Consider the following 72,089-nt stretch of genomic DNA (forward strand, 5'->3'; position numbering starts at 1 on the left):
ATGTTTAGGCATTCTCATGCTTATTTTTTGTTTGAATTGGGATGACAAAAAAAAATGGAGAAACAAAAATCTGACACATTCCACCCAAAACTCTGAAAAAGGACTAGACAAAATTATTGAAACCTGCTCAAAATTGTAAGAATTGATTGCATTCCAAGTTGGTTTTGCTCCTGTAATTTGTAATTAAACTCGCCTGTATCAATTACCAGGTGCTGGCAATATAGAAATCACATGGCAACCAGTTAAAATGGTGAAAAATGTATTCAACCTTTGTGCTGTTTCTCTGTGTGCCACGCGGAGAATGGAGAAGAGAAAGAGCAGCAAAGAAATGTCTGAGGATTTGAGAAAAACAATTGTGGAAAAGCATGGACAATACTGAAGGTTGCAAGTCCATCTCCAGAGACCTTAATGTCTACTGTCATGAAGTTTACTGTCAACACTGTCAAGAAGTTTACAGCCAATGGCACTGTAGCTAATCTCCCTGGATCTGGACGAAAGAGAAAAACTGATCAAAGATTGCACTGAAGGATTGTTGGAATGATGGATAAAGAACCTCGATCAACTTCCAGACAAATTCAAGCTAACCTTCAGGCACAGGGTACAACTGTGTCAGCTCGCACTATAAATCGCCATCTGAATGAAAAGGGATGCTATGGTAGGAGACCCAGGAGGACCCCATAGAAACAAACAACCCAGATTGGAGTTTGCCAAAACCCTTTTGGGAGAATGTGCTTTAGGCTCGGTTTCCACTAGTGCGGCTACGAAGTCGTGCTACTTCTAGCACGACTTTGTAGCGAAAGTAAACTGCGGCTTCAGTTAGACTTTTCCCTCATATATAGAGGGAAGTCGTGCTCAAAAGTAGTGCACGATCTACTTTTGAAGTCGCCGCAACTGAAGCCGCGGCAGTGGAAACGGGCCCCATTGAAAACAATGGCTTTTGACTTGCTGTGCGACTTGACATGTGTCAAGTCGCACCGCAAGTCGCACTAGTGGAACCGGGCCTTAGACAGACAAAACAAAATTACAGCTTTTTGGTAAAGCCCATCATTCTGTTTTCAGAAAAATAAAGCCTCTGAAAAAAAGAATACAGTCCCTACAATCAATCATGGTGGAGGTTCAATGATGTTTTGGGTTGCTTTGCTACTTCAGGCACTGGATGTCTTGACCGTGTGCATAGCATCATGAAATCTAAAGGACTAATAAGAATTCTAGGGTGCAATGTAGGGCCTAGTGTCAGAAAGTTGGGTCTCCATCAGAGGTCATGGTTCTTACAGCAGGACAATGACACAAAGCACAAGTCAAAAAACACCAGAAATGGTTTAAAGGAGATTCACAGCCAAAACTTGTTTGGCTGTACATCTCCTATGGATCACAGGAGTGCAGTTCGTTCTGCACTTCTGTGACTCCTTTTCAGCAGACAGCGGGCTGAAGTCAGCTCTCTGCTGACATCACAGATGTCAGTCCAGGCACCACGTCATTACCACAATGGGAGCCGGGATCCACCAGGTGCCTGGACTGACACCCGGCCCAGCCTCTCAGCGAGCTGCTGAGAGCATGAGCCGGCAGATCCCACCCCTCCACAGCTCAGTGCTCCAGTGAGCGAGGAGGGGGCAGAGCGGATAGAGGTAACTGACAGTCAGCAGCTCTATGCTTGGGGAGCTGTCAGAACTGAGCTTGGGTTCTTAGTGCAGAGGCCTCGGGGAACAGATGCATCATCGGACCAATGCTGCATCCACCTGGGTAAGTATAATTCTCAAAAAAAAAAAAAACAAAGCCATACTTCTCTTTTAAGGAAAAGCACTGGAGAGGGCTGAACTGGCCAGCAAGGAGTCCAGATCTAAATCCCATAGAGCACCTGTGGAGAGATCTCAAATCAGCAGCTGGGAAAAGCAACTGTTCCAATGGGAGAAACCTGGAGCAGTTAGCTGAAGAAGAGTGGTCCAAAATTCCAGTAGAGAGGTGTAAGAAAACCATTGATGGTAACAGGAAGCGGGTGTGTTACCGATTAATAAATTGAGGGTGCCAATCATTTTGTGCAGTCCATTTTTGGACTTTTGCGTGGAATGTGTCAGATTTGGCTTTTTGTTTATCCACTTTTTTTGTGTCATACCAATACAAACAGAAGAAACAAACAGGAGAATGCCTAAACATTTGTAATTGCAACAATTTTCTGGGCGTAGTGGTGCATTATCTGACAGAAATGCAGGGGTGCCAATATTTTTTGCAATGACTGTATGTGCTCCAACTTGGTGGGACTCTCAAAATTATAGAGTTAGGACTGCAGTACACTAGAGTGCTGTGGCATGGGCTTTGCAGCTTATGCATGTATTTAGAAATGTGTGCAAACAAAACTATTTGATTTTAATGTGAACTGTTAGACAAGGTCAATTCGGTGTAGCTGGTAAGTGAGCTGAGAATGTTTTTTTGACATGCATCCCCCCTTCGATGTGCTCCTTGCTGCAAAGGCCAGTTAAAGGTTGGAGTGGTTGCCATTTGTTTGGATGTTCTCTCATCGCCCCTAAAGCTGGCTGATGGGGAGATCACGGGACCAGACAGGAGGCGCTCTGAGAATAGGTAAGTATAAGCATCTTCTTTTTACAATATAGTTAGTATAGGGCATTGTAACAACTTTCCCCCTGGGCAGTTTTACCCCCTTCCTGCCCAGGCTAATTTTCAGCTTTCAGAGCTTTGAATGACAATTGCGCGGTCATGCAACATTGTACTCAAATTAACTTATTATTTTTTTGAGATATAACCTTCTTTTGGTGGTATTTATTCACCACTGGTTTTTTTATTTTTTGCTAAACAGGAAAAAAAAATTCATAGTTTGTTATAAAGGTTTGCAAACAGGTAATTTTTCTCCTTCACTGATGTGCGCTGATGAGTGCCGATTTCCCTAGCACAAGGTGGTTATCTGCGCTCTTCTTCTCTCCTCATGCTGTCAGAGGGAGGAAGGAAAAGCCGATACCCGGGTTGTGTTTACATCCTGTGATCAGCTGTCATTGGCTGACAGCTGATCACATGGTAAAGGACCGCTGTGATTGGCCCTTTACCATGATCTGTGATCAGCTGAGTTTGAAGGACTCGGCGATCACAGAGCGAGCCGCCTGCATGCCACAGGAGGCACGAGGGCAGCGTGATCACCAGAGGACGTTCATGTACGCCCTACCGGTAAAGGAAGCCCACCCTGTAGCCGTATTTTGGCTATAGCCCGGGCAAGAAGTGGTTAAGCATAGTTAGATCTAGATGACTTCTACTTAGGTCTTGTGTATTTTACTTAGTGTTTTAGCCTGAAGTTGCACTTTAAAAAAGTGCAACTTTTGTCCAAGATGGTGCTGTGAGAGGACGCATGGTCCGGAGCTCTACAGGCCTGTGGTTACTAATCCGGCTACCTTTTGCCTCGTTTTTACTCCCTGTCAGCTGCTGATATCTCGAGGGACTCCCACACCGCATCACAAGGGGAAAAAGCTCCGGTTTTCCGCCGTTCCCTGAGGTTACAACACCGGACCCAGTTCTCCATGTGGCGCCGGCGCTCCGCTCAGTCTCCACCATGGCCTCACAGACTGAAGCGGAGGAGATGGACGAACCCACAGCCTTGGGCTTCCAGCAGGTAATGGCTGCTAGTGCTACTTGTCAGACCGGCTTCACAAATAAAAAAGTAAAACAAAAGCCCAGAGTTTTAAGCTATTTTATTAAGAAAAGGTGAATATTCCTTGTACACAAAATAAACTGTAACACACAGAAAACACCAGAAACATCCATGCATGCAGCCACACAACTGACCATACATTCACGCAAATGCTCACACACATCACAGGGGGTCTCTCGTCACAAGCCGGAGGTCTCTGTTGTGGGGGGAGGGGAAGGTTGAGGGGTCTTGCTTTCTCCAGCAGTTGGGAGAGACACCACTATATATTTTTGCATTCCGCCGCTGCCACCAGTCGCTGAGCCCCCTACACCGCTGCTCTGGCCACCAGAAACAAGTTTCACAATGGGTTGGACCCCAGGGGGGCATGGTGTGGATGGGGAAGGGCCGCTTGAAGAGGTGAGAACCTGTAAGGAGGGGCACAGTGAGATCAGAGGTGCTCAGATACAAAAAGACTGGTGTAGAGGATGTAGCAGAAATGTACAGACACAAAAAGGTATGGAATAAATGCAAAAACAGGGAAAGCTGGAAGGGAGGAATCAACAGTGAAAAACCAGTAGCATAGGCTAGGGTAATATAAGGAAATGTAAAAAAAAGGAATCTGTAGAGGTTAAAAGTACTTGAAAAAGTGTATATTGTTAAATATAGGATTGTCTGGCATGCCAGACTGAGGAGTGAATTCACAGCTCTAATGAAGAGAGGGAGGCGTGGAGAGAGGAGAGGCATGAGGGAATGAATGGTGTAGCATGAGCAAAGGCACAGGAGGGGAGAAGGGAGCACAACACTAGGAAAGGGAGAGGCAGGCCAAGTGCACGAAAATGGAGAGGTGTATATTGGGAGAAAAGGGAGAGGGAAAGCACTCCAAGAAAAAAAAGGGAGATCGGGAAAGCAGCTTGAGGAAAAAGAGAGAGGACGACGCAGTACGCGGCATGGGGGGAAGAGAGAGGGGGACGCGGCACGGGGGAAGGAAGAGGGGGACGCGGCACGGGGGAAGGAAGAGGGGGACGCGGCACGGGGGAAGGAAGAGGGGGACGCGGCACGGGGGAAGGAAGAGGGGGACGCGGCACGGGGGGAGGAAGAGGGGGACGCGGCACGGGGGGAGGAAGAGGGGGACGCGGCACGGGGGGAGGAAGAGGGGGACGCGGCACGGGGGGAGGAAGAGGGGGACGCGGCAAGGGGAAAGGAAGAGGGGGGCGCGGCGCGGGGAAAGGAAGAGGGGGACGCGGCGCGGGGAAAGGAAGAGGGGGACGCGGCGCGGGGAAAGGAAGAGGGGGACGCGGCGCGGGGAAAGGAAGAGGGGGACGCGGCGCGGGGAAAGGAGGAGGGGGACGCGGCGCGGGGAAAGGAAGAGGCGGACGCGGCGCGGGGAAAGGAAGAGGGCGGACGCGGCGCGGGGAAAGGAAGAGGGGGGCGCGGCGCGGGGAAAGGAAGAGGGGGGCGCGGGGAAAGGAAGAGGGGGGCGCGGAGAAAGGAAGAGGGGGGCGCGGGGAAAGGAAGAGGGGGGCGCGGGGAAAGGAAGAGGGGGGCGCGGGGAAAGGAAGAGGGGGACGCGGGGAAAGGAAGAGGGGGACGCGGGGAAAGGAAGAGGGGGACGCGGGGAAAGGAAGAGGGGGACGCGGGGAAAGGAAGAGGGGGACGCGGCGCGGGGAAAGGAAGAGGGGGACGCGGCGGGGGGAAAAGGAAGAGGGGGCGCGGCGCGGGGAAAGGAAGAGGGGGACGCGGCGCGGGGAAAGGAAGAGGGGGGCGCGGCACGAAGAAAGGAAGAGGGGGACGCAGCACAAAGAAAGGAAGAGGGGGACGCAGCACAAAGAAAGGAAGAGGGGGACGCAGCACGAAGAAAGGAAGAGAGGGGCGCTGCACGGGGAAAGGAAGAGGGGGAAGCAGCACGAGGAAAGGAAGAGGGGGACGCAGCACGAGGAAAGGAAGAGGGGGACGCAGCACGAGGAAAGGAAGAGGGGGACGCAGCACGAGGAAAGGAAAAGGGGAACGCAGCATGAGGAAAGGAAGAGGGGGACGCAGCACGAGGAAAGGAAGAGGAGGACGCAGCGTGAGGAAAGGGAGTGAACACGAGGGAAAGGGACAGTACAGAGTAGAAGGGAAGGGAGAGGATGCACAGAGCAAGGGAAGGGAGAGGATGCACAGAGCAAGGGAAGGGAGAGGATGCACAGAGCAAGGGAAGGGACAGGAAGCACAATGCAAGATCTAACATCTAAAAACCTATGGGTGCAACACTTCCAGCGCTCAGAAGGGCTCGCTATTTCCCTCTAGTTATTACCTACATGGCCCAATCATGTCCTTGTCATGATTAATAATTGATTTTATCCTGAGAGGAGAAATTACACAAAGGTTGAAAAGAGGCGTTATAAAAACATAGGTAGAGTGCTAGTAGTAGCGAGACAGGGCTCAGCATGAGAGAATAGGATTAGCAGGAGAACACAAAACAGCCAGAGCTCTGGAAGAAGAGGATGAGGCGTTAGTGATGAGACAGAGAAATGGCACAGAACAGGCACACAGGACACAATGAGCAGTTACCTGGGTCCCGCTGCTCCCGGCTGAAGACACCACAATGAACTTGGTGGGTGGTGGTGAAGGCTGAGTAGGGGTGGCAGGCCGGGCACTCACTAAGGTCTGTACGGGCAAAGTCAAGGACCCAGGCACCTTTATTATCCCAGGTGGGCGAGGAGATGGCGTGATGGAGCCGGAGGTCGGCTGAGAGAGGGTGAGTGTGGGGCGAGGCTGAGAGAGAGAAGTTACGTTGAAAAAGGATGATGGGAGAGAGAGAGAGAAAAAGAGGTGGGATTAGGAAAGAGACATAAAAATAAGTCATTAGGGGTAAGACACTATATCATGGCTTCCACACAGTAGCCCGGGTCACGTGACTACCGGGGAGATGACTAGACATCTGATAACTTCTACAAAATGATGTACAGCTAGGATGTTATGCAGAAGGTTACCTGTGTGACTGTCAGAGTGGTCCGGTTGACCTGGGGCCCCTGCAAAGCACTCTGGGCCCTAGCCTTCATCACATGAGAGCACAGAGTGGGACCCAGGAAGCCAAAATCTGTACGATATGCATCTGGGACATCTGGAGGGGCTCGCAATTTCACCAGGACTGGAGCTGTGTGTTTCTGAGACACAACATAAAAAGAAAGAAACATTGCAACAATGGCATTCCAGTGATTTCACGGTTTGTGTCTGTATACCATATGCATTCAGGAACTGAACTCTGAAAGCTGTGCCTAAAAAAAAAACAGGCAGAAGTCAAAAGTCTGGTCACCATTATTGCCTGTGTTGTCCCTGCAGCTGATCCTTTACCCATTACTGACTTACCATGCCTGTATCTCTATGTAAGGGTAGCCATCTTGGTTGAGGCAGGGCTTTGCTTCCTCAAGTCAGATCCTCCAGCAAGGAGAACTGTGAGCAGTACAGTAGTGATATCACCAAATCTCACCCAAATCTCCTGAGACTAGCAGTCACAGACAGCAGTGTCTTAGATCTCGTGCTGCACACATACAGCTATGACACTGTAGACACAGGAGTGTCTAGGCCAGGCAAATGCAAACTGTGGCCCTCCAGATGTTGCAGAACTACAAGTCCCATGAGGCATAGCAAGACTATTAACAGCCACAAGCATGACACCCAGAAGCAGAGGCATGATGGGACTCGTAGTTTTGCGACAGCTGGAGGGCCACAGTTGGCATATCCCTGGTCTAGGCACACTCACATACCAGGAAGTACAATGCTATTTCCAGGAGGAATTTCAGGTAGGTTTGTCAGGCCACAGCTTAGGCACAATAACATTTATAAATGTTCCTTATAACATAAACCCCCCCCCCCCCAATTTCTGGTCCTCATTAAAAGGTAAAATTCTATCCATTAATGTAAACAATTGTCTGTCTTTTTAACTAGCATCCATTTTCTGCAGAAAACATTCAGCTAAGAAAAAAAAAAAAACATACATGCAAAGATCATCACATGATATCTGACATTGGTAGGGGCTCCCTCTAGTGTCAGACAGAACCAGGTTAGTCAAACACTCAAAAGAAGATGTAAGCACAAATCACTCAAAATCTCATAGAAGCTTTAGCATGTCAACCACTTCCGGTCAGCATTGGTGTCCCTTTAAAATGGTTCTGAAGGTCCAGGGAGAAGAAGGATCCACAATGCTGTTACATAGTTAGTGAGGCTGAAAAAAAGACACCAGTCCATCCAGTTCAACCTATGAAGAGTGTTGTGTGATAAGTGTTTATGTCAATAATACATTGTATACCCCTGTATGTTGTGGTCTCTAAGGTGCCCATCTAATAGTTTTTTTAAACTATCAATGCTCCCTTGCTGATACCACTGCTTGTGGAAGAGAATTCCACATCCTTACCGCTCTAATGGTATGGAACCCTTTACGCAGTTTAAGGTTAAACCGCTTCTCTTCTAATTTTAGCAAACGGCCACGAGTCCTTTTATATTCCCTTTCACTGAATAGTTTGTTCTCAATGCTAGAGTTACCAGTACGGGATTTGTACATTGATATCATATCCCCTCTCAAGCGTCTCTTCTCTACAGAGAATAAGTTCAATGCTTGTAGTCTTTCCTTATAGCTGAGATCCTCCAGTCCCTTTATTAGCTTTGTTGCCCTTCTCTGTGACCATTGTGATTGGTTGTCATAGTGGTCACACAACTGGGAGCTGGTCCTGCCAGCTACCAATCGTTAGTGGCGATCAAGTTCTATATTTGACAGCTCGGTCTCTGTGCTAAGAGCGCGCTCTCATCACAGAAATATCGGCCACCTGGTGACGCATGCTGAACTAAACTCATCAATTTAAGGCTCTAAAAAAAAAAAAAAACAGTTAAGTTTCAAGCATGGCATGAATGCTAACTAGGGATGCACTGATAGTCGTTTTTTACTGGCGAGTATCGATACTTGTGCTCAAGTACTTGTCGATACCAATTAACGATACCTTTGCGGTGCGATTTGAGCCCATACAAAATGAATGTACTGAAATCGCACTGCAAAGAATCGAATGTAATTTGAACAGGAATGCGGTGGGATTCCTGTCCGAATCACATGCGGTTTCCAGAACTGCAAGAGAGGAGAGGGCGGGAGAGAGAGAGAGTGAGGCGCCAAACCGCCAATGGTGTAGCAATGTTGATTTAATAAAAGGGTTAAAATGAAACAGTATTGCACTCACAGACATGACTGGAGACAGGTATAAAATAAGCTCAGTGTGGAGCCCCGCGGTCCAAAGTTCAAGTGGATCTAAAGTCAGAAGGTTTTTTACCTTATTGCATTCTTTGCATTAAGATAAAAAAAACCTTCTGTGTGCAGCAGCCCTCCTTAGCCCCCTAATACTTATCTAAGTCCCACCCCATCGTGATCCATGGATGTACACAAGAGCCTTGGCTTCCTGCGGACTCTCCCTCCTCATTGGCTGAGACAGCAGCGGGTGCCATTGGCTTCCACTACTGTCAATCACAGCCAGTGAGCCAATGGGAGCAGAGAGGAGGCAGGGCCAAGCTGCCGCTGTGTGTGTGAATGGACACAGCAAGCTGCTTGCAGTGGGGGCACTTGGCAGGAGGGAGGGGTCAGGAGCACCGGTGGGGGGACCCAAGAAGAGGATTGGGGTCGCTCTGTTCAGCCCCAAAGCCAAGACTTTAATATCACTTTCAGTCCCTACTAGAACCACTGGAGAAAGTGCTGTGAATCCAAAGCAGGAATCCAGGTAAGCCACGGTGAAATGACGCGGGAGTCTAAATGGGGTTGATTTACTAAAAGGTGGAAAACCTGGTGCAGGTCTGAATGGCAGCCAATCAGCTTCTAACTTCAGCTTGTTCAACTAAGCTTGGACAATAAATCCTGGAAGCTGATTATTTTTTTTTAAGCAGAGCTGCGCCAGATTTTGCACTCTCCAGTTTTAGTAAATCACCCCCAATTTGTCAAAGGAACTGTCAGATGTCCAGGATGCTGTGACCAATCAGCCTCTTTCATTGGCACTACTCTAGAATAAAAAAAACTGTAGCAATACAGAAAGGAGAGCCAGGCCAAAACTGGATGAAAGTGTCCAAGATAATTGTAATTTTTGTTAAAAAGAAAAAAAAAAAATATGTCAATGTCCAATTGCTGTTCAGCAACTATGAGAGTTCACTAGTACTGTTTTTAATATAGATATAGATCTGTGAAGTCAATGTTTTCTCCATCCAAGTGTTGAGCCCTGACGAAGGGGCTGTTGCCCTCAAAACATGTTTGCTGTTGTTTCATAACTTTTTATTTTCACCAACAAATAAAATGATCTTGGAGTTTTTCATCTGGTTTTAGTCTGTTGCTCCTTTCTGCATTTCTATGGTTTGAGCTACTGTCAGGCGCCCACTGAGAAAAGCTTTGCTGCGTTGGGAGCCGCATCGCCAGATCTATTGAGATTTGTTTTGAAGTTTTTCCTTCAGCTAAAACCACACCACTTGCAAGTCCAAAAACTGCTTGAGTATGTTGTCCTGGAGTCCTAGCATAAGAACTGTCACAGTATAATTTGTAATCAGTGTTTGTGGTACTTTTCTAAACAGCTGGTTGGACTTACTGGTAGGGATCGACCGATTATTCGCAAGGCCGATATGCACTTTCCCCGATATATCGGAATCGGCCCCTGAGGTTACCAATATTGCGGGAAAGTGCTTGTACCGGAGTGATGCCTGCAGCTAGAGGCATCTCCCCGGTACCGGCGTCCATAGCCGACTGTCAGCTGTCTTGTAATGACAACCGATGTGGCTGAGAAGCCGCTCGGCTGTCATAACAAGGAGCGGGAGGGGGCATCCCCCCCCCCTCCCTCCGTGGCTAACCCAGGTCTCCCGTCCCACCAGGAGACCCAGGCAACCAGCCTGCTCAGCTGCCGAAGACCAGATCAAAGCCGCATTCGGCTCTGATCGGGTCTCCATGTAAAAACCTGGAAGTGATGTCATGACATCACTTCCGGGTACTCGGCGCCAGATTAAAAAAAAATGACAGCATTCAAAACAGCCAAACTTGGAGTTTTTAATGCTTTTAAGTGCAGAGGAGGGGTTTGGGGGTTCCCCAGATCCCTCCCCAAGAGTACCTGTCAAGTGATTTAAATTTTTGTTTTTTTTATGTATAAAAATATCAGCAAATATCGGCCGATACCGATATTCAATGGTCAAAATATCGGTATCCGCAATGAAAAATCGATATCGGTCGATCACTAATATGTACCATTAAGCATATATTGGAATGCATGATATTACCAGCATTAGGCTTTGGACATGGTCAGCTCCAATTTTGTCGATGTTTGAAAGAACCGGACCCTCCAGGACGGCGCGTAGTCGCTCTCCTTCCAGCGACAAACGCGGGACGATCAGAGTTTTGATCACCTTTTGGAAAGGATAAAGAAAATCAGCCACACTGTAAGACAATAGGCGGTTCCAGCTCCTCCCACTGTATAAAACCTATTGTTACTTACATCGGGTCCCAGTTCTGCAAGGCCAGCGATGGAGCCATATCGGGTCGTCCAGGGAGTGCGTTCGTCAACCAAACTCTGTGATAACGAGGCAAAAAAAAAAATCAAGAATACAGAAGGGAAGTAAAACCTGAAGGGGAAATTTACAATGTTGGTGAAATCTGACTTCAATTTATTTACAGAGACTAGAGATATTTTCCCGACAGCAAATCTGCAACATTTTGTCATTAAATTTCTTTAAAGCGGAACATAAAGTTGTTGTTTTTGAAATTGTGAGCAGTCAGGCTTTTTTTTTTTTTGCAGAAGAGACACGCCTGCTCGCAATTTCTCTTATAATTTACATTGAACTTCGCATGCACAGGAGTTACAACCTCTTGTGTCGGCCAATCAAGATGGCCAGAGACCAGCATTTGGAAGAAGCCTGAGAGAGCCAGCACCGACAAGAGACCTTGCAGGTTCCGAACAGTTGGAGCAAAGGTAAGTATTTTGGACTTTAGTTCCACTTTAACCACTTACGGACCACCGCCCGCCGCAGTTTGACGTTAAATACCAGGGTTATGGTAGCAGATAGCTGCTATAACCCTGGTATTTTTTTTAAACTGCGGGCGGTCCGCTTTAACATAAGGGTAGTCCCGGTGGCGGATTTACAGCGGGATCACCCTTATGGGCGGCGGGAAAGGTGCCCCCCCCCCCGGCGCGCTTCTCGGTCATTTTCCCTGCTTGCCAGACCCGCCGATAGCGGGGACCATCCGGTCTGCTCTCCTCACAGGCAGGAAGTCGAGTGAGGGCAAGATGGCCCTCACTCTACTCTATGGCTTTGGAGGACCAGAGGGATGTCATATGTCACTTCCTAGCAACGGATTTAAAGAGCCCATTTTTTTCCAAGATTTTTTTCTTCTTTTTTTAGTGTAGATGTGAGATGTGAGGTCTTTTTGACCCCAGATCTCACATTAAAGAGGTCCTGTCATGCTTATTTCTATTACAAGGGATGTTTACATTCCTTGTAATAGGAATAAAAAATTATCACATTTTTTTTTTTTAAAAAAACAGTGTAAAAATAAAAAATAAAATAAAATAAAGGAGGAAAAAAAAAATTAAAAGCGCCCCGAACGCATACGCAAGTCACGCCCACATATGTAAACGGTGTTCAAACCACACATGTGAGGTATCGCCGCGATCGTTAGAGCAAGAGCAATAATTCTATCCCCAGACCTTCTCTGTAACTCTAAATTGGTAACCTGTAGAAATTTTTAAAATGTCACCTATGGGGATTTTTAAGTATCAATGTTTGTCGCCATTCCACGAGCGTGCGCAATTTTGAAGCATGACATGCTGGGTATCTATTTACTTGGCGTAACGTTATCTTTCACATTATAGAAAAAAATTGGGCTAACTTTACTGTTTTCTTATTTTTTAATTCAATAAAGTGAATTTTTTCCCAAAAAATTGCGTAAGACCGATGCGCAAATACGATGTGATAAAAAAATATTGCAACGATCCCCATTTTATTCTCTAGGGTCTATGCTAAATATATATATATATATATATATATATATATATATATATATATATATATATATATATATATATATAATGTTTGAGGGGTCTAAGTAATTTTCTAGCAAAAAACAGATTTAAACTTGTAAACAACAAGTGTCAGAAAAAGGCCCGGTCCAGAAGTGGTTAAAGTGGAACTATGGGCAAAATCAAAAATTACATAGAATGCAGTCTGTCAATCCCAATAACAAAGCAGTTTTTGTTTTTTTTTTGGGTCCCCCCTGTAACATAGTTGTGTATTACCTTGTGATTCTGCCAATAGGTCTGTTTTTTTTCTATATTTTTCAACTTCCTTAGTTTAACATACCGAGCTGTTCAGCAAAAATGGCAGTTAGGCTAGGATTAGAGCTGGGTCTAGACCTGCCGCTACTTGTGTTGGATAGTTTTTGTTGCGACATGTGACCACCCCTGTCTGCTGCCACAGCAGCTTAAGGGAGGGGGCGCAAAAAAAAACAAAAAAACGCACGTTTAAATGAGGGTTGAGACAAACCATTCACCACTGACAGAGGTGCTTACAATGCTCAGCTTTTATAATTAAATGTGCACCTTTGCAAAAAATAAAATAAATGCACAATTTTTTTGCAGGTAAAAAATGATGTACATAAAGCATTGCACCCACAATCAGAAGATTATGCCATGGTCCTGCAGACTGTCTGTATAGCTGTCTGCCAGTACCTCCGATACAGGCAGGCAGTTACTGAATGATAAAAAGCTCAATGAACTACCTAGAGCGCTCGACAGTGGCCTGGTAGTTCAATGATAACTACAAGAAGCCCGCAGGGGGTCTAATGCTGAACATGTTACACTCTAAAAATGTGTGTAACATGTTAAGAAAGGTGAACTTATCCTTTAAAACCTTAAAGCGGAGTTCCACCCTGGAATACATTTTTTTAATAAAAATACCCCCGGGACAGTCAGGGCTAGCACATTCCACAATGGATAGCCTCTGATCTGTCCTGGGTTGCACTTACCTTTTAGGAGAAATACTTACCTTGAAAAAGTATTCTCCAGCGCTGCCATCTCAGGTGTGGGCAGCTTGAAGCCAGCGCGATCCTCTTCTGTGTCCTCTTCCGTCTTCTTCGGTCCCACGATGCACTGCACCGGCCCCGCCGTCACTTCCGGTGCACGCGCGTCATCCCTGCACAGCTTCTGGGCATGCACAGAAGCTGTTTAGAAGGGAAAGACGCTCGCGCCCCGGAACTAACGTCGGGGCCGGTGCAGGCGCATTGATTCCTGGGAGCAATGACGTTCAGCTCCCAGGAATCATTGCAAAGTCAGGAAGTGACGACGGGCCGCGGCCGCCGAGGGGAGGAAGACGGAAGTAAGGCAAATATTTTCTTCTCTACGAGGTAAGTAAAAAAAAAAAAAAAAATTGCGATTATCCATTTGTTTTTCAGGTGACCCGGAGCGAGAAGATGGAGGCAAGTATAAATTTAGGGTGGAACTCCACTTTAATATATGTAAGCTTTTTGGATTTGAGCACAGACCTCTCCATTTCTAGTTTCAGAGGGGCACACAGATGAAGCTTTTCTAACCAGATACAAACAAGCATTTCACAGTGTCTGATGCAGGACTTTTATATTTGAAAAACATAAACCGACTGACCGGCTCACTTCTAAAAGCAAGATAAAAGTAGGCGAGAAAGGACCTGAGGGTTCCCTGAGCAATCAAAACACACCAATCGAATGCAATATTCACAAGATCTAATGTAATATTCTTCTTTGTACCTTAGTAAATGTCTTGGTTATCCTGGATTGGATGTTGTTGGTTGTGGTGCTGAAATTCTTACAGATTTGTGCAATGAGACGAGCGGCAAAGTCTCTCAATGCCCAGTGATTGTCCACATCCGGACGCAAACAAAGCTGCCGGCTGACAATACACGTCATCACAGCTGGAATGAGTTCATGGAGCTGGAAGAGATGAGATCAAAGTCATAAGCATTAGAGTGGCTTAGCGGTTATCCCTGTGCGGCGCTGGCCCCCAGGGTTCAAGTCCCAGCAGGGACATCATTAGAATGGAGTTTGTGTGATTTTCCTGTAGTTACTTTGTGCCCACAAAAATCGGAAAAATGTTTAGGGCCCATTCACACCAGAAATTGCAAGTAGCGTTTTTTCCTTGTACATATGAATGCGTTTGATGAGAGTTTTACATGTAGTTGACATGCAGTTTACATGCAGTAGACGCATTTTTCTATATGCATTTGTCCTGTAAGGTCCTTGCCTTTGGGCTTCTATGTGCACTGTGATGCGTTGCAATGAATTTGCCTGTTTGCAGTGCAGAAAAATGGAGCATGCTGTAATTTTCTGCACTGTGCTGCACTGCGTTGGTGTGAACTATGCCCATTGGACAGCCTGAATTTTAGACTGTCTATGCAGTTGGCGTTGTAAAAGAAAATACCGCGCTAATAATAAAATAAAGGTAGCTAGCAGCCAGCAAAAAACGAAAGACAATTTGCAATCATCAAAAAGAACACAAATAAATATTGCGGCGCTGGTTAGGATAAAATTAAACAACACTAACTGAGGTTAAATTAACAAAGTGCAATAAACATAATTAATGTAAAGTGCATACAGTATATGTGAACATCATATCATCTGGTCAGGACTGATAAGAAAATACGGTGTTAAACAGATTATTAAGTGCATATTATAAATATAAAGTGCATCAAATTCGATAATAAATGCAAGTTTCTGTGGTTATAGGGAGAAACACCAAGGTGCAAAAAAACTCCTCTTGCATGAAGTGTCTTCAATGTAATCAAAGTGAATAGCCGCCATCAAATATATAAAACAAGGAGGAGGCTTACGAGATAGATTGGACCCAATAGAGCTCACACTCTTTAGGTCACTTGCTCACGTATGTATGGATGGCAGTCAGGTTATCACTGTTACTGGAATGGATTCAATGTATTTCAGCATCAGTGACCTAAAGAATGTAAGCTCTATTGGGTCCTATCTATCTGGTAAGCCCCCCCATTTTATATATTGGGTGGAAGCTATTCACTTTGATTACATTGAAGACACTTCATGCATGAGGAGTTTTTTGGACTTTGGTGGTTCTCCCTGTAACCACAGAGACTGTTTCATTTATTATGGAATTTGATGCACTTTATATTCACAATATGAACTCTATAATATGTTTAACACCGTATTGTTTTCTTATCAGTCCTGACCAGATGATATTATTTTCACATATATGCACTTAACATTAATTATGTTTATTGCGCTTTATTTACCTTTATTAGTGTTATTTAAATGTTATCCTAACTAGCGCAATATTTATTTGTGTTTTTTATGCAGTTGGAGTGCAGTCCAAAATGGATCCAACTGCATCTCACTGCATTATTTATTTTATTTATTTATTTCAAGTACTTATATAGCGCTGTCAATGTACGCAGCGCTTTACATATACTCTGCATGTTCACATCAGTCCCTACCCTCAAGGAGCTTACAATCTAAGGTCCCTAACTCACATACATACACAGTAGGGCCAATTTTTTATACAGGATCCAATTAACCTACCAGCATGTCTCTGGAATGTGGGAGGAAACCGGAGTGCCCAGAGGAAACCCACGCAGGCACAGGGAGAACATGCAAACTCCAGGCAGGTAGTGTCGTGGTTGGGATTCGAACCAGCGACCCTCTTACTGCTAGGTGAATGTGCTAACCACTACACCACTGTGCCGCCCATTAGGTGTGAAAGGGCCCTTATTCAGATATGGCCTAGGTTTAGCAGTAGTATTTGCCTGTATGACTGCAGTAGGGACATCAGATTGCAAGTTTCTTCCCCTGATCTAACCTACCCCCCTTCCAGGTGAATACTTATTCAGTTTTGACAGCTGTAGCTCTGCTATTTGTTTAACCACTTCCCGCCCACCCTATTACAAAATGACGGCGGGAATGTGGTTGTGTTATCCTGACCGGACGTCACATGACGGCGGCAGGATAACACAGCTCTGGGCGCCCCCCGGGGGCGCGCAGAGCGACGATCGGTGATGCGAGGTGTCAGTCTGACACCCTGCATCTCCGATCTCGGTAAAGAGCCTCTGACGGAGGCTCTTTACCATGCGATCAGCCGTGTCCAATCACGGCTGGTCACATAGTAAATAGGAACAGCCGTTGATCGGCTTTCCTTAGTTCGTGCCTGACAGGCACGAGCAAAGGAGCGCCGATCGGCGGCTCCCCTGACAGGGGGGGGGGGGGGGGGGTCGGCACTGGTAATCAGATCATTGATTACCAGTGCAGACCCTCGGGGGGGGGGGGGATGCCACTAGATCCACCAGGGATGCCCACTATGACCCCAGGGATGCCCACTATGACCCCAGGGATGCCCACTATGGCCACCAGGGATGGCAATCAGGGCTCAGGGAGCCCCCCATTGCCCTCCCCATCAGTGATGCCCACCAGTGCCCTCCCTATCAGTGCTGCCCACAAGTGCCCATCATTGCCATCCTTTAGTGTCGCCCACCAGTGCCCATTATTGCGCACCAGTGCCGCCTATCAGTGACCATTAGTGCCGCCCGTCAGTGCCACCCATCAGTGCCGCCTATCAGTGCCCGTCAGTGCCACCTATCAGTGCCCATCAGTGCCACCTATCAGTGTCCATCAATGCCGCCTATCAGTGCCCACCAATGCTGCATATCTGTGCTACCTATCAGTGCCGCATATCAGTGCCGCATATCAGTGCTGCCTATCAGTGCCACCCCATCAGTGCCACCCCATCAGTGCCACCCCATCAGTGCCACCCCATCAGTGCCACCCCATCAGTGCCACCCCATCAGTGCCACCCCATCAGTGCCACCCCATCAGTGCCTGTCAGTGCAGTCTCATCAGTGCTCATCAGTGCAGGAAAAAATTTATTTACAAAATTGTATAACATAAACAAAAAAACTTTTTTTTTTTTTCAAACTTTTCGTTTTTTTTTATTTGTTTAGCAAAAAGTAAAAATCGCACAGGTGATCAAATACCACCAAAAGAAAGCTCTATTTGTGGGGGGAAAATGACATAAATTTGGTGTAGGTACAGTGTTGCATGACCGCGCAATTGTCATTCAAATTGCAACAGCGCTAAAAGGGGAAAATTGGCCTGGGCAGGAAGGGAGGGAAGTGCCCTGTATTGAAGTGGTTAAATGCAGAGGTACATGTCTTCGCAGTCTTGGCTGCAACAGTACAGCCCTATAGACTTCCATGGGGCTGTCTCTGATCACCCCGTCCTCGGGACAACGCTCCAGAGAAGTCTATGGGGCTGTAGTGAGCAATGTGTAAGATGTGCAAGACGTAAAAAAAAAAAAAAAAAATGGCGGTCCTGTAGATGTCAGATCCAGGTTAGTATGCATCTGTACAGGAGGGTGGATTAGGTTAGGGGAAGGGACAAAATGGTTAAATGCACTTTATTTTAAGGCTACGTTCACATGTGGGCGTAGCGAATCATGGGCAGAATCACCGCGATTCTGCCCGCGATCCGGAAATCATTGCAAATCGCGGGACGCCTGTGCGATGCCCGTGATTTGCAATGGCACCCCAAACGCTGTGCGATGTTGCCGCGATTTCCGCCTGTCGAATCACGGTAACATTGCGCAAACTGAATCGCTTGACGCCCAAAAAAAGAGCTTCTTTTGTGCGTCATGCGTCCCGCCATTCTGTTTGCGCAATGTTACCGCGATTCGGCAGGCAGAAATTGCGGCAACATCGCACAGCGTTTGGGGTGCCATTGCAAATCACAGGCATCGCACAGGCATCCCGCGATTTGCAATGATTTTCAGATCGCGGGCAGAATCGCAGTGATTCTGCCCGTGATCCGCTACACCCACATGTGAACGTAGCCTGAACTGTACTCATTCTTTATGACAAGTGTAAATCTGTGGCTTGTACCTTCCTGTGACAACCACTTACCATGTTTCTTGTATAGGCATCAAGTCAGGAAGCGAGAGAAAATCTCCCCAGCGTGTTCACAAACATAGAAAGTTTTAACTTCCTACATAAAATTGTCTAGTCTTCAGGTTTCTATTCTTGTGTGTCAGCAAATTCAAGGCAGAACTTTCTGTCATAATAAGCAGCAAAGTGAATCTATTGTCTATTTCCAGTGTCTTTACACTTACGTATTTCTCTAGATACAGAGTGGTGTTGTCCATCAGAGCTTTTACCATTCGCATGAGATAAATAAGCAGTGCCAGGTTATTCTGTACAACATTCACGCGCACCTATAAAAAAAAAAGGATAGAAGATTTACAAAACAAAAATGGGCACAGAGCTTCGGAAGTTAAAAATCAGTAACATAAGAGACTATAATGCCTTATTATAAAGGCTTGAGTTGGATATTAAAAAGTGAAACACTGGACCAACAGCTAAAATAAGTATATGGGCACTATAGTTGTGATTCAGTTCAGCCTTTCTTGTGATTGATGCAAAAAAGAAAAAACAAACTGCGATTGGCGCCTGTCACAGATCCAGACTGCTGCGACCATTATATCTGAATACTAGATAACTAAAACAATTTTTGTGAAAAAATAGTGCGCTGTCCAATCTAAAATAAACAAGGATTTCAAAAACTTTAACCGATATCCTAGTCCGGTGCGGTTCTGTTCACCGGTTCAGGTGCAAATTTTTACCTGAAATCACCTAAACTGGACTAAAAAAAAAAAAAAAAACTGCACAGAGCTCTTTTTAAAACTGCACGTGTGAACCGGCTGCATTGAGAAGGCTGTTGGTTCACATGTTATGCGAATCAGAAGCAAATTCAAAACGCATCCGATTCGCATATATGTAAAGAGACGCCTAAAAAATGCTTTGTGCTGTGAAACTTATAGTGCTATTCTCTAAACAAAGTGCTAATATAAATATCAAAGGTAATACATACAATAATAAATATTGCAAAACATCAAGGTAATACATACAATAATAAATATTGTTGTGTTATCTCTTTAAGTAAAGTGCAATGTGTGCTACGATTGGAAAAGATTGGCGGGAGAGCAAAAGAAAAGGTGAGAATGTGCTGCTGGGGAGAGGCATTAAAGAAATTGTAACCCAAAAAAAAAAAAAAAAAATCGTATTCCCTTAAAGCATGTTAAACAGCATAGTGCAGGCATCACTAAATGGCGGACCGCGCTTTGGATCCGCACGCAGTCAATGTCTCATCCGGACCCCTGTGGTCCCACCCTTAAGGAGTTGCTCTGCTCACAGTCATCACTTCTGCCATTCTCACAGAAACCAACAGCTTGAGGCAGGACAGCTCTGGACAGAGAGCGGGGGCTACCAGAGTTAACAAGCAGGTGATTGGTTGCGAGGATACAGGGCGGTCAATGCACAAACGTGCAATTCAGACCTCTGCTGGAAGAATATTTCACTGCCTGGACTTCCATGAATTTTAATTCAATACCCCTGGCATAGTGCTTGTGCTGTGTAATTTGCCCCATTCTATGCTGAAAAAAAAAAAACTATGGTTCCCCTATGTGAACTGACCACAGTAATCATGGCTGCTGATCCACAATACCATGGTCAGTTTACCCCGGCACAGTCCTACACAAATCCCCCCCACAGGGAATAATTGGGGGGGGGGGGGGAGAAGAGTTTTTACAATGTGCAGACAACTCAACTCTGCCTTCCAAACTACATTTTAGGATTTTTGCAGAGTGTGGGAATGTGTATGAAATCATGTGTTTTCCCGCACAAACATGCGCTGCCTTTTGCAGTTGCGTGGGGGTGCCATTGATTCTTAATGACACCCCCACGCATCTGCCTATTGCATGCACATTTGCGCCCACTAAAACGCATGGTACCGAAGTGCCATGCATTTTGGTGGGGAACAAACTCACGCCAGCACCTTTTTTGTGTGTTTTATGAGCATAGAGCAGCCTATTATAAAACACGACACATGGGAACACGTAAAAAAAGCGCTTGTGCTCTGACGCACCTCCTTGTGTGAACAAGCTCTCACACTGCTGTGCCCCAGGATTGTGTGCAATTCTAAAGGGTGCCTTGACTGAGAGAAGGTTGAAAAGCACTGAGTTAGTGTTTACTGTGATAAATAATACTCACCCCTTCTGATATGAAAGTGCTGAACCGAGGAAGCATCTGATATAGGCCAGGATCAGTGGCAATACTCTGTAGTGCTTCCTGGAGAAAATAAAATGGACAGAATACAAGAGTCACATGCGCCCTTACAATCCCAAGAGACCAAAGTCTTCGTTTATGCCCTTTTCATTTCTCACTTTAAGTGCTAAAATATTATTCCACTGGCAAGACTCTCACCTCTATAATTAATCATCAATTATGCAGAAAGGCTTTTCTAGTGATTAACTCCGGCACTACCTATTTAAATACAAATATTAACTCCTGCATTACCTATTTAAATACAATGCTGTACACCAATATTCAATGGTGCTCCAGAGCCTGAGGGATCACGAACCGGAAGTGGCGTCAAACCAGGAAAAGTATGCTAAGAGTTTAAATTTTTTAATAAGCATAATTTTAACTTTAATAAATTGTTACCACATGGTTTTTCACTATTGGGGACATCCTCTTTATTCCAACATGGCACAGGAGTAACTAACAATGCGAGGGTAAGGCGTTCCTAAAAGGACCAGTACCCTTATCCTCCAGGAAGCATACCCAAGAGAATACAAGTACCCTAGTGAGGGGGAGGCCATACTGCACAACAACTGTAGATAAGATATGATTACACATGCGCTGTATCATATTGCTAAGGTGAGAGCATTGTGAGCACAGAGGTGATGGGAAGTGGTCATAACAAGCACTGATAAAATTCCTTCAATAAGGATATCACATCACTCTTTGATGAGCTGTCGCTTTATGTTGAATCATATGAACTTACACAATTGACACATAGTGATGAATTATTAATTGGTTTGCTTTATGGGATTAATATGTGATTTATGTAGAGATTGGTAGCATGGCCCTTTTTTTTTTTTTAAATCTAGCACTTATCCTTTAAGCAGTCCATCAACTTAAAATTTCCTATTCCTCCTCCTCCTCTCTCCTAAAATCTTTTGTCTCTATGTAACCAACACCAATCACCCACAACCCTTGTCACCTCATCTATTTTGCCTATTAAGGGAAGAGTCCTCTTCAACTTTTTTTTTTTTACATCTTTGTATATGATTTTGTCTAAAGACTTTCTTTTTAGGTTGGGTTCACACTGGTGCGAATTGGATGCAGGCTTCACCGCATCCAGTTTGCATGTCAGGAGAGTGTGACTGGCTCTCAATGGAGCCGGTTCACAAATCTCCGGGACAGCTGCGGAGAGGTTTGTAGGAAATTGGTGTGCGTCTTCTGATCCGTTTCAGGTCCGAATTCAGTCAAATGTTTGGACCGACGTACCGGACCTCCTGCTGCGAGCTGCTCCACAACCCAGTGTGAACCCAGCCTTATACTGAGCAGCGCTGTGCAATAATTTGTAGCTTTTTTTTTTGTAATAAAAAAAATTTATCTAGAAAGCAGTCAGGTGTCTGTCATGCACAGTACTTGCAAAAAAGAGGCAGACGGAACAGACTATGCAATTCGGTTGAGAGTATTGGGGGCTCTGCCTGTGAAGTTTACAATATAAAAATGCTCATGTGTCTACATACCGCTCTCTTGGCTTCACAAGAACCAACACACGCCTCTGTAATCTCCTTGTAATACAACTGCTGTTCTACGGACAACTCGTGTATGCTGCGTGGTTTTAGCTTCAATGGGGCACCTTCTATTATGGTGTTCTTCTTCTCTTTACCTGGGCAACAGAAAAAAATAGGTAAGGGACCAGATGATAGTTAGACTAAGGGTCCCATACACATAGAGCTGACCTTTACCCTCAACAGCATTTGCTCCCTGCCCTTTCCGCCCCGCCTCCTCTTGTCCTGGCTTGGCAGCCTTCAAGGGCTCAGTGGCCTCCATCTTCTGCTGCTCCTTCGGGACTGCAGGGAGGAAAAAAAAAAAAAGAAGGACATAAGTGAATCATCCTGGGATACAAAATAGAAGCGCCAGAGGTAAACGAAGATGAAGAGGAATCCAAGGAAAAAAGAGGAACCACATTAATGAAAAGAGACAAAAATAATAATAATAGCAAAGGGATAGAAAGACAAAAGAGAAAGGAAGAGGAAAAGGAGAGTAGGAAGAAAGGGGAAAAGTAGTGGATAAACAAAAGAGGGGTTAAGAAAAAGAAACGGATGGGAAAAAAAAAGGAAGGAGGACAAAAAAGGGGAAGAATGTAAGAACAAAGGAGGAAGACGAACGAGAATAAAAAGGAAGAAAGAAGAACAAGAGGAAAAGGAAGAAAGAGGAAAAGGAAGAAAGAGGAAAAGGAAGAAAGAAGAACGAGAGGAAAAGGAAGAAAGAAGAACGAGAGGAAAAGGAAGAAAGAAGAACGAGAGGGAAAGGAAGAAAGAAGAACGAGAGGAAAAGGAAGAAAGAGGAACGAGAGGAAAAGGAAGAAAGAGGAATGAGAGGGAAAGGAAGAAAGAGGAACGAGAGGGAAAGGAAGAAAGAGGAACGAGAGGGAAAGGAAGAAAGAGGAACGAGAGGAAAAGGAAGAAAGAGGAACGAGAGGAAAAGGAAGAAAGAGGAACGAGAGGAAAAGGAAGAAAGAGGAACGAGAGGAAAAGGAAGAAAGAGGAACGAGAGGAAAAGGAAGAAAGAGGAATGAGAGGGAAAGGAAGAAAGAGGAATGAGAGGGAAAGGAAGAAAGAGGAACGAGAGGGAAAGGAAGAAAGAGGAACGAGAGGGAAAGGAAGAAAGAGGAACGAGAGGGAAAGGAAGAAAGAGGAACGAGAGGGAAAGGAAGAAAGAGGAACGAGAGGAAAAGGAAGAAAGAGGAACGAGAGGAAAAGGAAGACAGAAGGACAGAGGGCAGGAAGGATAAAAATAGAAGTAGGAGAAGCTCAGAAGAGAAGGAGAATACTGAATAGAGAAATAAAGAATGATGGAGGTCACCTGGAGGGGGGTTCTCTGGGATGGCGGGTTGAACTCCTTCAATACTCAACCAGTGAGCTGGAAATAAACAAAAAAACACACAAACAGCAGATCAATAATAAAGGACAAACAGAAACAGGCGATGACGGCTCTTTTCAAAGAGTAAATACATGTACATTTCCCCATGTGTTATCTTACACACCGAGAACAGAAAAATAACTTCTAATGTGCCAGAAATATGGGGGTTGGTTTACTAATACTGCAATGTGCAAAATTTGCATAGAAACCAATCAGCTTCCAGGCTTTATTGTCAAAGCTTAATTGAACAAGCTGAAGTTAGAATTTGACTGGCTGCCATGCACAGCTGCACCAGATTTTACACGCTCCATTTTTAGTAAAGTAAACCCATAGTGTGCTCTTACCTTCCTCTTTGACATGACAACACAGTGCATTTTTGGCTCTGAATTCTACAACACATTGGGGTTGATTTAGTAAAAGCTGAAATTGCAAAATCTGATGCAGCTCTGTATAGAAACCAATCAGCTTCCAGGGTTTTTTTTTGTCAAAGCTTAATTGAACTTCTAAGTTGAAGTTAGAAGCGGATTGGCTACCATCCACAGCTGCACTCCAATTATAGTAAATCAACCCCATGGTGTCAGCCCTGCCTACTCTATTTCTGAGGCATTACAAAGAATTCATTCATTTCACTAAATTCTTTTGAATTCAGCGAGTTAGAATCACTCCAGCACGTATTGCGGTGTTTAATAGTAACACATACATCAATGCGCTATTTTGAAGACTGCATGAAAAATATAAACTTTTGATGCTGCTTTTGCCTTCAGTGTGTGATATAATTTATGTTGCATGCTAGATGTACAATAGCTTTTTTTTTTAAACTTTGTTTCACTTTATAATATTAGGTAAAGTGGTTCTAAAACCTAAACATTTTTACCCTACTGTATTCCTTGCATTAAGGTAAAAATGTTTAGGCATCAGTATCCCCCCCTTTTACTTACCTAAGCCCTCATTCGATCCAATGCTGTGCATGTCTGCGGCTCTCCTCTCCCTTCACTTCAGGGTCTCACTGGCTTTGCTGAGGCATCGGGGGCCACTGGCTCTCACTGCTGTCAATCAAAGCCAGTGATGAAGAAGTGGGGGGTGGGGCCCGCTGTCTGTGTATACAGACGCAAACAGCGAAGCTCGGGAGTGAGCCAGCACGAGTTTCCCCATAGAAATCAGATTAGCATTTATTAAAACAAAACGTAGAGACCTGGACTGTAGTTTACAGAATGCAGCTTTGGTGTAGGAGGGAGATGATCAGAAGTATTATTCCATAGACTAGTGTAAGTCTCTACATTTGGTTTTAATAAATTATCATTACATTTACTGATACAGCGCCCTGGTTGCTTCTCTATTTTGCACGGATCCCCCTCAGATCCATTTCACCAGCAGATCCATTTCACCAGTGTCGGTGGGGAGCCGCAAGACATGGACCGCTGCATGTGAAATCTGAGTCAACAAAGCTGGGCTCACTGGTGTCCTCCATTATATACAGATATACAAAACACCTATTGCCTTTGAACAACAGTAAGGCTGATTTTTAACATAGGGTTCTTTGGATTTGACTCTACTAGGGATCGACCGATTATCGGCAAAGCTGATATATTGGGGGCCGATCTGCACTTTCCCCGATATATGGGAATCGGCCCCTGAGGTTACCGATATTTCGGGAAAGTTCTGTACTGGAGTGATGCCTGCAGCTAGAGAAATCAGCCCGCTACCGGCGTCCATAGCCGAGGGTTGGCTGTCTTGTAATGACAATGGATGCAGCTGAGAAACCGCTCGGCTGTCATTACAAGGAACGGGAGGGGATGCCCCCCCTCCAGCAGGTCGCCGGGTCTCCCGTCCCACCGGTAGACTCAGGCAACCAGCCTGCACGGCCGCCGAACACCTGATCAAAGCTGCATTTGGCTCTGATGGGGTCTCCATGTAAAACCCGGAAGTGATGTCATTACATCACTTCCAGGTACTGGCGCCAGATCTAAAAAAATGCGAGCATTCAAAACAGCCAAACTTTTGAATGCTTTTAAGTGCAGAGGAGGGGTTTGGAGTCTTTTAGACCCCCAGATCCCTCCACAGGAGTACCTGTCAAGTGCTAAAAATAAAAAATATATATTTTTTTTTTAATGTACGAAAATATCAGCCAAGATCGGCCGATACTGATATGCATTGGCCAAAATATCGGTATTGGCAACGAAAAACCGATATCGGTCAATCACTGCTATAAAACATGTGCAGTTCAAATTTTTGCTCTAGTCTGTGATAATTGACCATATTAGCACTAAATATTTCCCCTGAAGAAACTGCATTTGGTGAAACATGTCGGGATTGCTACGCTGCGACCATATCGCAAACTATGTGACAAATTTTGGAAAAATTCACACAGGCAATTTTTAAATATTGTGGTCTGTTATGTAATTTACATTTTTGATCAATAAAAAATCTATATCTTTAAGACAAATGTTATGATGACCAGAGTTATTTGGCACCTTAAAAATCCCTAGCTCTCCTAATTATGGAGGCATTTTTCCTTTTCTTCACCATTTAATGAATTAATAAGTAATACTATAAATGGGTTAGATTAATTGGAAAAATAGATTGAAAAAGGTTCCAGAGGAATATAGATAGAAGAATATAAATAAAAATATTGAGGGCCGTTAGAAAATGATTAATAAAACATAGGGGTATATATATAGAAATATAGTAAGGTGAAGGTATAATTATTTATAATTATTTATATCTATATTGTGGTTTTATTAAATATACTGTTGTATGTATATAATTAATACTATATTCATTGCTGCTACGTCACTTCCGGGTATCAAAAGGTTTTTAGTTAGGTTTTAACATCATAAATAAATATATGGTTTTAATAAATATATGGTTTTAATCAATATGAAGTAAGTAATTGGGGATGGATACTTAAATTGCATTTTATATTGAATTATTAAGAAATAAGAGGCACGTGAAACGTATATGACTCCAACAAAATGGCCGTTTGTTTACATCCGGTCTAAGAATATTAGCTGTAAATACGGCAAATGACGGAACATCCGTTTCCGGCTCTAGTGCTTTAAAAAGGACGTCACAACGGAAGGCAGGTATCCCTGGAAGAAGCTGCGTGATGACGCAGCGTAACGCGTAGGATAGCTAAACCGGAAGTGACGTATCGGCAAAGGATCGTATGTTATGCTAGAAACAAGACGCAAAGCAATGTGAGTGTTACTCTTACTTTTCTAAATAAAATTTATGGGACGTACTTCACTATGTTGGGCCCAATTTGATTTTTTTGGAGATACAAAGAACCGCATATATCCCCTGGAAGATAGCTGCATTTACAAGGGAGATATAACCAAGGATTTATAATGGTACATATATGCCAATAAGGAGGAAGGAACAGCATACTGGGGAATACAACCTAAGGCTCTTTTAAAGGAGCAGTGAGGTGAGCGCTTAGGACACCTAGTGGGCACCGCACGAAGCACCTGCATGTGAAATTTGGATTAAGAAGATTGTGTTCATCACACTATATATTTATAAAAATAATTTTAAAAGGACACTTCAGCACTTTATTGGATATCACCTATTTAGAGCACTTTTTATAAGTCACCGATTTTAATTTTATATAAATTTTTCACTGTATAATGGATTGATATAGTTGGTTTCAATAAGATCTATTTTTGTTTAGTGAATATTTCATCACCTATTATATTTATTGTATGAATTGTATTGGATTGTATTATTGTATACATTAAGACACATTAATTTTAATATTATTTAAGAAGCACTTTGGCACTTTTTCACTTATTTACATATTTATATATTTTTTTCTATGTTATTTAAGCACTTTTAAAGCGCGGTACTCCCCCCAACTTTATTTATTTGTATTGTGTAGGTTACCAATTTTAGTACCTGCAGCATTAAAGGTGCCTATTTTGTAGACAATAATTAGAGAGACAGCGCGAGAATTTCACCAACCCTCTATATAAAACATGTGCAGTTCAAATTTTTGCTCTAGTCTGTGATAATTGACCATATTAGCACTAAATATTTCCCCTGAAGAAACTGCATTTGGTGAAACATGTCGGGATTGCTACGCTGCGACCATATCGCAAACTATGTGACAAATTTTGGAAAAATTCACACAGGCAATTTTTAAATATTGTGGTCTGTTATGTAATTTACATTTTTGATCAATAAAAAATCTATATCTTTAAGACAAATGTTATGATGACCAGAGTTATTTGGCACCTTAAAAATCCCTAGCTCTCCTAATTATGGAGGCATTTTTCCTTTTCTTCACCAGGAGCTGCAGATCATCATCCCTGCTGGGTCCCCTGTGTTGGTATTTGAGTGGTATGACCCAAGTCGCTAATTTCAATCTGACATCTGCAGATTTTCCACCACCTGTTCACTGCTACGTCCATGGACAGATTTTATTCATTAATTAGCACCTATTGTGAGCGCTTGGCTATGTGCACTTTGTTATTTGTCAATGTACACTGTATGTAGCTGAGGCTTAATACAAGTTATACAGCGCCCCCCAGTGGGTGCACCTGTTAGTGTAGAAATTAGTTTTCTTGGCCCAAACAAACTAGTTAAAAGGGACAGTAAAGGTAGGAAAAAGCTTTATGCCTCGTACACGCGTTCAGATAATCAGACGAGTTATCGTTCTCATTTTGTTGCATGATACTAATATTGAATTAAACAATGCATATAAACAAAGGATTTTTTTCATACAATTCTGGAAAAGCTTCCTGGTTGCGTAGCTACGTATCAGATGGTGCAAAACAAAAACAATGGCAGCCAGGCTTTTTCCGTGCTATTTTAGTGTTTTTGATCATGCGCGGTCTTTGTCGATTGATTTTTAGCAGACGCATACTGTACCGATTAAACTATTGTCATTCGCGGGGCTATCGTACGACAGAAGTTTTCCTGTTTGTCCATTCGGATTTTGTTGGACGAACTGTCGTGATCGGCTGTCGAAAGCTGTGTACTAACGATCAGATTATCGTGCGATCAGGTCGAAAGCAAGTTTTATCGTACGATTATCGGAGCGCGTGTATGAGGCATTAGGGGAGATTGTAGGCTCTGAAGAAGAGGCACCGCCTCGAAACGCGTTAGTCTTTCACTTTTACGAGATATTGGACTCTAACATCATGGACATTGTTCGATGGAGTTGATATGCTGGTTTACATTGCATGTTTGTGAGTAGACATTTTTTAATATTTTATCAATAAAAGCATACTGAGGATAATGCGCTAGGCTAGTGCGCCCTTCTTTTTGTTTATGTCTACAGTGTTTTGTCGACCACCCCGGTCGTAGCGGGCAGCAAGGCTTAGCCATTAATGGATGCCAAGTGAGAGTCCTGGGATAGAGGCAGTCTGAGAACCTGATTCTGAGCGCAGGAGCAAGGTGCCAAGCATCGCAATTTTCTTTGGGGAGATTGGGGACCCTGCCCATAAGCACTTAAAAATACAGCATCAAAGGCAGATCATTTCCTACCCTTCAAGGAGACATCGAGAGGCACTCGAGGAAGCGGGGTGCTGATTATATCACACAGATCAACCTCTTTCTCCTCATAGAAGTGCAGTTCCCGTCCTCCCCCGCTGGCATAACGGAACGGCAGAAATTCCTTCGCATGGAAACCGTATATAGGCTGCAAGAGAGGACAACATCACTGGAGCAATTAGTTCATATATCCTATATAGTCAAAAGTAATCAAAGTTTCTTCTAGAGTGAATGACATATTTTTTTATTTATTACCGTTGAAAAAGAAACCTCTGTCAGGCTTTTTATATGGTCTTTGTCCCCATAAGGGAGATCTCACCTCACTTCCTGGTGCCAGCAGGGACAAACAGAGGACATTTTCCCCAATAGAGAGGCACAGTTAAAGATGAACTGAACTTTATCTGTACACCAAACTGAAAATGCCATTTATTTTGATTTGAAACTATAGAAATGCCACAATAAAATTTGAACTTTCATTCAAAGTACAAAAATGAAAAACATTGGCCCACACACCAAAGCAGGTTGTTTTTGGCCTTTGATCTACAGTTGCCATGGTGCTGCACATGGGATCAGTTATAATACCAGCTATTAAATGGTTCATTTGGGAGCACAAGCAACTGCGACAATTATCTTTCATGGCATGCTTACTGATTTGTAAACAGTTAAACTGATGTGTCTCGTTCCACTTAGTGTGCACTTCTGACCCTTAAAGTGTTAATAAACCCAGAACCTGCATTCACTATATCTGGTTTCCCACAGGAAATGGAAATGCAAAAATTTTAGTAAATATAAATTGCTAAATACCTTTTCTCATCAGCAGTATATAGCAGTCTTGTGACTTCTATCAGTTCAAGCTGTACTGAGGGAGAGGTGGGGGGGGGTCTATAAGTGGAGAGGGGTGTCTGTACTGAGGGGGAACTACACCTGGTGGAGAGGGGGTCTTTAATAAGGGAGGGGGGTCTATAAGTGGAGAGGGGTGTCTGTACTGAGGGGGAACTACACTTGGTGGAGAGGGGGGTCTGTAATGAGGGAGGGGGGTCTATAAGTGGAGAGGGGTGTCTGTACTGAGAGGGAACTACACTTGGTGGAGAGGGGGGTCTGTAATGAGGGAGGGGGGTCTATAAGTGGAGAGGGGTGTCTGTACTGAGGGGGAACTACACTTGGTGGAGAGGGGGGTCTGTAATGAGGGAGGGGGGTCTATAAGTGGAGAGGGGTGTCTGTACTGAGGGGGAACTACACTTGGTGGAGAGGGGGGTCTGTAATGAGGGAGGGGGGTCTATAAGTGGAGAGGGGTGTCTGTACTGAGAGGGAACTACACTTGGTGGAGAGGGGGGACTGTAATGAGGGAGGGGGGTCTATAAGTGGAGAGGGGGGTCTGTACTGAGGGGGAACTACACTTGGTGGAAGGGGGGTCTGTACTGAGGAGGAGGGGGGTCTGTAATGAGGGAGAGGGGACTACACTTGGTGGAGAGGGGGTCTGTAATGAGGTAGGGGGGGTCTATAAGTGGAGAGGGGGGTCTGTACTGAGAGGGAACTACACTTGGTGGAGAGGGGGGTCTGTAATGAGGGAGGGGGGTCTGTACTGAGGGGGAACTACACTTGGTGGAGAGGGGTCTGTACTGAGGAGGAGGGGGGTCTGTAATGAGGGAGAGGGGACTACACTTGGTGGAGAGGGGGTCTGTAATGAGGGAGGGGGGTCTATAAGTGGAGAGGGGGGTCTGTACTGAGGAGGAACTACACTTGGTGGAAGGGGGGTCTGTAATGAGGGAGAGGGGACTACACTTGGTGTAGAGGGGGGTCCGTAATGAGGGAGGGGGGTCTATAAGTAGAGAGGGGGGTCTGTACTGAGGGGGAACTACACTTGGTGGAAGGGGGGTCTGTACTGAGGAGGAGGGGGGTCTGTAATGAGGGAGAGGGGACTACACTTGGTGGAGAGGGGGTCTGTAATGAGGGAGGGGGGTCTATAAGTGGAGAGGGGTGTCTGTACTGAGAGGGAACTACACTTGGTGTAGAGGGGGGTCTGTAATGAGGGAGGAGGGTCTATAAGTGGAGAGTGGTGTCTGTACTGAGGGGGAACTACACTTGGTGGAAGGGGGGTCTGTACTGAGGAGGAGGGGGGGTCTGTAATGAGGGAGAGGGGACTACACTTGGTGGAGAGGGGGTCTGTAATGAGGTAGGGGGGGTCTATAAGTGGAGAGGGGTGTCTGTACTGAGGGGGAACTACACTTGGTGGAGAGGGGGTCTGTACTGAGGAGGAGGGGGGGTCTGTAATGAGGGGGGACTGACACCATGTTTTAATGCACCAGGTAACACCAACCCCTAGTGACGCCACCGCTTTCTTCTTCATGGCAAGACTCAGCGCTGCTAATCTGAGGTTGTTGCACTGTGTACACCTATACAGTCATTTTCTTACCTCCACATTCTTCAGTTTTAGAGCAGCGTCGATGTCATTGGGGGTGAGTTTCTGCCTCTTACCAACGTGCATGAACTTCATAGCATCCTGAAGGGGATTACAAAAGTGAGTCAGAAGTTTATTGGGTGAAGAATATTAAGACTGAACTTTAGGCAGACATATAAATATACAGATGAAATAGGTCCTGCCCCTCCTCCAGCCTGTGAATGGACTGTGAAAGGAAAAGCAGGAGACAGATGGGCACATTTTTCTACCACTCTGCTCTCTCCACCTATCAGCACGTCTCCTGATAGCACATGGCTACTGCAAAACAACTAACTGGCTCCTTGTTCTGCATCTCCCTCCCCCAGTCTAACTTCTGCTGTACAGGGGGCTGCAATAAGATATTAGGTCACATTCAGGCAATACTTGCATCTAAAAGTAATACACTTAAACTTGTGTTAATGAACACAGAGCTGACGTATTTATCCACTTCAGCTCTGGAAAGTTTTACCCCCTTCATGACCAGGCCATTATTTGCTATACAGCACTGCACATTACCTTAACGGACAATTGCGCGGTCATGCAATACTATACAATTACTTTTTATATCATTTTTTTTCACACAAATAGAGCTTTTTTTCAGTGGTATTTGATCACCGCTAAGGTTTTTTATTTTTGCTTATATAAAAGAAAAAAGACTGACAATTTTGAAAACTAAACACTATTTCTTACTTTCTGCCATAAAACATACCCCATAAAAAATAAATAATCAAATCTCTTAATAAATTTTACTGTTACCTGGTGCATTAATGGATTGTTTTACGCTATGAAACCTTCCTGTTTTTGACATGTTGGCAAATGTATTCGGCTACATAAAAGTATATTGATTGGATTGCGTGAAAGTTATAGCGTCTACAAACTACGGGATATATACTGGAATTTTTTTTTATACTAGTAATGGCGGCAATCAGCGACTTATAATAGGGCTGTGATAGTGCGGCAGGCAATATGACACTGACTGATGGTGGGGGGAACTAACTGCCACTGACATCACCAGTGACATTATTACAGTGATCAGTGATAATAATATGCACTGTAATAATGACACTGGGCAGGAAGGGGTTAACACCAGGGGTGATCAAGAGGTTAAATGTGTTCCTAACAAGTGTTTGTGTGCACTGTGTGCTTCTTTTACTGGGGAAGCTCAGAGACGATCAACTAGGACCCGCTGGTCATTCATTGGCAGGGACCAGGTGATCGGCATGTGCTGTGACTGGGCGGCACAGTGGTGTAGTGGTTAGCACATTCACCTAGCAGCAAAAGGGTTGCTGGTTTGAATCCCAACCATGATACTACCTGCCTGGAGTTTGCATGTTCTTCCTGTGCCAGCGTGGGTTTCCTCCGGGTACTCCGGTTTCCTCCCACACTCCAAAGACATGCTGGTAGGCTAATTTGCCCCTGTCTAAATTGGCCCTACTGTGCATGTATGAATGTGAGTTAGGGACCTTAGATTGTAAGCTCATTGAGGGCAGGGACTGATGTGAATGTACAATGTATATGTAAAGCGCTGTGTAAATTGTCAGCGCTATAAAAGTACCTGAAATAAATAATCACAGCACAGCTGGGCCGGCAGGCGCGCGCCCCCTTCCCGAGCGTGGGTTATGTACTAGGTACATGATCCAGCGCAGGAAGGCCACTTTGCCGCCGTATATGTAAGTTATAAGGTCGGCAAACTGTTAAGTCACCTCTAGCTGTAATAGTGGGGAGGTACAAGTGAATCAGGACTGCAAAACTGGAGAATAAAAATGGACATCCCAGGTTCAGTCTGCCTATTAATGCAGACAACACCGCATTTGCTCAAGGTAAGAAAGCCGGCAGCTTTACTTGTATATGCACTAGTGATCGACCGATATCGTTGTTTTATTGCCGATCCCGATATTTGGTCATCGCATATTGGTATCGGCCAATATCTGCCGATATTTTCGGACATTTAAAAAAAAATTATTATTTTTTTTTTTTTACAGGTACTGTTGTGGAGGGATCTGGGGGTCTAAAAGACTCCATACCCCTTCTCTGCACTTAAAAGCATTCAAAACAGCCAAGTTTGGCTGCGTTGAATGCTGTAATTTTTTTTAATTTGGCGCCGAGTACCCGGAAGTGATGTCATGACAACACTTCCGGGTTTTACATGGAGACCCAATCAGAGCGAAATGCGGCTTTGATCGGGTCTTCAGCGGCCGTGCAGGCTGGTTCAACGGGTCTCTTGGTGGGAAGGGAGACCCGTGGGGGGGGGGGGGGGTCCCATCCCGCTCCTTGTAATGACAGCTGAGCGGCTTCTCGGCCGCATCGGTTGCCATTACAAGACAGCCGACCGTTGGCTATGGACGCCGGTACTGGGGTGATGCCTCTAGCTGCAGGCATCACTCCGGTATAGCACTTTACCCAAATATCGGCAATATCAGTAACCTCATGGGCCGATTCCGATATATCAGGGAAAGTGCAGATCGGCCCTTGATATATATCAGCTTTGCCAATAATCGGTCGATCTCTAATATGCGCATACCTCCATTGATGGTCAGTGTGAAGAATGCCCCCTTACATTGGTGATCAGTGTGAAGAATGCCCCTTACATTGACGATCAGTGTGAAGAATGCCCCTTACATTGACGGTCAGTGTGAAGAATGCCCCTTACATTGGTGATCAGTGTGAAGAATGCCCCCTTACATTGGTGATCAGTGTGAAGAATGCCCCTTACATTGACGGTCAGTGTGAAGAATGCCCCTTACATTGGTGATCAGTGGGAAGAATGCCCCTTACATTGATGGTCAGTGTGAAGAATGCCCCTTACATTGGTGATCAGTGTGAAGAATGCCCCCTTACATTGATGGTCAGTGTGAAGAATGCCCCCTTACATTGATGGTCAGTGTGAAGAATGCCCCTTACATTGGTGATCAGTGGGAAGAATGCCCCTTACATTGATGGTCAGTGTGAAGAATACCCCCTTACATTGATGGTCGGTGTGAAGAATGCCCCCTTACATTGATGGTCAGTGTGAAGAATGCCCCTTACATTGATGGTCAGTGTGAAGAATACCCCCTTACATTGATGGTCGGTGTGAAGAATGCCCCCTTACATTGATGGTCTGTGACTGTGTGAAGAATGCCCCTTACATTGATGGTCAGTGTGAAGAATGTCCCTTACATTGATGGTCAGTGTGAAGAATGCCCCCTTACATTGATGGTCGGTGTGAAGAATGCCCCCTTACATTGATGGTCAGTGTGAAGAATGCCCCCTTACATTGATGGTCAGTGTGAAGAATGCCCCCTTACATTGATGGTCAGTGTGAAGAATGCCCCCTTACATTGATGGTCGGTGTGAAGAATGCCCCTTACATTGATGGTCAGTGTGAAGAATGCCCCCTTACATTGATGGTCGGTGTGAAGAATGCCCCCTTACATTGGTGGTCAGTGTGAACAATGCCCCTTACATTGGTGATCAGTGTGAAGAATGCCCCTTACATTGATGGTCAGTGTGAAGAATGCCCCTTATATTGATGGTCAGTGTGAAGAATGCCCCCTTACATTGATGGTCGGTGTGAAGAATGCCCCCTTACATTGATGGTCTGTGTGAAGAATGCCCCCTTACATTGATGGTCGGTGTGAAGAATGCCCCCTTACATTGGTGGTCAGTGTGAAGAATGCCCCCTTACATTGGTGGTCAGTGTGAAGAATGCCCCCTTACATTGATGGTCAGTGTGAAGAATGCCCCTTACATTGGTGATCAGTGGGAAGAATGCCCCTTACATTGATGGTCAGTGGGAAGAATGCCCCTTACATTGATGGTCAGTGTGAAGAATGCCCCTTACATTGGTGATCAGTGTGAAGAATGCCCCCTTACATTGGTGGTCAGTGTGAAGAATGCCCCCTTACATTGATGGTCAGTGTGAAGAATGCCCCTTACATTGGTGATCAGTGGGAAGAATGCCCCTTACATTGATGGTCAGTGTGAAGAATGCCCCCTTACATTGATGGTCGGTGTGAAGAATGCCCCTTACATTAGTGATCAGTGTGAAGAATGCCCCCTTACATTGATGGTCAGTGTGAAGAATGCCCCCTTACATTGATGGTCAGTGTGAAGAATGCCCCTTACATTGGTGATCAGTGTGAAGAATGCCCCTTACATTGATGGTCAGTGTGAAGAATACCCCCTTACATTGATGGTCGGTGTGAAGAATGCCCCCTTACATTGATGGTCTGTGACTGTGTGAAGAATGCCCCTTACATTGATGGTCAGTGTGAAGAATGTCCCTTACATTGATGGTCAGTGTGAAGAATGCCCCCTTACATTGATGGTCAGTGTGAAGAATGCCCCCTTACATTGATGGTCGGTGTGAAGAATGCCCCCTTACATTGGTGGTCAGTGTGAAGAATGCCCCTTACATTGGTGATCAGTGTGAAGAATGCCCCTTATATTGATGGTCAGTGTGAAGAATGCCCCCTTACATTGATGGTCTGTGACTGTGTGAAGAATGCCCCTTACATTGATGGTCAGTGTGAATAATGTCCCTTACATTGATGGTCGGTGTGAAGAATGCCCCCTTACATTGGTGGTCAGTGTGAAGAATGCCCCCTTACATTGGTGATCAGTGGGAAGAATGCCCCTTACATTGATGGTCAGTGTGAAGAATGCCCCCTTACATTGATGGTCGGTGTGAAGAATGCCCCTTACATTGGTGATCAGTGTGAAGAATGCCCCCTTACATTGATGGTCAGTGTGAAGAATGCCCCCTTACATTGATGGTCAGTGTGAAGAATGCCCCCTTACATTGATGGTCAGTGTGAAGAATGCCCCTTACATTGGTGATCAGTGTGAAGAATGCCCCTTACATTGATGGTCGGTGTGAAGAATGCCCCCTTACATTGATGGTCGGTGTGAAGAATGCCCCCTTACATTGGTGGTCAGTGTGAAGAATGCCCCCTTACATTGATGGTCAGTGTGAAGAATGCCCCTTACATTGGTGATCAGTGTGAAGAATGCCCCTTACATTGATGGTCAGTGTGAAGAATACCCCCTTACATTGATGGTCGGTGTGAAGAATGCCCCCTTATATTGATGGTCAGTGTGAAGAATGCCCCCTTACATTGATGGTCGGTGTGAAGAATGCCCCCTTACATTGATGGTCGGTGTGAAGAATGCCCCTTACATTGATGGTCAGTGTGAAGAATGCCCCCTTACATTGATGGTCGGTGTGAAGAATGCCCCCTTACATTGGTGGTCAGTGTGAAGAATGCCCCTTACATTGGTGATCAGTGTGAAGAATGCCCCTTACATTGATGGTCAGTGTGAAGAATGCCCCCTTACATTGGTGATCAGTGTGAAGAATGCCCCTTACATTGATGGTCAGTGTGAAGAATGCCCCTTACATTGGTGATCAGTGTGAAGAATGCCCCTTACATTGATGGTCAGTGTGAAGAATACCCCCTTACATTGATGGTCGGTGTGAAGAATGCCCCCTTATATTGATGGTCAGTGTGAAGAATGCCCCCTTACATTGATGGTCGGTGTGAAGAATGCCCCCTTACATTGATGGTCTGTGTGAAGAATGCCCCCTTACATTGATGGTCGGTGTGAAGAATGCCCCCTTACATTGATGGTCTGTGTGAAGAATGCCCCCTTACATTGGTGGTCAGTGGGAAGAATGCCCCTTATATTGATGGTCAGTGTGAAGAATGCCCCCTTACATTGGTGGTCAGTGTGAAGAATGCCCCCTTACATTGATGGTCAGTGTGAAGAATGCCCCTTATATTGATGGTCAGTGTGAAGAATGCCCCCTTACATTGGTGATCAGTGGGAAGAATGCCCCCTTACATTGATGGTCAGTGTGAAGAATGCCCCTTATATTGATGATCAGTGTGAAGAATGCCCCTTATATTGATGGTCAGTGTGAAGAATGCCCCTTATATTGATGGTCAGTGTGAAGAATGCCCCCTTACATTGATGGTCGGTGTGAAGAATGCCCCCTTACATTGGTGGTCAGTGTGAAGAATGCCCCTTACATTGGTGATCAGTGTGAAGAATGCCCCTTACATTGGTGATCAGTGTGAAGAATGCCCCTTATATTGATGGTCAGTGTGAAGAATGCCCCTTATATTGATGGTCAGTGTGAAGAATGCCCCTTACATTGATTGTCAGTGTGAAGAATGCCCCTTATATTGATGGTCAGTGTGAAGAATGCCCCCTTACATTGATGGTCGGTGTGAAGAATGCCCCCTTACATTGATGGTCTGTGTGAAGAATGCCCCCTTATATTGATGGTCAGTGTGAAGAATGCCCCCTTATATTGATGGTCAGTGTGAAGAATGCCCCCTTATATTGATGGTCAGTGTGAAGAATGCCCCCTTACATTGATGGTCAGTGTGAAGAATGCCCCTTACATTGGTGATCAGTGGGAAGAATGCCCCTTACATTGATGGTCAGTGTGAAGAATGCCCCCTTACATTGATGGTCGGTGTGAAGAATGCCCCTTACATTGGTGATCAGTGTGAAGAATGCCCCCTTACATTGATGGTCAGTGTGAAGAATGCCCCCTTACATTGATGGTCAGTGTGAAGAATGCCCCTTACATTGGTGATCAGTGTGAAGAATGCCCCTTACATTGATGGTCAGTGTGAAGAATACCCCCTTACATTGATGGTCGGTGTGAAGAATGCCCCCTTACATTGGTGGTCAGTGTGAAGAATGCCCCTTACATTGGTGATCAGTGTGAAGAATGCCCCTTACATTGATGGTCAGTGTGAAGAATGCCCCTTATATTGATGGTCAGTGTGAAGAATGCCCCCTTACATTGATGGTCTGTGACTGTGTGAAGAATGCCCCTTACATTGATGGTCAGTGTGAATAATGTCCCTTACATTGATGGTCGGTGTGAAGAATGCCCCCTTACATTGGTGGTCAGTGTGAAGAATGCCCCCTTACATTGGTGGTCAGTGTGAAGAATGCCCCCTTACATTGATGGTCAGTGTGAAGAATGCCCCTTACATTGGTGATCAGTGGGAAGAATGCCCCTTACATTGATGGTCAGTGTGAAGAATGCCCCCTTACATTGATGGTCGGTGTGAAGAATGCCCCTTACATTGGTGATCAGTGTGAAGAATGCCCCCTTACATTGATGGTCAGTGTGAAGAATGCCCCCTTACATTGATGGTCAGTGTGAAGAATGCCCCTTACATTGGTGATCAGTGTGAAGAATGCCCCTTACATTGATGGTCAGTGTGAAGAATACCCCCTTACATTGATGGTCGGTGTGAAGAATGCCCCCTTATATTGATGGTCAGTGTGAAGAATGCCCCCTTACATTGATGGTCGGTGTGAAGAATGCCCCCTTACATTGATGGTCGGTGTGAAGAATGCCCCTTACATTGATGGTCAGTGTGAAGAATGCCCCCTTACATTGATGGTCGGTGTGAAGAATGCCCCCTTACATTGGTGGTCAGTGTGAAGAATGCCCCTTACATTGGTGATCAGTGTGAAGAATGCCCCTTACATTGATGGTCAGTGTGAAGAATGCCCCTTATATTGATGGTCAGTGTGAAGAATGCCCCCTTACATTGATGGTCGGTGTGAAGAATGCCCCCTTACATTGATGGTCTGTGTGAAGAATGCCCCCTTACATTGATGGTCGGTGTGAAGAATACCCCCTTACATTGATGGTCTGTGTGAAGAATGCCCCCTTACATTGGTGGTCAGTGGGAAGAATGCCCCTTATATTGATGGTCAGTGTGAAGAATGCCCCCTTACATTGGTGGTCAGTGTGAAGAATGCCCCCTTACATTGATGGTCAGTGTGAAGAATGCCCCTTATATTGATGGTCAGTGTGAAGAATGCCCCCTTACATTGGTGATCAGTGGGAAGAATGCCCCCTTACATTGATGGTCAGTGTGAAGAATGCCCCTTATATTGATGATCAGTGTGAAGAATGCCCCTTATATTGATGGTCAGTGTGAAGAATGCCCCTTATATTGATGGTCAGTGTGAAGAATGCCCCCTTACATTGATGGTCGGTGTGAAGAATGCCCCCTTACATTGGTGGTCAGTGTGAAGAATGCCCCTTACATTGGTGATCAGTGTGAAGAATGCCCCTTATATTGATGGTCAGTGTGAAGAATGCCCCTTATATTGATGGTCAGTGTGAAGAATGCCCCTTACATTGATTGTCAGTGTGAAGAATGCCCCTTATATTGATGGTCAGTGTGAAGAATGCCCCCTTACATTGATGGTCGGTGTGAAGAATGCCCCCTTACATTGATGGTCTGTGTGAAGAATGCCCCCTTATATTGATGGTCAGTGTGAAGAATGCCCCCTTATATTGATGGTCAGTGTGAAGAATGCCCCCTTACATTGATGGTCAGTGTGAAGAATGCCCCTTACATTCATGGTCAGTGTGAAGAATGCCCCTTACATTCATGGTCAGTGTGAAGAATGCCCCTTACATTGGTGATCAGTGTGAAGAATGCCCCTTACATTGGTGATCAGTGTGAAGAATGCTCCTTACATTGGTGATCAGTGGAAAGAATGCCCCTTACCTTGGTGATCAGTGTGAAGAATGCTCCTTACATTGGTGATCAGTGTGAAGAATGCCCCTTACATTGGTGATCAGTGTGAAGAATGCTCCTTACATTAGTGATCAGTGTGAAGAATGCCCCCTTACATTGATGGTCAGTGTGAAGAATGCCCCTTATATTGATGGTCAGTGTGAAGAATGCCCCTTATATTGATGGTCAGTGTGAAGAATGCCCCTTACATTGGTGATCAGTGTGAAGAATGCCCTTTACATTGATGGTCAGTGTGAAGAATGCCCCCTTACATTGATGGTCAGTGTGAAGAATGCCCCCTTACATTGATGGTCGGTGTGAAGAATGCCCCCTTAAATTGATGGTCAGTGTGAAGAATGCCCCTTACATTGATGGTCAGTGTGAAGAATGCCCCCTTATATTGATGTTCAGTGTGAAGAATGCCCCTTACATTCATGGTCAGTGTGAAGAATGCCCCCTTACATTGGTGATCAGTGGGAAGAATGCCCCTTACATTGGTGATCAGTGTGAAGAATGCCCCCTTATATTGATGGTCAGTGTGAAGAATGCCCCTTATATTGATGGTCAGTGTGAAGAATGCCCCCTTACATTGATGGTCAGTGTGAAGAATGCCCCCTTAAATTGATGGTCAGTGTGAAGAATGCCCCTTACATTGGTGATCTGTGTGAAGAATGCCCCCTTATATTGATGTTCAGTGTGAAGAATGCCCCCTTACATTCATGGTCAGTGTGAAGAATGCCCCCTTACATTGGTGATCAGTGGGAAGAATGCCCCTTACATTGGTGGTCAGTGTGAAGAATGCCCCTTACATTGGTGGTCAGTGTGAAGAATGCCCCCTTATATTGATTGTCAGTGTGAAGAATGCCCCCTTATATTGATTGTCAGTGTGAAGAATGCCCCTTACATTGGTGGTCAGTGGGAAGAATGCCCCCTTACATTGGTGATCTGTGTGAAGAATGCCCCTTACATTGGTGGTCAGTGGGAAGAATGCTCCTTACATTGGTGGTCAGTGTGAAGAATGCCCCTTACATTGGTGATCTGTGTGAAGAATGCCCCTTACATTGGTGGTCAGTGTGAAGAATGCCCCTTACATTGGTGGTCAGTGTGAAGAACGCCCCTTACATTGGTGGTCAGTGTGAAGAATGCTCGTTACAATGTTGGTCAAAATCTTTTAAATTCATGGCTATATGAAGAATGCCTCCCCTTCAGATAGCTGAAAAGAGCACTGGAATTAGTGGTAACTTATCCGGGAGGCAGAAATTAAAAAAGAAAACCTTAGCAAACTCTGGGGGAAATTTGGTTAATAAAGGATGAGCTAGAGATTCAGAAAGTATCTGACTATGTCCCCCCCCTTATCTCCATCTCTCCCCAAATGAGGTGACCTCTGACCTGAGTGACTTCCTTTATCCGGAAGCTGACTTCTTGTGTGAGCAGCTGGCAGGTCTCCTCTGACATCTGTGACACTCCTATAGATTCTGCAATCACTTTCATGGACTCGCTGGGGAGAAGAGCGTTCCCGATCTTCTTCCCCTCCGCCATGGCAAGGGGGCGTGTCTGGAGAGCCTGGAGGGTGCAAGGAGAAGCAAACAGTATGAACATGAAGGTATAATAGACAATCTGCTCGTTCTTCATCAACTAAATCACCCCCCTAAAATACCAAGAACAGACATAATCTCTCATGGTTTAGAAGGTAAAATGTAGACATTTTATTGAAGAGTTATAAATTGCTGCTTGTTATGGAGTAGCTGCAGATTCCAACAAGCACTTCACACAGTCCCCCATCACAGGGACTTCCAATCACACAGTCCCCCATCACAGAGTCTTCCAATCACACAGTCCCCCATCACAGAGTCTTCCAATCACACATTCCCCCATCACAGAGCCCCCCAATCACATGAGAACCATACTTTTAGCTCCAGCAGCATAGCAGAGGATGGAAGGTGGAGGCCCTGTATGCCGTCTGCCCTGGATCAGAGTCAAGCATTGAATGATGCCATGCATCCGAGCCCTTGAGTGTTACTGGTTGCTGTGGTGCTGACGGCCAGCCGTCCCGCACCATGACGCTGATCTAGGGCAAACTAATTCCCGAGCTTGCAGCACCCTGGTTTAGAGACACGGGTCTGTGTAGGCTACAAAGGCTAAAAGGTTTAACGTACGGAACTGAGGCATCGCTGAAATAAAAAAGCTCTGGAACTGAATAGGATTTAGAAGTAAAAAGTCCCGGAGACTCAGGCGGTATAAGAGTCTGTCCAGCCAATGTTTGCAGATTCCTACCTTTCCTTATCCTGAAGAAATAGCTGTATCTTAAATGCACATATTCACCAGCACACCAAGGGTCCTCAAATGTCATTCAAAGGTTTTTACTGCAGAAAGATCACATCACAAGAGCAAGTGCAACCTTTCAGAGCCACGCAGGACCCCTTCGTCATGAATGTGATGATGATGTCTGATGAAGGGGTCCTGCGTGGCTCTGAAAGGTTGCACTTGCTCTTGTGATGTGATCTTTCTGCAATAAAAACCATGGACGACCACCTGATGTTACCACGACCCTCTCCTACTTACCCAGCTTTCTTTCCAACCCTACCAATCCAGCCCCCCCCCCCCCCACTCGGCCCCCGGCGTACCCAATTAAGTGCTATACCTTGGTTTTGGTTGACACCCCTTCTGTGTGGGGGTCCATCCACGCAGTGTGTCCTCGGCCACACCTACAGTTTGAGTGTACCCTCCTTGAATCTCAGACGGGACGCCGGGTCGATCCCATATATGTATCGCATTGTTACATATTATTTGAATGTTATATGCTGCAGTTTTGTGTTTCAAAGCGCCTTGTTTTATCACGGCATGAACCTAATATTTTCACTGCATGTTGCTGTACCATGTTTCTTTTGCCTTCAATAAAAACCATTTAAAAAGAAAAGAAAAACCTTCGACGACATTGAGGATCCTTGGTGTGCTGGCGAATAGGTGGATTTAAAGCAGAGTTCCGCCCCCCTTAAAAAAATTAAAAGTCAGCAGCTACAAATACTGTAGCTGCTGACTTTTAAATAGTAGAACTTGAAGAACCTGTCCTGGGTTCCCGCGATGTCGGCACCCAAAGCCAATTTACGTATCGGCTCTCGGGTGCCGCCGCCGCCGCCATCCAGAGTAAGGGAACCCGGCAGTGAAGCCTTCCGGCTTCACTGCTGGTTCCCTACTGCGCATGCGCAAAGCGCGCTTCGCTTTGTAATTTGCCCAGCGGCGGAGGAAAAAGGAGGGGGCAAAACTTCCGAGGGACAGCGCCGCGGCCCTGTCTCCCAGGAATTGGGGAAGGGTACCTGTCAAAAACAGGAACCTGTTCCCCCCTCCCTACTGAAAGGTGCCAAATGGGGCACCAAAGGGGGGGGGGGCAGCGGAGTTCCACTTTTGAGTGGAACTCCGCTTTAACATACAGCTATTTCTTCAGGATAATGAAAGGTAGGAATCTGTGAGGTTTCCAGGAACCAGCTGGTAGTCGCTGCAGCACCCACTACTGATGAGCCTTGTCCCCAGGAAGGTGTGTGAGGAGAATACAGACAAAGCTGTGTGTTATGGGCCATACACACTATAAGATTTTCTGAAGACTTTTTCCTTTAGACTTAACAAAACCATATAATATGAGGTCAAACCTAAACACTTTCAATTTGTATGCAATCTGGCAGGCCCTTGTACTACATAGAAAAGGTAAATCTGAAGGAAATCTAACCACAAAAGTTGGATAGTGTGTATCCAGCTTTAGTCTGTGTCCCTGTGCGGAGAGCACCCAACGGGAGTGATTTTATAATCATTAAACGGATTGTAAAGGCAGAAGGTTTTATATCTTACTACATTCTATGCATCAAGATAACCCTTCTGTGTGCAGCAGCCCCCCTCATACTAACCTGAGCCCATCTCTATCCAGCGATGTTGCAGGAGTATCTAAGCTGCCTGGGACTCCCCTCCTGATTGGCTGAAGACACCAGCACGGCACGATTGGCTCCTACTGCTGTCAATCAAAATCATTCAGCCAATCGGGAGAGAGAGAAAGGGGCCGGGTCACAGCTCCATGTCTGAATGGACACAGAGAGCTGTGACTCGGCGTGGGTGCCCCCACAGAAAGCTGCTTGCTGTGGGGGCACTCAACAGAAGGGAGGGGCTAGGACCAATGGGGGACCCGAGAAGAGGAGGATTCAGGCTGGCTGCTCTGTGCAAAACCAACTGCACAGAGGAGGGAAGTATAATAACATGTTTGTTATTTAAAAAAAAAATAATAATAATAATAATAATAAAAAGACCCCTTAGACATGATTTCCTATTGAAGGGATCTCACCAAAAACAACATCATCGTTGCCGGGGAAATTTCAGTGTCTGAAGCGAGGGGAAACCTCCAACAACAACACAGATAGACATGTTTTAAGGGAAGACTGGACCCTCTTTATATCCTTAGGGCTGTCAGTGTCACTGCTGCAGATCTCCGCTCACTTCCTGTCTGGTGAAAGTGGTGTCGGTGACACTGGTCTCAGGGGACAGAGCGATGACGGACACTCCCTTCCTGTCTGGTGAAAGCGGTGTTGGTGACACTGGTCTCAGGGTACAGAGGGATGACGGACGCTCACTCCCTGTCTGGTGAAAGCGGTGTCGGTGACACTGGTCTCAGGGGACAGAGGGATGATGGACGCTCACTTCCTGTCTGGTGAAAGTGGTGTCGGTGACACAGGTCTCAGGGGACAGAGCGATGATGGACGCTCACTTCCTGTCTGGTGAAAGCGGTGTCGGTGACACTGGTCTCAGGGGACAGAGGGATGATGGACGCTCACTTCCTGTCTGGTGAAAGCGGTGTCGGTGACACTGGTCTCAGGGTACAGAGGGATGACGGACGCTCACTCCCTGTCTGGGGAAAGCGGTGTCGGTGACACTGGTCTCAGGGGACAGAGGGATGACGGACGCTCACTTCCTGTCTGGGGAAAGCGGTGTCGGTGACACTGGTCTCAGGGGACAGAGGGATGACGGACGCTCACTTCCTGTCTGGTGAAAGTGGTGTCGGTGATACCCGTCTCAGGGGACAGAGGGATGACGGACGCTCTCTTCCTGTCTGGTGAAAGTGGTGTTGGTGACACCGGCCTCAGGGGACAGAGGGATGACGGACGCTTCCTTCCTGTCTGGTGAAAGCGGTGTCGGTGACACCGGTCTCAGGGGACAGAGGGATGACGGACGCTCTCTTCCTGTCTGGGAAAACTGGTGTCAGTGACACAAGTCTCAGGGGACAGAGGGATGACGGACGCTCACTTCCTGTCTGGTGAAAGTGGTGTCGGTGACATCGGTCTCAGGGGACAGAGGGATGACGGACGCTCACTTCCTGTCTGGTGAAAGCGGTGTCGGTGACACCAGTCTCAGGGGACAGAGGGATGACGGACGCTCACTTCCTGTCTGGTGAAAGCGGTGTCGGTGACACCGGTCTCAGGGGACAGAGGGATGACGGACGCTCCCTTCCTGTCTGGGGAAAGCGGTGTCGGTGACACTGGTCTCAGGGGACAGAGGGATGACGGACGCTCACTTCCTGTCTGGTGAAAGCGGTGTCAGTGACACCGGTCTCAGCAGACGGAGGGATAACACAGGGTGCAGGTTGTTGAAGAGAGATGTGGGTATAGGGTATCTGGAGGGTCACACCTGGACCTTCCTCCTACTATATAACACCTGTGGGGACACCAATACTGAGGAAGACGCTCAGCCAGGACCTAACATAACAGCTTCCCCAGTTTGGAAACAACTTTTGGTCCCTGATTTCCACTCTGATATCTATAGAACCCCTCCCCCTTTCTACATGCTACATTCCTAACTCACACTACACCGCCATGAATAGCCATAACATCCCAAATTAGCCTGCTATTATCAGAAATATGATCAGTATCAGTACAGAGGATTCCACTACCCCATACAGTACTCACCGCAGCTCTCCTCTACCAACCCCCTTGTTCACTTCCGGTTCCCAGGTAAACTTCCGGTTGTCCCTCCAAGGTCCTGTAGCTTTGTGACGAAAGTATATTCTAATCGCGCTGACAAAAAAAAAAACAAGAGTAACCTTCACGCTTCTCGTAAAACTATATAATATTTTTTATGTCGTTTTTTTTTCGTCAGCTCGTTCACAATGTAACATTTGCGGGTGTACTATGTATCTTTCAAGACCTGGCGTGGAACGCAGAGCGGGAAGTCGCGACACGCATGCGTAAAAGACGCAAATGACCATGACTGAAAAAAAATAAAAATAAAAGGCGGCGCATGCGCACTGAGAAACTGGCTATTTAAAAAAAAAGAGAGAGATTTCAATAGATTTTCAGTCATTCGCGCTTCATATACAGTTTAGGATAAACGGCGGCACTTTTTTTTGATTTTGAGTTTGCCAGATACATCAGTGATTGGCGGGTTTTGTATGGCTGTCCGCTTGCCGCCTTCTGATTGGACAATAGATTCATTACCCTGAAGGCACTTCCAGGGATGAATCCATTGGCCAATCAGAAGGCGGGCTGCGGTTATAGGTCACGTGGTGAGCTGTGAGTGTCCAGCAGCAGGATGGAGGTGAGATGATGAATGGATACAATGGAAATGGGAGCGATTTATTGTCTTAAAGGGCACCTGTCACCACCGGGCATCTGACATAACACTCTCCATTCACTGGGATGGGATTATTATTTGGTCACATGAGCATTTTCTCATTATTCACATCACATTGGGGATGGAGAAGCAGGGGAAGGGTTACACCTCTGTTTTTATTGCTGTTGGTCCCCGGTGACAACCAATCTATATCTTGTATGGGTGTCACGGAGACAGGAAGTGAGCGAAAATCTTGACAATGGGGTCACAGACAAATACACGTTTTTATTTTAAAGCTGCTTTAGAAATTACATTTGTTACCTTTCTAATGATTTTATTTTGTATTCAAATACTTCAGCCACTGTGACATCGGCCCGTATCCTGATGTAATAAGGGCTCAGTGCCCCCTTTTTCCTGTTTGCAAGATTGTGGCCCCTATTTCTGCTCCTTCTTCAGTCACTGGTCATCCGATATGCCCCATGTAATTCATATTGTACTTAATGACGTCATCGCTGGTGGGATGACCCAGGCATCTCAGCCTCCCACCATGACATCATACCTTGACTAAAAGGCCAAGAGACCCCTGGTCTGTCCCACCACCATGACATCGCACCATGCCTGACAGGCCAGGTGAACCCTGATCTGTCCCGCCCCCCACCATGACATCATACCTTGACTAAAAGGCCAAGAGACCCCTGGTCTGTCCCACCCACCATGACATCGCACCATGCCTGGCAGGCCAGGAGAACCCTGATCTGTCCCGCCCCCACCATGACATCATACCTTGACTAAAAAGCCAAGAGAACCCTGATCTGTCCCACCCACCATGGCATCACACCATGCCTGACAGGCCAGGTGAACCCTGATCTGTCCCGCCCCCACCATGACATCATACCTTGACTAAAAGGCCAAGAGACCCCTGGTCTGTCCCACCCACCATGACATCGCACCATGCCTGGCAGGCCAGGAGAACCCTGATCTGTCCCGCCCCCACCATGACATCATACCTTGACTAAAAAGCCAAGAGAACCCTGATCTGTCCCACCCACCATGGCATCGCACCATGCCTGACAGGCCAGGTGAACCCTGATCTGTCCCGCCCCCACCATGACATCATACCTTGACTAAAAGGCCAAGAGACCCCTGGTCTGTCCCACCCACCATGACATCGCACCATGCCTGGCAGGCCAGGAGAACCCTGATCTGTCCCGCCCCCACCATGACATCATACCTTGACTAAAAAGCCAAGAGAACCCTGATCTGTCCCACCCACCATGGCATCGCACCATGCCTGACAGGCCAGGAGAACCCTGATCTGTCCCGCCCCCACCATGACATCATACCTTGACTAAAAAGCCAAGAGAACCCTGATCTGTCCCACCCACCATGGCATCGCACCATGCCTGACAGGCCAGGAGAACGCTGATCTGTCCCGCCCCCACCATGACATCATACCTTGACTAAAAGGCCAAGAGACCCCTGGTCTGTCCCACCCACCATGACATCACACCATGCCTGACAGGCCAGGAGAACCCTGATCTGTCCCGCCCACCATGACCTCACACCATGCCTGACAGGCCAGGAGAACCCTGGTCTGTCCCGCCCCCACCATGACATCATACCTTGACTAAAAGGCCAAGAGACCCCTGGTCTGTCCCACCCACCATGACATCGCACCATGCCTGGCAGGCCAGGAGAACCCTGATCTGTCCCGCCCCCACCATGACATCATACCTTGACTAAAAAGCCAAGAGAACCCTGATCTGTCCCACCCACCATGGCATCGCACCATGCCTGACAGGCCAGGAGAACCCTGATCTGTCCCGCCCCCACCATGACATCATACCTTGACTAAAAAGCCAAGAGAACCCTGATCTGTCCCACCCACCATGGCATCGCACCATGCCTGACAGGCCAAGAGAACGCTGATCTGTCCCGCCCCCACCATGACATCATACCTTGACTAAAAGGCCAAGAGACCCCTGGTCTGTCCCACCCACCATGGCATCACACCATGCCTGACAGGCCAGGTGAACCCTGATCTGTCCCGCCCCCACCATGACATCATACCTTGACTAAAAGGCCAAGAGACCCCTGGTCTGTCCCACCCACCATGACATCGCACCATGCCTGGCAGGCCAGGAGAACCCTGATCTGTCCCGCCCCCACCATGACATCATACCTTGACTAAAAAGCCAAGAGAACCCTGATCTGTCCCACCCACCATGGCATCGCACCATGCCTGACAGGCCAGGTGAACCCTGATCTGTCCCGCCCCCACCATGACATCATACCTTGACTAAAAGGCCAAGAGACCCCTGGTCTGTCCCACCCACCATGACATCGCACCATGCCTGGCAGGCCAGGAGAACCCTGATCTGTCCCGCCCCCACCATGACATCATACCTTGACTAAAAAGCCAAGAGAACCCTGATCTGTCCCACCCACCATGGCATCGCACCATGCCTGACAGGCCAGGAGAACCCTGATCTGTCCCGCCCCCACCATGACATCATACCTTGACTAAAAAGCCAAGAGAACCCTGATCTGTCCCACCCACCATGGCATCGCACCATGCCTGACAGGCCAGGAGAACGCTGATCTGTCCCGCCCCCACCATGACATCATACCTTGACTAAAAGGCCAAGAGACCCCTGGTCTGTCCCACCCACCATGACATCACACCATGCCTGACAGGCCAGGAGAACCCTGATCTGTCCCGCCCACCATGACCTCACACCATGCCTGACAGGCCAGGAGAACCCTGGTCTGTCCCGCCCCCACCATGACATCATACCTTGACTAAAAGGCCAAGAGACCCCTGGTCTGTCCCACCCACCATGACATCGCACCATGCCTGGCAGGCCAGGAGAACCCTGATCTGTCCCGCCCCCACCATGACATCATACCTTGACTAAAAAGCCAAGAGAACCCTGATCTGTCCCACCCACCATGGCATCGCACCATGCCTGACAGGCCAGGAGAACGCTGATCTGTCCCGCCCCCACCATGACATCATACCTTGACTAAAAGGCCAAGAGACCCCTGGTCTGTCCCACCCACCATGACATCACACCATGCCTGACAGGCCAGGAGAACCCTGATCTGTCCCGCCCACCATGACCTCACACCATGCCTGACAGGCCAGGAGAACCCTGGTCTGTCCCGCCCCCACCATGACATCATACCTTGACTAAAAGGCCAAGAGACCCCTGGTCTGTCCCACCCACCATGACATCACACCATGCCTGACAGGCCAGGAGAACCCTGATCTGTCCCGCCCACCATGACCTCACACCATGCCTGACAGGCCAGGACAACCCTGATCTGTCCCACCCACCATGACATCATATCTTGACTAAAAGGCCAAGAAACCCCTGGTCTGTTCCGCCCACCATAGCATCACACCATGACTGACAGGCCAAGAGAACCCTGATCTGTCCTACCCTCATTGACATCACACAATGCCTGACAGGCCAGGAGAACCCTGATCTGTTCCGTCCACCATGACATCATACCTTGACTAAAAGGCCAAGAGACCCCTGACCTGTCCCACCCACCATGACATCACACCATGCCCGACAGGCCAGGAGAATGCTGATCTGTCCCGCCCCCACCATGACATCATACCTTTACTAAAAGGCCAAGAAACCTCTGGTCTGTTCCGCCCACCATGACATCATACCTTGACTGACAGGCCAAGAGAACCCTGATCTGTCCTACCCTCATTGACATCACACAATGCCTGACAGGCCAGGAGACCCCTGATCTGTCCCGCCCACCATGACATCATACCTTGACTAAAAGGCCAAAAAACCCCTGGTCTGTCCCGCCCACCATGACATCACACCATGCCTGACAGGCCAGGAGAACCCATAAAAAGAAAAAAAAAAAAAAACAGATGAAAAAGGAAATGCTCAAACAGGAGTATCGTGTGCAAGAGGCATTAAAGATTTCAGACTGTCATGGTACTGTACATGCTTGCTGGCCACAGCTGTCTGAAGGCAGCTGTCAATCCTAGCCCCGATAATCAGTCAATTCTTGCCATTTGGATTCGCAGCGTGGCTAAACACCAGTATGAATGTAGCCTAAGGGGATAGGAGAGGGGGATGTTTCTAAGGACAGGGGGGTTAGGATGCTGGGATAGGAGGCCAGATGGATGCTTCATTAACCTTTTACCAAGCTGCTTAGTTGCTATGAGATCTCATGGCACAGAGCCACTCTGACTGTCTCTTTAGATTTTGCCTGTGATCTGTGCTTATCTAATGACACTGCATACGCAGTACATACAAAGACTTTTCTAAAGCATCCGCTCAGAAGAACCGGTCCTGTGACCAGCTGTTTAACCACTTTACCACCGGAGGATTTTGCTGTCTTACGTCTGGGCCACTTTTTGCGATTTGGCGCTGTGCGACTTTAACTGACAATTGCGTGGTCGTGCAACGCTGTACCCAAACAAAATTTACGTCCTTTGTTCCCCCCCACAAACAGAGCTTTCTTTTGGTGGTATTTGATCACCTGTACGACATTTACTTTTTGCGCTATAAACAAAAAAAGAGCGTAAATTTTGAAAAAATAACAATATTTTTCACTTTTCTTTTATATGAAATTCCCCCCCAAAAAAATGTAAAAATCAAAATTTTTTTAAAATTTTTGGCCAATTTGGTTTCTGCTACCTATGTTTGGTAAAAAAAAAAATCACAATAAGCATATTTTGACTGGTTTGCGCAAAAGTTATTGCGTTTACTAACAAAGGGAAAGATTTCTGTCATTCTTGGTGTTTTGTTTTTTTTTAACGCGTAATGGCGGTGATCTGCGATTTTTTTTTTTTTTTTTTTTTTTTTTTTTTGCGGGACTGCGACATTGCGGCGGACAGATCGGACCCTTGACTGACATTTTTGACACTTTTGGGGGTACCAGTGACATTACTGCAGTAATCAGTGCTATATATATGCACTGTTACTGTAAAAATGACACTGGGAGGGAAGGGGTTAATGTATGCCTGGTGCTTACTAACGTGTGTGGGGGGAGGTGACTGAGTGACACAGGGACAGATCCAGGGTTCAGCTATGCTGAACCCTGCAATCTGACCCTGCCTGTCACTTAGGAGTGTGTAAACACAAGCGGGCGGATCTCCAGACTCGATTCCCCAATGATCGGGGAAGAGCAGCGGCGATCGCCGTCGCTCCTCCCCTGGCCCGACTCCCGCTGTGATCGAATACAGCGGGAGCGAGCCCCCGGCGGCGCGCGCGCGCCGCCCACAAAAGGGAGGAGTCCAGCGACGTCGGTCTACGTCGCTGGACGGGAACGAGCCACTTTGCCGCAGTACGGTCAACGTGATCGGTCGGCAAGTGGTTAACTACAATGGGCAGTCATGAAGGGGTTAAAAAATGGCCCACAGTTAAGAGGTGTGCTGCGGTGCACACTCAGGACCTGGGAGCCAACATGTATAGCATGAGGCCATATAGTCAACATGTCAGGTTCTTATGGACCCCTCGGCTCCAAATCTCAGCTCCAGGGTTAGTCCCAGGCACAGTAAGTAAATCCACATAAGCAGACCATTATCAATCATTCCTAAGGCTGAACTGTTCTAATAACTTTGGGCTACAGATCCAAACTCTTTGGCCTATTTGTACTGTAATTGGTTCTTAGGCTGTCCTGACCTGTTTTTTTTTAATCTCCTCTTGCAGTATGTGACGTCCCCTCTTTCTACCCATGACATTCCTGGCTCCCCCCATTCGGTCCATATCTTACTGGAAGGGTACTGCAGAGATGTTGGGTCCAATCGTTTCGAGGCTGATGGCTCAGTCACCCTCGTCAGTGGCCCACTGACCGTCCTGGTGGATACTGGTGGCCCATGGTCCCGTGATATCATTCTGGAGGCTCTCCACGACCGGGATGTGACTCCCGGTGATGTCACCCATGTGATCTGCACCCACGGACACTCTGATCACGCCGGCAACCTCAACCTCTTCCCGAAGGCTGAGATTCTGGTGTCGTACGACCTGTGGCGAGATGGCTCCTACGTCTATCACAACTTCCGTGGAGGGGAACCCTACTTGCTGCCTGGTGGGGAAGGGCTGAAGGTAGTGGCAACGCCAGGTCACACAGGCAGCGATATAACCCTCCTCGTTCCTGGCACCAGTCTCGGCATGGTGGCTGTGGCCGGAGACGTCTTTGAGCGGGAGGGAGATGAGGACTCTTGGAGAGAACTTAGTGAAAACACAGAGGTTCAAGAGAAGAGCCGGAGGACTTTGTTGGGTTTGGCGGATGTGATCGTTCCTGGACATGGACCTCCATTCAGGGTCATTCGGGCTGGGCAGGACCCAGAACCCCAATAAAGCCAATTGACTCTCACTAACAAATGTTTCCCACTGTGCATTGAGAGCTCTGGTTCCACAAATCCAATCAGAGTGGTTCCAAATCATGTGATCACATGCAGGCGGAGGGCTTTATTCACCAAATAAGCCCTTTGCCTGCAAACTGTCTTATGCCTCTGTTTAATTGTTAGACATCTCAGTGCAGGTAGCAGCCTCACACAGGGTCAGCTTCCTGATTGTGTGATCACTATGTCAGCTATGACACAGTAATCGCATGCAGGGGGAAGGCTTCATCCACAAATTCAGACTCTTCTTCCTGGTTCACAAATATGCGATGCGGGAACCCTGTGAATCCACTACAGGTTCCCGTATTGCATTCAACTCGCAGGCAGCTCACACTGCCATATGCGAATCGCTGGGGGTGTCAATACAAAGTTAATGACACTCCCAGATCAGTTCGCATATCGCAGTGCGAACTGTCAGTTAGGACACAATACACATTCTGGTGCGGAACAAAAAAAGGGTCCTGTGCGAGTTGTGAACGAATGCGATGCAAATTCAGCCATACAATGTGTATGGCTGAATTTGCATTGCACAGACAGTGCGCTGCAAATCATATGCGATGTCTGTCGTCGCAGATATGTGAACCGGCACTTACTGTGAAAATGGCATTGCCCCTCTTTTTAATACTGTAATTGTTAGACACATCATGGCAGGTAACAGCCTCAAACAGTTGCGGCTCCCTGATCATGTGATCACTATGACAGCATCATGACCCAGTGATCACATGCAGGGTGAAGGCTTCATTCACAAAATAAGCCTTTTCCTTTGAAAATGGCATTGCCTAATTTTTTTTTTTTTTTTTATACTGTAATTGTTAGACGCATCATGGCAGGTAGCAGCCTCAAAAAGTTGTGGCTTCCTGGTCATGTGATCACTATGACAGCTATGACCCAGTGATCACATGCAAGGTGAAGGCTTCATTCACAAAATAAGCCTTTTCCTTTGAAAATGGCATTGTCCATTTTTTTTTTTTTTTTAATACTGTAATTGTTAGACACATCATGGCAGGTAGCAGCCTCAAACAGTTGCGGCTTTCTGGTCATGTGATCACTATGTCAGCATCATGACACAGTGATCACATGCAGGGTGAAGGCTTCATTCACAAAATAAGCCTTTTCCTTTTTAAAATGGCATTGTCCATTTTTTTTTTTTTTAATACTGTAATTGTTAGACACATCATGGCAGGTAGCAGCCTCAAACAGTTGCAGCTTTCTGGTCATGTGATCACTATGTCAGCATCATGACACAGTGATCACATGCAGGGTGAAGGCTTCATTCACAAAATAAGCCTTTTCCTTTTAAAATGGCATTGTCTATTTTTTTTTTTTTTTTTCAATACTGTAATTGTTAGGCACATCATGGAATGTGCGCTTCGACTATTAACTGTCAGAGGAATGTAAAATAACATTCTCTAATCACAGGGCATTGTGCAGGGAAACCTTTATCCACAGATTGTGGGCGGGAAGGTTTAATGCTTTGCACTGCACACAGCTGGGGAAGTCTTATGCCAGAAGTAGAGAAGTGCCATCCACCATTGCCTATAATATGGACATTTATACTGCGCCCTGGACTGCTGCATATACAAGCAATAAATGGACAGTTGTGGTGAAGAACTCTTGTGAGTAAGAGCTCTGTATGAGTTGGTTAAAAAAAATGCTCTGCTCAAAAGAATTAAAGGAACACTTTGAAAACACATCAGATCTCAATAGAAAAAATCCCATGCTGGGTATCTATACTGATATGGAATAGATAGTGTGTTAGGAACAAATCAGGTAAAAGTGTAACTGCGCTTAACCACTTTACCTCTGCTCACATTGCTGCTACTGCAGCAATGTGGCTCGTTCCCATCCAGCGACGTAGACCTACGTCGCTGGACTCCTCCCCCTGTAGGCGGCGCTCCCGCTGTTTTCAGTCACAGAGGGAGTCGGGCCAGGGGAGGAGCGATCGTCGGGGAATCGAGTGAGGAGATCCGCCCGCCTGTGTAAACAGAGCGGGCGGATCTCCTAAGTGACAGGGAGTGACAGATCGCAGTGTTCAGCATAGCTGAACATCCGATCTGTCCTTCTGTCACATAGTCACCTCCCCCCCCCCCACACGTCAGTAAGCACCAGGCATACATTAACCCCTCCCTCTCCAATAAAATTAACCCCTTCCCTGCCAGTGTCATTTTTACAGTAACAGTGCATATATATAGCACTGATTACTGCAGTAATGTCACTGGTACCCCCAAAAGTGTCAAAAATGTCAGTCAAGGGTCCGATCTGTCCGCCGCAATGTCGCAGTCCCGCAAAAAAAATCGCAGATCGCGGCCATTACGCGTTAAAAAAAAAAACACCAAAAATGACAGAAATCTTTCCCTTAGTTAGTAAACGCAATAACTTTTGCGCAAACCAATCAAAATACGCTTATCGTGATTTTTTTTTACCAAACATGGGTAGCAGAAAACAAATTGGCCAAAAATTTTAAAAAAATTTGATTTTTACATTTTTTTGGGGGGGAATTTCATATAAAAAAATGTTAAAAATATTGTTATTTTTTCAAAATAAACGCTCTTTTTTTTTTTATAGCGCAAAAAGTAAAAATCGCACAGGTGATCAAATACCACCAAAAAAAGCTCTGTTTGTGGGAAAAAAAAGAACGTAAATTTTGTTTGGGTACGGTGTCGCACGACTGCGCAATTGTCAGTTAAAGTCGCACAGCACCGAATCGCAAAAAGTGGCCTGGACGTAAGACAGCAAAATGCTCCGGTGGTAAAGTGGTTAAAAAAATGCTCTGCTCAAAAAAATTAAAGGAAAACTTTGAAAACACATCAGATCTCAATAGAAAAAATCCCATGCTGGGTATCTATACTGATATGGAATAGGTAGCGTGTTAGGAACAAATCAGGTAAAAGTGTAACAGCGCTTAATATCTAGAAAGGAAGCAGCAGCTTTATAGTGTGATAACACCAAACAAGCATATAAAGGAAAAGAAAAAAGCTGCGCTGATGTGAAAATGCCTGAATGTTGGTAAGTGATATACCAAAACAAATAAAATCATAAATTTGAATAAATCACAAAAAACGTGTAAAATCCTGAAATGTAATAAAATTACATCTACAGAAGTGCAAAATTAATAACATATGACTACAAATCACAGATTAATAAAATTGGCTACTAAAAATCACAAATTGATAAATGATATAGTGTCCATAAGATAATATAAACATATATGTGCAACAAAAAATCCCAAAGTATCAATCCAGAATCGATAAGGATAGATGGAGTGGGTGAAGATTAGGAAATAAAATAACTGCTGTCACCACGGTGCTCCAATGAATATGACATCATGCATATCAGTTTACCAGACTCAGAATAAACAACGGCATAAAAACCAATCTCCTCACAACACAGCTTCTCACAAGGGATCCCTTATTCCAGTGAGCCCAAAACATAAATAGCAGGAATGGAAAGATATAATGATCCAAACACTGGTCTCAGATAGGGTCTCCAAAGGTGCCATATAAAAAAAACCATAGGCTCCATATTGTGATAACTTAAAAACAATTTATTAAACGAATAAAAGGTTGCACTCACATTTAATTGAATGGAAACCATGTATAGCAATACAAACAAGCTGGCCGGCTCTCGTGTAGCCCGTCCTCGGGACAGCGCAGTGAGGGGCTTTTGGGTTGTCAGTGTCTATTTATTGGTGAGGTCAGCACGCCGCCCGCATCCCCATTAGAAGTCTTCTGAGACGATCGCATAGGGTACGGCGTGCTGACGTCACTGCGCTGCCCCGAGGACGGGCTACATGAGAGCTGGCCTCTCGTGTAGCCCGTCCTCGGGGTAGCGCAGTGAGGGGCTTTGGGCTGTCAGTGTCTATTTATTGGTGAGGTCAGCACGCCACCCGCATACCCATTAGAAGTCTTCTGAGACAGGCGCGTAGGGTACGGCGTGCTGACGTCACTGCGCTGCCCCGAGGATGGGCTACATGAGAGCTGGCCGGCTCTATAGGGTCCAGGTATCGTCTCATGCTACCAGTAGTGACACTGACCCTAGCCAAATGCAAAACTAGTGAAAAACAGTTACAAAAGTTGAGTAGGGAAACAAATGTTAGTGGCCTCCACCTGTAAAACCATTCCTGTTTTAGAGGTTGTCTCATTGTTGCCCATCTAGTGCACCTGTTATTTTCATTAACAAACTGATTAACAACTCCCTCTGCTACTTGACTGACCAGATCAATATCCCAGGAGTTTAAATGACTTGATATATACTCTGATTAAAAAGTGTTCCTTTAATTTTTTTGAGCAGTGTATATTTTACATATCAATGTCCAGCAGAAGGACAATGTTTCTTGTGCCAAACTTTAAAACTAAACACTATGTGGGTGGCATTATCAGCTGGACCCACTTGACTATGAGGCAATTCTCATCTGGGCATGTAAAAAAAAAAAATATTGCATGCAGTATTTTTGATACATTTTTCAGCAAGAGCACCTCATTAATGAATACCTACAAGAGAGAAATACATATGCTGACTTCCCCTTCTAAAATGCCAGCTGCCTGGCTGTCATGACCCTTCTGATTTATTACTGACAGGGACTTAGAACAAATACGCAGAGAAGGATTCTTTTTAATTTTTTTTTTTCCAACTTTCTTTTTTTTTTCAACTGTCCTTTTTTTCCAACGTTCTTTTTTTTTCCAACTGTCCTTTTTTTCCAACTTTCTTTTTTTTTCTCAACTGTCCTTTTTTTCCAACTTTCTTTTTTTTCCAACTGTCCTTTTTTTCCAACTTTCTTTTTTTTTCCAACTTTTTTTTTTTTCCAACTGTCCTTTTTTTTCCAACTTCCTTTTTTCTGGGTCGGTGACTGAAGAACATTTAAAGCAGAACTCCAGGATTTCTACGTACGACCCCCCACCTGAGGCATTTTTGTTTTGCATGCCTTTTAACCGGTTGCCGACCGCCGCACGACTATATACTGCGGCGGTCAGCCCCGGCCAGGCAGAGTGACGTAGCGGTACGTCACTAGCCTTCGCCGCTCTGGCGCGCGCGCGCGCGCACCCGCGGTCCCGCCGATGACTCGATTGGGTTCAGAACCGATCAGTCATCAGGTCCAGGCCAATCATTTTTGGTCTGGACCTGTTGATCGGTCCTGCCCAATCAGATCATCCTCTAAGCCTGTGAAATGTAAACACAGGCTTAGAGGAGATGTGCCCTCCCCTCCCAACGGTCTTTTTGGATCCAGCGTGAGAGGAGAGCACATCTAATTGTAAGTACAGCACCAAGCACGTACATACACACTTAGATAGGCACATTTCACCCCCGATCGCCCCCCCAATTAACCCCTACAGCACCTGACACAACACACACTATATACAGCATATAGCATATACCTATATACCTGTATAAGTGTGATTTGTGAACAGGTGTAGCCCTTGCGACCCCCCCTTTTCCACTCAAATTACCCCCCACCCCCCCCTAATAAAGATTTAACCCACTGATCTCCCCTGACCCCCCCCTGATCACCGCCGTTAACCCCTACACCCTCTGTCACATCAGCACTAATACAAACGCAATATACGGTGTTATTGTATTTTTGTATTAGTGTGATTGTGATCAGAATTAGCGCAGGCGACTAAGTTTCTGTCCCAAGAAGGTTTAGGGTCCCCGCCACCCGCCCAATAAAGATTTAAGCCCCTGACCCCCCCCTGATCACCCCTACACCCCCTGCCATAACACACACCGTATACAGTATATAGCATTTTGCTATATACCCGTATAAGTGTGATTTGTGGTCAGGTCTAGCGCTTGCGACCCCCTTTTTTCCACTTGAATTACCCGCCACCCCCCCCCTAATAAAGATTTGAGCCCCTGATCTCCCCTGACCCCCCCCTGATCACCGCTAGTTAACCCCTACACCCTCTGTCACATCAGCACTAATACAAACGTAATATACTGTGTTTTTGTATTTTTGTATTAGTGTGATTGTGATCAGAATTAGCGCAGGCGACTAAGTTTGTGTCCCAAGGAGGTTTAGGGTCCCCGCCACCCGCCCAATAAAGATTTAATCCCCTGATCACCCCTACACCCCCTGCCTCAACGCACACTGTATACAGTATATAGCATTTTCTATATACCCGTATAAGTGTGACTTGTGACCAGGTTTAGCGCTTGCCACCGTTCCTTTTATCCTTAGGATACCCGCCAGTCCCTTCCAATAAAGATTTAAACCCCTGATCCCCCCCTGATCACATCCCGTTAACCCCTACACCCTCTGTCACATTAGCACTAATACACACATAATATACTGTTTTTACTGTATTTTGTATTGGTGTCATTGTGACTTGAGGTTGCTCTAGCTAGCTAGTTTCTTTCCCAAAGGAGGTTTAGGGTCCCCGCCACCCCCCCCAGATCCCCGGCGCATAGTTTAGAAGTAACCCCTTGATCACCACACACGCACGCACGCACCTACACTTCCATTTCTAGTATAGTGTTTGAACAGATCAATATCTGATCTGATCAGAGCTATACTAGCGCCCCCATAGTTTAGGGTTCCCAAAACGCGGTGTTTGCACGATCAGCACTGATTCCTGCCAGCACCTGCGTTTAACCCTTTCACCCAGGTAAGTGTAGTAATCAATAGATTACTGTCACTTACAAAAAACACAAGACACAAAACCGCTGTGTTAGCAGAGTCAGGCCTGATCCCTGCTAGCATTAGCAGTTTTTTTGGTAGCGCTTGAAATAGTCTTCGACAACCAGGTGCTTTTATTACCTGTGAGTCGCATCACTGTACGGGTAAATTTAGTTACCAAAATGTCTAAACGTTCGTACAGGGATGAAGCTATTTACAGTATAATGACCATGTCAGGTGAGAGCGATGGGGAAGCCTCACCGGCAGAATCAGGGTCAGTATACGAACCAGATGACAGCAGCGGCTCCCTGACAGACAGCTCCGACGACAGATGGGTCCCTGTTAGACCCAGCCGTACCCGACCCCATTCTGGTGTTGTTGAAATGCAGGAATCGCAGGGTGCTCGTATGGAGCAGAGTGTGGGTACTAGTGCCGCTCATCCTTCTGGCGACCTGGCAAGCGCCAGCGGCCTAGTACAACCTGGACCTAGTACAACCAGCACTGCAGTAAGACCTGGTGACGTGGCGAGTCCCCTAAGTGCAGTTGAAGCTGGTGCGGTGGCTAGCACAAGTAGTGGCCCGCAGCCACCGCGTATTCGAAGACAGGCCCGTAGAGCCCATAGTGCCCTCCCTGATGCGCTGGCATATCCCAATTGGCAACCCACTGATTCTACAGCGCCAGTACTTCCCCCATTCACCGCCCAACCTGGAATCCACGTGGAGACAGCTGGTTTTACGCCCCTGAACTTTTTTGAGCTGTTCTTCACGGAAGATCTTTTCAGATCTATTGTGGATCAATCAAATTTATATGCTCAACAATTTATCGCCGCCAACCCAAATTCGCACCTTGCCAGACGATTCGGCTGGAATCCTATAACGGTTTCCGAATTTAAGATCTTTCTGGGCCTTTCCCTCCACATGGGCATAACTAAACAAAGTGAATTGCGGCTATATTGGTCCACTAGCCCAGCTCACCATATGCGCATGTACTCTGCCTCCATGTCCAGGGGGAGATACGAGCAAATTCTGCGATTTATGCATTTCAGCGACAATGAAATCTGTCGTCCTCGGGGAGACCCTGCATACGATCGGCTCCACAAAATTCGGCCCCTCATAGACCACTTCAATCAGCGGTTTGCAGCCTTGTTTACCCCCGAACAAGTTGTCTGCATTGACGAGTCCCTGATTAAATTTACTGGCCGTCTTGCTATCAAACAGTACCTCCCCAGCAAGCGTGCCAGATACGGGGTCAAGTTGTATAAGCTCTGTGACAGGGCCACAGGCTATACAGTTAATTTCCGTGTCTATGAGGGAAAAGATAGCACTGTGGAGCCCCCGAACTGCCCAGACTACATAGGGAGCAGCGGTAAGATTGTTTGGGACTTGGTGTCACCCTTTCCTGGAAAGGGGTACCATTTGTACGTGGACAATTTTTACACAAGCGTGCCACTATTTAGTCACCTGCTTGATTTACAAATTGGCGCATGTGGCACCGTGCGACCTAATCGCCGGGGCTTCCCCCAACGGCTTGTAAATTCCCGTCTTAGTCGGGGGGCGAGAGCCTGCTTGAAAACGGACAAATTACTTGCGGTGAAGTGGAAGGATACACGGGATATTTATGTTCTGTCCTCCCTTCACGCAGACACGACAGTCCAAATCCCTACGGCAACTGGCGTTATGGAGAAACCCCTCTGTGTCCACGAATATAACCTTAACATGGGAGGGGTGGACCTTAACGACCAGCTTTTGGCGCCGTATTTAGTTGCCCGTAAAGCCAGACGCTGGTACAAAAAAGTGTCTGTTTACCTTTTCCAATTGGCTATGCTGAACGCCTTTGTCCTATACAGGGCGTCAGGACGAACTGGACCCTTCCGGGAATTCCAGGAAGCGGTCATCCTTGCCTACCTGTACCCAGGAGGCATGCCTGCCCAACTTCCCCTTCCAGATGCAGTGAGCCGGCTGCATGAGAGGCATTTTCCTTATGCCCTCCCGAGTACCCCTACCCAAATACGACCCCAAAGACGATGTCGTGTCTGTAGCAGGCGCGGATTTAGGCGTGACACCCGTTATTATTGTCCCAAATGTCCTGACCATCCTGGTCTCTGCATCGGGGAATGTTTTGAGCGCTACCATACACTAGTGGAGTATTAGTGTAGGGTACAGCACGACACAGTGTAGGGCACATAAACACAGGGTCTCGAAGGATGTTGGATGTCCATCGACATTTTGAGAGACCCAAGCTGGAAGAGAAGATCGCAGAAGATCGCACTCCCTCCCAAATCAAGAAATAAAGGAACAGTTAGAAAGTAAAATAAAAGGATCCAAAAACTGTTGTGATGTCAGTAATTTTATATGTCCTTCTACTCCTTCCTACTATACTTTTTTCAATGTCCTTTGTTTGTTTTTTCATTCTTTTGTGACCTGTTTCTCTTGCAGGTAATTGTCGGCTACCACGCATTGATTTTATATATTCTGACACAAACAGCGTTTGCGCTCAGCATATATGGATACCTTTGCTGATAGCAGCTGTGGTGATTTTCTGATTTCAGCACTGCAGTTAAAATCCTATTTTGGTATACGTGGATAGCGCCGTGTATACCCATCATTAAATTCAGTGGGTGGTTGTTTGGGCGGTTAATGATGAGAATCCAAAAACTTTTGTTGTGTCAGTCATTTTATATGTCCTACTCTTCCTAATGTACTTTTTTTTAATGTACTTTGTTTGTTTTTTCATTCTTTTGTGACCTGTTTCTCTTGCAGGTACTCGTCGGCTACCACGCATTGATTTTATATATTCTGACACAAACAGTGTTTGCGCTCAGCATATATGGATACCTTTGCTGATAGCAGCTGTGGTGATTTTCTGATTTCAGCACTGCAGTTAAAATCCTATTTTGGTATACGTGGATAGTGTCGTGTATACCCATCATTAAATTCAGTGGGTGGTTGTTTGGGCGGTTAATGATGAGTAATACTACGCATTATTCCTGTGCTGATTTCTGATAGGTTCTCTTTTTTTCCGTTCAGCCCACAGGCTGCATGAAAAAAAAAAACCTATATGCCAAACAAGGACCAGCAATGTACTGGTACGTTGCTGGACTTTGAGTGGTTATACCAGGATGATGCCTGCAGATTTAGGCATCATCTTGGTATCGTTTTTTACAGCCAGCGGTCGGCTAACATGTAAAAGCAATCCTAGCAGGTAATTGGCCGCTAGACTGCTTTTACATGCAGTGGGAGGGGTCTCCCCCCCCCCCACCGCCGCCTTCCGCAGCCTTCCGTGGTTTTTCTCGGGCTCTCCTGTCCCACCGGTTAACCCGAGAGTGCAGCCAGTGGTTCAGTTATCTAACCATAGAGCTAATTGAAGATTAGAATGGCTCCAATCATCTCTATGGCCTAAGATGCCGGAGGCTACGAGCATTTCATGACTTCTTTTTCGCCAGAAATAAACAGGGCCATTGGGAAATTGGGAAAGTATTTTATCACACCAATTTTGGCGTGGTCAGATACATTAAGGTCAGAGGAGAGATCTAGAGTATAAAAGACCCCAATTTTTTTAAAAAAGAGTACCTGTCACTACCGATTGCTATCATAGGGGATATCTAAATTCACTGTGATAACAATAAAAATGATTTAAAAAAAAAAATTAAAGGAAAGGTGTCAAAATAACATAAAAAAGCAAAAAAAAAAAAATTGAGCCCCCCCCCTTTCCCCCCGTGCTTGCACGCAATGGCACACGCAAGCGTTGGTCTAGTGTCATATGTAAACCGCAATTTCAGCATGCATGTGAGGTATCGCCGCGATCGCCAGATCGAGTGCAGTAATTTTTGCAGTAGACCTCCTCTGTAAGTCTAAAGTGGTAACCTGTAGAGACTTTTAAAGTTTTTAAAAATGTACGTACGTTGTTGCCGCTGCGCAGGCGTGCGCAATTTTTAAAGCATGTCATGTCAGGTGTCTATGAACTCGGCATAAGATCATCTTTTAAATTTTACCAAAAAAATTGGAATTATATAGTGTATTTGTGCAATAAATTAAAAAAAAATGTATTTTTTTCGCAAAAATTGCGTTTGGAAAATCTGTGCGCAAATACCGTGTGACAAAAAAATTTGCAACATCCCCCATTTTATTCTATAGGGCCTCTGCTTTAAAGAAATATATAATGTTTGGGGGTTCAAAGTAATTTTCTAGTAAAAAAAAAATATTTTTTCATGTAAACAAAAAGGCACAGAAAAGGCTTGGTTTTCAAGTGGTTAGAAGAGTGGGTGATGTGTGGATAAGATTGAGCATAAAATGCCGGGACAGTTCAAACACCCCCCAAATGACCCCTTTTTGAAAAGTAGACACCCAAAGCTATTTGCTGAGAGGCATGGTGAGTCCATGGAATATTTTATATTTTGCTACAAGTGTCGGGAAAATTATTATTTCTTTTTTTTTTGTTGTTTTTTTTACAGAAAGTTGTCACTAAATGATATATTGCTCACACATGCCATGTGTATATGTGAAATGACACCCCAAAATACATTCTGCTGCTTCTCCTGAGTACAGGGATACCCCATGTGTGAGACTTTTTGGCAGCGTAGCTGTGTACGCGCCCCCGAAAACCAATCCACATCTTCAGGTTTTCTAATGGCGTAAATTGCTGATTTTACCCCTGACTACCTGTCACAGTTTCAGAGGCCCTGAAATTTCAAGATAGCACAAAACCCCCCCAAATGACCCCATTTTGCAAAGTAGACACTCCAAGCTATTGGCTGAGAAGCATGGTGAGTCCATGGAATAGTTTATATTTTGCCACAAGTTTCGGGAAAATATTTTTTTTTTTTTTTTTAACACAAAGTTGTCAGTAAATGATATAATGCTCACGCATGCCATGGGTATATGTGAAATGACACCCCAAAATACATTCTGCTGCTTCTCCTGAGTACAGGGATACCCCATGTGTGAGACTTTTTTGCAGTCTAGCCGAGTACAGGACCCCGAAAACCAACCTCCACTTTCAGGCTTTCCAAGGGCGTAAATTGTTGATTTCACTCCTGACTACCTATCACAGTTTCGGAGGCCCTAAAATTCCAAGATAGCACAAAACCCCCCCAAATGACCCAATTTTGCAAAGTAGACACTCCAATCTATTTGCTGAGAGGCATGGTGAGTATTTTGCAGCTCTCATTTTTTTTGGAAAATGAAGAAAAAACAGGAAAATGCATTTTTTTTCCTCTTTTTTCAATTTCCAAAACTTTGTGACAAAAAGTGAGATCTGCAAAACACTCAACATGCCTCTCTGCAAATAGCTCAGGGTGTCTACATTCCAAAATGGGGTCATTTGGGGGGGTTTTGTGCTATCTTGGAATTTTAGGGCCTCCGAAACTGTGATAGGTAGTCAGGAGTGAAATCAACAATTTACGCCCTTGGAAAGCCTGAAAGTGGAGGTTGGTTTTCGGGGTCCTGTACTCGGCTAGACTGCAAAAAAGTCTCACACATGGGGTATCCCTGTACTCAGGAGAAGCAGCAGAATGTATTTTGGGGTGTCATTTCACATATACCCATGGCATGTGTGAGCAATATATCATTTACTGACAGCTTTGTGTAAAAAAAACATAAATATATATATATATATATATTTCCCGGAACTTGTGGCAAAATATAAAATATTCCATGGACTCACCATGCCTCTCAGCAAACAGCTTGGGGTGTCTACTTTCCAAAATGGGGTCATTTGGGGGGGTTTTGTGCTATCTTGGAATTTTAGGGCCTCCGAAACTGTGATAGGTAGTCAGGAGTGAAATCAACAATTTACGCCTTTGGAAAGCCTGAAAGTGGAGGTTGGTTTTCGGGGTCCTGTACTCGGCTAGACTGCAAAAAAGTCTCACACATGGGGTATCCCTGTACTCAGGAGAAGCAGAAGAATGTATTTTGGGGTGTCATTTCACATATACACATGGCATGTGTGAGCAATATATCATTTACTGACAGCTTTGTGTAAAAAAAAAAAAAAAATATATATATATTTCCCGGAACTTGTGGCAAAATATAAAATATTCCATGGACTCACCATGCCTCTCAGCAAATAGCTTGGGGTGTCTACTTTCCAAAATGGGGTCATTTGGGGGGGTTTTGTGCTATCTTGGAATTTTAGGGCCTCCGAAACTGCGACAGGTAGTGCAGAGGTGACATGAACAATTTACGCCATTAGAAAACCTGAGAGTGTTGATTGGTTTTCGCGGTCCTGTACACAGCTAGGCTCCCAAAAAGTCTCACACATGGGGCATCCCCATACTCAGGAGAAGCGGCAGAATGTATTTTGGGGTGTCATTCCACATATACCCATGTCATGTGTGAGAAATTTATCTTTTAGTGACAACGTTGTGTAAAAAAAAAAAATTGTAATTTTCCCGAAACTTGTGGCAAAATATAAAATATTCCATGGACTCACCATGCCTCTCAGCAAACAGCTTGGGGTGTCTACTTTCCAAAATGGGGTCATTTGGGGGGGTTTTGTGGTATCTTGACATTTCAGGGCCTCCTAAACCGTTATAGGTAGTGAGAAAATGCAATGAAAAATGTACGCCCTTTGAAATTCTGATGGTGGTGATTTGTTTTCCGGCTCCCGTACACAGCTACGCTCCCAAAAAGTCTCACATATGTGGTATCCCTGTACTCAGGAGAAGCAGCAGAATATATTTTGGGGTGTAATTACACATATACCCATGGCATGTGTGAGCAATATATCATTTCAATGACAACTTTGTGTAAAAAAAAAAAAAGTCATTTTTCAAACACCTGTGACAAAAAAATAAAATATTCAATGAGCTCAACATGCCTCTCAGAACATTCCTTAGGATGTCTACTTTCCAAAAAGTGGTAGTTTGGGGGGGTTTTGTACTGCCCCGCCATTTTAGCACTTCATGAAATGAGATAGGCAGTCAGAAATTAAAGCTTCGTAAATTTCAGTATTTACACCATAGTTTGTAGACGCTATAACTTTTGCGCAAACCAATAAAAATACGCTCATTGATTTTTTTTTTGTCAAAGACATGTAGCTAAATATATTTTGGCCAAAAAAAATGACATAAATTGAGTATATTGGATATTTTTTAAAAGACAAAGTTGAAAATGTCATTTTTTTGCAAAATTTTCGCTCTTTTTTTATTAATATCGCAAAAAATAAAAAGCGCAGAGGTGATCAAATGCCACCAAAAGAAAGCTCTGTTTGTGGGAAAAAAAGGACGTAAATTTCGTTTAGGTACAGCATTGCATGACCGAGCAATTATCAGTTAAAGTCACGAAGTGCCAAGTTGAAAAAAGGGGTCTGGTCCTTTAGCAGCCAAATCCTCCGGGGCTTAAGTGGTTAAAAAATGTTAGGCCTGAAGATTAGTTGAAACCCCCAAAACATATTTTCTGAAGGCAGACATCCTGGAGAATAAAATAATCCTAGTTTCAATTATGTCAGATGATGTTGTACACTAAAGTTAATTTTTAGACACACAAATGCAATCTATTACCACTTTTTTTTTTAAATAAAAAAAAATTAAAAATCAGTTTGCGCTGAGTAAATACCAACCATATTAGGGCTAAATATTTAGTGTGCCCATTAAACAGCGAAAAACTTTAGTACCATATATTTTCCATGGGCGATGCTTTAAGCACTTTACCACCGGAGGATTTTGCTGTCTTACGTCTGGGCCACTTTTTGCGATTCGGCACTGTGCGATTTTAACTGACAATTGCGCGGTCGTGCGACGCTGTACCCAAACAAAATTTACGTCCTTTTTTTCCCACAAACAGAGCTTTCTTATGGTGGTATTTGATCACCTGTGCAATTTTTACTTTTTGCGCTATAAACAAAAAAAGAGCGTTTATTTTGAAAAAATAACAATATTTTTAACATTTTTTTTATATGAAATTCCTCCCAAAAAATATGTAAAAATCTAATTTTTTTTTTAATTTTTGGCCAATTTGTTTTCTGCTACCTATGTTTGGTAAAAAAAATCACAATAAGCGTATTTTGATTGGTTTGCGCAAAAGTTATTGCGTTTACTAACTAAGGGAAAGATTTCTGTCATTTTTGGCGTTTTTTTTTTTAACGAGTAATGGCGGCGATCTGCGATTTTTTTTTTTTTTTTTTGCGGGACTGCGACATTGCGGCGGACAGATCGGACCCTTGACTGACATTTTTGACACTTTTGGGGGTACCAGTGACATTACTGCAGTAATCAGTGCTATATATATGCACTGTTACTGTAAAAATGACACTGGCAGGGAAGGGGTTAATTTTATTGGAGAGGGAGGGGTTAATGTATGCCTGGTGCTTACTGACGTGTGGGGGGGGAGGTGAGTGAGGGACAGATCAAATGTTCAGCTATGCTGAACACTCCGATCTGTCACTCCCTGTCACTTAGGAGATCCGCCCGCTCTGTTTACACAAGCGGGCGGATCTCCAGACTCGATTCCCCGACGATCGGGGAAGAGCGGCGGCGATCGCCGCCGCTCCTCCCCTGGCCCGACTCCTGCTGTGAATGAAAACAGCGGGAGCGAGCCCCTACAGGTCATCAGTTTAAAGTTAACTGTGATGAATGGGCCTAGAATTATTACTTTCACTCCGGGTGCGCAGTAATCAATGACACATGTATCGCAGTCAACTGTTTCGTGCGTAGGTGCCCCAGACACTTGTGTAGCACCCTCCTAGTCAGGTGCTAGGTTTAAAAGCATTGTTATGCTCTTTCTGCTTATCAGGGGAGCCTGATCTATTAGGTTGCCTGTTGCATGTTCCCATATGTGATTCACTGGGTCTGAGGGAGTGTCCCCACTGTATCCTATTAAGGCAGTTTGTTGGACAGTGGAGGAAACCCAGCCAGTGACACGTTGGCTTTTGTGAGGGTCATGTACAATTGCAGTGCATCCTGGGATTGCTCATAAAGGCCAGGGGGACATGAGACAGGGCGTCGTTTGGAAGGTAACTGAGTCCCAGGAGGAGACTGACTGCTGTCTCTCCTCCTGTTGTATGAGGAAGGTGGTCTTAGGCAGTCGGACTAGTGACCCAGGTGTGGAGCTGAGCTGCAGAGGATCTAGTACAGCTGACAGTGGAGCTGCTGGCAGAGTCTTCTGGGAAAAACAGAGTTTGTGATTACCAGGGGACTTGCCAAAGGGTCTGCCTAGGAAGGGGGACCACTCTAGTGAAGTCAGAGGATAAAGGGTCAGCTCACACAGTGTGTCAGAGTAAAGGGGGTGCTGTGTAGAACCCTGAAGAGTAGGGAAAAAGGGGGTGCCAAGTAGGACCCTGAAGAGTGATAAACATTACAGTTTGCTTAATTCTTCACTATAGTGGCAAGGTGAAGCAGTGGCCTTGCTGCATCCAGCTATAATCGGAAGTCCCAGCAATTGTGCAAAGTTTGTTCGGTTGGATTATCCCACTCATCCCTTCTCCTATCCCAGTTCTCAAATAAAACAACAAAAAAAAACAAATCCCCTGGACTGATTTCTGACTGAGCCGAGCACATAGAATATGCTGCATTGTCAAGTTGTTGCTATGGGGGAACCTGTAACCAGCAGCTCCCACGGGAGTAGTGCTACCCTTGTATTTATGTTCTTAGTATGTGGTTGAGGGCTTGGGTATAACTTTCATTTGTTACACTTTTCTAATTTTTTTTTTTTTTTAATGAGACATCAGGGGTAGAGAAGACTCCTGATGTCTCCCCTGTACTCCAGTAAAGCTATTGGAGCACCGATTGCACTTCATTAGCTTCTTTCCCCAGACATACTCCGTGGGTAAAGGTGGACACCAGGACATGGAAGTGACATTTTATTATTTCATTCCTGGAGTAAGCGAAACATATAAATGACAGACTGGGCTCACAGTGAATTGGTAGAATCTGTGTCCTGTCCTGAAGAGGAGCACTGGAGAAAGACGCTGGGGCCATCGCTGAAGTATAGAGAGGGTAAAGGAGGAATGGCACCATATAGCAGCACAGTGTTTGGTAAAAAAAATCGCAAAAAGCGTATTTTGATTGGTTTGCGCAAAAGTTATTGCGTTTACTAAGAAAGGGAAAGATTTTTGTCATTTATGTTGTTTTTTTTTTTTTAACGCGTAATGGCGGCGATCTGCGATATTTTTTTTTGCGGTACTGCGACATTGGGGCGGACAGATCGGACCCTTGACTGACATTTTTGACACTTTTGGGCTTACCAGTGACATTTCTACAGTAATCAGTGCTATACATATGCACTGTTACTGTAAAATTACACTAGCAGTGAAGGGGTTAACTTTATTTGAGAGGGAGGGGCTGTGTGTGTCCCTAGGGGCGTGCTTCTAACTGTGATTGGATGTGGCTTGAGGTGTAGGAACAATGATCAACGGTCCTACATAGAAGAACCGTATGATCACCATTCCTACACAGGGGAGAATGACAGGCGGCTGTGTTTACATTAGCCGCCTGCCTTTCTCCCTCTCCACCAACGATCGCGAGTGACCGGCGGATGATCTGGTCCGCCGGTCACACGCGCGAGGGGGGGACCGTGACCGCGCGGGAGCGCGCCTCTGGCGGCGCACGCTCGCTCCTGAGACCCTTTGTTTAGGTACAGCGTCGCACGACCGCGCAATTGTCCGTTAAAGAATCTCAAAATAGGCCCTGGTCAGGAAGGGGGTAAAATCTTCCGGGGCTTAAGTGGTTAATGAGTGCCTGTCATAGCCCCTTAGTTCGATTAAACTCTGCCACAGTGGTGGGGGGCATCAGAGGAAGATTTTAGCAAAAAAGTCATTTTTACAGTAACAGTGCATATTTATAGCACTGATTACTGCAGTAATGTCACTGGTACCCCCAAAAGTGTCAAAAATGTCAGTCAAGGGTCCGATCTGTCCGCCGCAATGTCGAGTCCCCCAAAAAAAATCGCAGATCGCCGCCATTACTAGTTAAAAAAAAAAAACAATAAAAATGACATAAATTTCCAGTAGTTAGTAGCTGTGATAACTTTTGCGCAAACCAATCAAAATACGCTTATTGCGATTTTTTTTACCAAACATAGGTAGCAGAAAACAAATTGGCCTAAAATGTTAAAAAATGTTGATTTTTACATTTTTTGGGGGGGGAATTTCGTATAAAAAAATGTGAAAAATATTGTTATTTTTTCAAAATTGTCGCTCTTTTTTTGTTTATATCGCAAAAAGTAAACATCGCACAGGTGATCAAATACCACCAAAAGAAAGCTCTGTTTGTGGGGAAAAAAAGGACATCAATTTAATTTGGGTACAGCATCGCACGACCGCGCAATTGTCCGTTAAAATAACGCAGTGCCGAATCGCAAAATATGGCCTTGTCAGGAAGGGGGTAAAATCTTCCGGTCTTAAAGCGGTTAAAAATACGCTCATTGAGAATTTTTTTGTCACCTGCAAATGCAGTGTGATAAAAAATATTGCAATCATTTCCATTTTATTCTCTAGGGTCTCTGCTAAAAAAAAAATATATAATGTTTGGGGGTTCTAAGTCGTTTTTTCTTCTTACTAGCAAAAAATAAATAAATAAATAAAAATGACATAAACCTTTCCCCTAGTTTGTAGATGCGATAACTTTTGCACAAACCAATAAATATACGCTTATTGGGATTTTTTTTTTTTTTTTTACCAAAAATATGTAGAAGAATACAAATTGGCCTAAAATGGTGAAAATAATACGTTTTTAAAAAAATTTTATTGGGAATGTTGTATAGCAGAAGGTGAAAAATATTGTTTTTTTTTTTTCAGAATTGTCGCACTTTTTTGTTTATTGTGCAAAAAATAAAAATCGCACAGGTGATCAAATACCACCAAAAGGACATCAATATTATTTGGGTACAGTGTTGCACAACCACGCAATTGTCAGTTAAAGTAACGCAGTGCCAAATCGCAAAAAATGGCCTGGTCATTAAGGGGGAAAATCTTACGGTCCAGAACTGGTTAAAGATAGATATACTGGCCAACGACTATTATATGGGCAAGAAATGGCCATATAATGGGCAAGAAAAACAATGCAGGTTACCATGTGGTACCAAATGGGGTAGTTTACCTTCTGTGTGGCTTACTTTGTTTTACACCATAATATGATTGCCATTAAAGAAAAAATAAGCAGGCTGGTTAGTATATTTTTAATAAAATACTAAAGAAAGAACAAACATGACAATTAATTTAATTAAAAAAACAATTTACTTAACCACTTTAGCACTGCTCACTGTGCTGCTACTGCGGCACAGTGGCTCGTTATCGTCTGGCGACGTAGACCTACGTCACCAGACATTCCCCTCTCTCGGCAGCGCGTGCGCGCCGCCGGAGGCTCGCTCCCGCTATATTCAGTCACAGTGGGAGTCGGGAAAGGGGAGGAGCGGCGGTGATCACCGCCGCTCTTCCCCGATCGTCGGGGATCGAGT

At 45.5% G+C, this 72,089-nt stretch overlaps 2 protein-coding genes across 3 annotated transcripts; one reads left to right on the forward strand and one right to left on the reverse strand.

The window, feature by feature from the left end:
* Window positions 1–3,674: 3,674 nt before the first annotated feature.
* TAF6 (TATA-box binding protein associated factor 6) lies at window positions 3,675–46,102 on the reverse strand. 2 transcript variants are annotated; one of them, XM_082254910.1, is made up of 15 exons: window positions 46,060–46,102; window positions 41,510–41,683; window positions 31,548–31,634; window positions 29,129–29,282; window positions 23,585–23,641; window positions 22,459–22,569; window positions 22,243–22,379; window positions 20,693–20,770; window positions 18,757–18,858; window positions 14,388–14,570; window positions 11,107–11,181; window positions 10,892–11,017; window positions 6,601–6,774; window positions 6,179–6,382; window positions 3,675–4,053 (listed from the first exon to the last, which is right to left on the reverse strand). In XM_082254910.1, exons 2-15 carry the CDS (start codon window positions 41,657–41,659, stop codon window positions 3,829–3,831), a joined length of 1,863 nt encoding a protein of 620 aa, XP_082111036.1. In that variant the 5' UTR covers window positions 41,660–41,683; window positions 46,060–46,102; the 3' UTR covers window positions 3,675–3,828. The 2 variants fall into 2 exon arrangements, with proteins under 2 accessions (XP_082111036.1, XP_082111035.1); XM_082254909.1 differs by having other exon boundaries at window positions 22,243–22,385.
* A 411-nt stretch (window positions 46,103–46,513) lies between these two features.
* MBLAC1 (metallo-beta-lactamase domain containing 1) lies at window positions 46,514–53,104 on the forward strand. The gene is made up of 2 exons (XM_082255611.1): window positions 46,514–46,687; window positions 52,393–53,104. Exons 1-2 carry the CDS (start codon window positions 46,682–46,684, stop codon window positions 53,041–53,043), a joined length of 657 nt encoding a protein of 218 aa, XP_082111737.1. The 5' UTR covers window positions 46,514–46,681; the 3' UTR covers window positions 53,044–53,104.
* The last annotated feature ends 18,985 nt before the right edge of the window (window positions 53,105–72,089 follow it).

The sequence above is a fragment of the Pelophylax lessonae genome (assembly GCF_965119305.1).
Source record: "Pelophylax lessonae genome assembly, chromosome: 4".
Classification (NCBI taxonomy): domain Eukaryota; kingdom Metazoa; phylum Chordata; class Amphibia; order Anura; family Ranidae; genus Pelophylax; species Pelophylax lessonae.

Bases quoted from the DNA above. Each gene is read 5' to 3' on its own strand.
- TAF6 (XM_082254909.1), bottom strand. From the start codon at position 41,659: ATGGCGGAGGGGAAGAAGATCGGGAACGCTCTTCTCCCCAGCGAGTCC. The intron at 23,642-29,128 runs GTAGGAAATGAT...GTTTATTTCCAG, and splicing joins TCTCGATGTCTCCTTGAAGG to CTCACTGGTTGAGTATTGAA. The intron at 6,775-10,891 runs GTAATATCATGC...GTTGTGTCTCAG, and splicing joins ATGTCCAAAGCCTAATGCTG to AAACACACAGCTCCAGTCCT.